General features: G+C 36.0%; 4 protein-coding genes across 4 annotated transcripts; 3 read left to right on the forward strand and 1 right to left on the reverse strand.

The window, feature by feature from the left end:
* Positions 1-3,568: 3,568 nt before the first annotated feature.
* On the reverse strand, positions 3,569-10,427 carry LOC122405326 (early nodulin-75). The gene is made up of 3 exons (XM_043409994.1): positions 10,413-10,427; positions 4,429-4,692; positions 3,569-3,994 (listed from the first exon to the last, which is right to left on the reverse strand). The coding sequence occupies exons 1-3, from the start codon at positions 10,425-10,427 to the stop codon at positions 3,569-3,571; spliced, it is 705 nt and encodes a 234-aa protein (XP_043265929.1).
* Positions 10,428-15,698: 5,271 nt separating this feature from the next.
* Positions 15,699-19,384, forward strand: LOC122395591 (regulator of nonsense transcripts 1-like). Its single transcript, XM_043393284.1, has 3 exons — positions 15,699-15,710; positions 17,748-17,850; positions 18,402-19,384. The coding sequence occupies exons 1-3, from the start codon at positions 15,699-15,701 to the stop codon at positions 19,382-19,384; spliced, it is 1,098 nt and encodes a 365-aa protein (XP_043249219.1).
* Positions 19,385-33,339: 13,955 nt separating this feature from the next.
* Positions 33,340-36,570, forward strand: LOC122395661 (adenylate cyclase, terminal-differentiation specific-like). The gene is made up of 5 exons (XM_043393437.1): positions 33,340-33,445; positions 33,646-33,900; positions 34,351-34,630; positions 34,850-35,101; positions 36,069-36,570. The coding sequence occupies exons 1-5, from the start codon at positions 33,340-33,342 to the stop codon at positions 36,568-36,570; spliced, it is 1,395 nt and encodes a 464-aa protein (XP_043249372.1).
* A 6,937-nt stretch (positions 36,571-43,507) lies between these two features.
* Positions 43,508-46,117, forward strand: LOC122396187 (developmental and secondary metabolism regulator VEL1-like). The gene is given in 2 exon segments (XM_043394369.1): positions 43,508-43,631; positions 45,732-46,117. Coding segments are annotated over 2 exon segments (510 nt in total).
* The last annotated feature ends 25,972 nt before the right edge of the window (positions 46,118-72,089 follow it).

A 72,089-nucleotide genomic window follows, 5' to 3' on the forward strand; every position in this document is an offset into this window, starting at 1 on the left:
TGACACGGTATCCTGCACAAACGAATAAGAACAAGGTCCATAAAATCCACACGTACAGTCGAATTCGAAAATAAGTATTTCCCTATATATATTCTCGTAAATATACGTAACACGGATCAGGGATAGCGGGCTCGACAAGTATGCAGTCGTTGCAACCGTGTCGCGTCCGGTGGCGAGCTGCACCCGTTTGGCCATAAATTAAATCCTCGATCGACTTTCTTAAACGACACCAACGCTGACGTGAAACGTTACGGTATGCATTTCTTTCGGCCCACCTCTAAGGTTATCGAGTTCCTGCTCCGATACGGCCGGATTGCCTTGCCGCGCCCGTGTTACGGCTACCGGTAAACGGATGCTGTGTCGAACTGCATTTTTTCGTTACGTTGCACCGGTATTATTCGCGAGTCAGGCTAATGAGATAATCGTCCCTTTGTCCGGTGCTTTACTTCCGTTTTGGCGCGGAAACGATCCCCCTGGACGCGGTGGAACTCGAACAGGATCACCTGTACTGCAACACTTTGACGATCTGGCCAACTTACTACGTTCGTTCATTCCTTATGAGAGTTTAATTTGATTCGAACAGTTTGAGATAGCTTTCTATACATGTCATAACATATCTCATAAACATACAAATATCAATTTTATTAATTTACATAGGTTGTTGGTATTGATTTGATATGAACAGTTTGAGATAGCTTTCTATATTGACATTGTAGACCAAAGGAATGCTAGGAATATAGAAAGCTATCTCAAACTGTTCTTATCAAATTAAATTCTTATAAGGAATGAACAAACACAATAAGTTGGCTAAATGATCGTCAAAGGGTTAGAGATGAACATAGAAATATCAATTTTATTAATTTTCATAGGTTGTTGGTATTGATTTGATACGAACAGTTTGAGATAGCTTTCTATATTAACATTGTAGACCAAACGAATGCTAGGAATATAGAAAGCTATCTCAAACTGTTCGTATCAAATTAATACCTACTACCTATGCAAATTAATAAAATTGATATTTGTATGTTCATTCAATAACAGAACTGTGTAAACAAAATTTTTAGTCGACAGACAGTAAATCATCAAAGTGTTAACACGTTGACTGTTCTACATTTAGTAATGAGAATATTACAACAACAGTAATAATGATGAGAATGTGATCTATATTGGGTATTTTTCCGTAGGAAAAATGCTATTGTAACTCCTTCCGGTGTAGTTCAAACTCTTTGAATATTCCGTGTAATCGTATTACAGAAGTAGAGAATAGCATAATTAATAATTTCTCGAGCGGCTACGTAACTTATGCGTACGACATTTGAACGTAAGTTATTATTCCAGGTTAAAGAATCGTGTATCCTCTCTCATAAGTCGCGAGATTCTCATGGGTTTGTTGCAATACTTCGGGGAACGCCAAAGGTTTCTCGTTGAAAGTAACATGACCCCGCAATGCGCGGGATAGTGCTCGCATTTGGAAAGGAAATTGCTATGCAAAGCACAGGGCGTCGACCATGCAACGCGACGAAGAAAATCTGATCGATCGACGTTCAGGAAATGCCAAACAATTTCTCTATCGTCGCTTGTGACTCTATCGTGGAAAGAATTTTATTTTCAGTTTTAGTTTTGCGTCTTACAATGTATATTTATGGTTCAGAGGTAATACAATGGAATTGACATTTCAGGCTCCAAAGATGGTCTCTTTTCTGAAAAGTTCGATAGATATATAATACAGTTATACAGTGATAATATAGTAATCATACAAGTGCATTTAATAATGTACACTGAGAACTCGATAATTGCGTGTGGCGACGCGCGACTAACGAATGTGTAGCAAGTCACTTTTCCAAGGATTTCTAGAGCTCAGTTCGCTCTGGATCCGGCAGGAACGAGAGTGACAGAGAATCATAGTAAAAGAAAAAATTTCTCGGCTACCTGAGCACGTAACCATTGCATAATGAACAAATAGGTAATAATATTGGGAGAGTTATATAAAAATTATAGACACTATAAGTTGGCTAGTGTAATTTTTAAAAAAGATCTATAGACAATAATCTAGAATTTCAGAATAATATTATCAAAATAGTCTTGTTGGTTTAATAAAAACCCCGTTTCATGGAGGTAAAATAAAAATCGAAAAATTTTAAGAAGCAGATAATTTACGTGCAACTAACGAATCTGTCCCACACGCAATTAACGAGTTCTTGCTATAGTCTGTGCTGTCTAAAGACACTTAAAACTTCCAAAAGTTTCAACCATTTCGGATCACATCCATCACTAAATTTATCTTACATTAATAAAAATGGAGATCTATATCGATAATTCGATTGCTATAAATCGACAAAGCTTTACATCGTACATAACGCGAGTATTTGCGCGATAACGATGAACGTAATTAGTGAAAGTACAAACGAATAAAGGAATTGTCTGTAATTAGCAAGTTAAACGAATTAATTTATTCGTTACATTTCCTTGGGAATTTATGCAAAGCTTATGCAGTCTTTTTCAGGAAGTAACTTGTTTAAGCCTTGTAGTAAGATCATGGACAAGGCTCTGGTTACCTACAATCACCTAATTATGAATGCATGATCGCGAATGTAAATCAGCGTCCGATAATTTCCGCGCGTATAACTCATGACTGTCAGATATTTTGAAAATTTTTTTAATCTTTGACAATGACCTATGATACTTTTTATTTAATCGACTTGGAACGAACTTGGAAACTAAACCTTACTAGATTAACAATTATTACTATATGTATAGTGTTACAATAATTTAATAGCTTTTACGAGTTTTAGTCTCGATAGTACTATAAGTAACCCAGTAATACGAATTGACTCTATGAAACTAAACATTTTGATACAATTTTTTTCACAGGTTTTGAATTATTTGATGCAACACGTAAACTATAGTTTATGCAATATTACATCGATAATGAACTGATAAATTAAGTAAGAATGATTATTAATAACTACTTTAGCTATCAAATCATTTATCGTTTCTTACAAAAGTATTTGTACGAGGAAATCAAATTTACATTCTGTGTACAATGGTTGACAATGAAAGTTATTCTAAATTTTGTAAAAAATTTAAGAACGTAGATTAGAAAAAAAATACGATTTGTCTGTTTCAAACAAAAATTTACGAATTAGTAATATTGTATCGTTCAGAAAACAATACATTCTTAAGGAATCAATCTAAAGCTCGAAGCTTTTGATAACACACAAATTTTATATTTAAATATGCGGTCAAACTGAAGAAAAAATCAACTTGGAATCATTTTGCTTATCAAATATTACTAATTAAATTTTACAATATTTAAAATAAATCCTGGTGCTCGTTACAACGAAGGTTCACTATATTTTACTTATTTTTGTATCCCTTCTGAATGTTCAGTGAATAGAAAATAAATAAAATACTTGCAGTATGCTCGATTCCATAGCCATCGTCCAGAGGTATTCCAAATTGATTCTTTTTATGGTGTAACTATATTTCCGCGATTCCTTTTTACAAAATTGTCTTTCACCTATATTTCCCCGCTCCGATCGCCGTTCCACGCCACGCTGAAGGAAACTTAACTCTTACTGAACGTGTAGGAGTAGCCATCGGGGGTCCTGTTGAAGCTCAGTTTTCCAGGTGGATAAAATCTGCGCGGGGGTGGCGTCGTGATGGCGTTGTATTGCGGCAGTGGTCTGGTTGGGGGTTGATACTGTGGCCTAGGATTGTTGTTGTACGAGGGAAATGGTTGGGCTTCGGGTGGTGGAGGCTGTGGCCTATATTGATATTGTGGCTCAGGTTCATACGAAGGTTGAGGCTGTGGCTGTGGCTGTGGTTGTGGTTGAGGCTCGTACACCGGTGGATTTGGTCGTTGATACTGTTGTTGCGGGGGTGGATTGTATCTAGGTGGTTGATAGTCCGGTGGATTGTACTGTGGCAATGGCACGTACTCCGGCTGGGGTGCAACTTGCGGGGGTGGAACGGGAATACCGTCCCCGGACGCCTGTAGATTTAAATAAAATGCTTTCCACTCGAAATATCCAAAACTGTCTGAATTTTTAGAAAATAATTTTACAGTATAGGAAGTCGTAATTTAATTTTTTCAAACGTAAACACGTAAAATGACTCGTACTTTTCTTCTTCAATTTTTAGGGAGTCTTCAGTTATTATACAAAGAAAATTAATGTTGAGGACCAGCTTCTGGGATTTTTTTTAGACAAAAGAATATATGCTAAAAGCACTTAAACAAATCGAACACACAATGTAAACTTCCTTATAGTAATTATTAATAAAATGTAGATAGCAATATACTGGAAGGATGATTCACCTTACTTTTTTATTTGAGAATTTCTCGATCGAAAAGAGGAATTTTAATTTGTTCCGTCTTGGATTAGAGAAAGAAATAAATGGAGTTTGTTAAAGTGTATTCCGACATACCTGGAAACCGTCTTTTCCAGCTGTGTACGACACAGTACGCCTTTGTCCAGTCGGGTCGACGTAGGAGTAAGACCCACGACGGTTTCCGTAGACGTCGCTTTCCTCTTTGAACTCGACGCCATCCTCTTGCGAATAAGCGGCACCAAAAGTCCCGTCTCCAGCTAGGTATCTCGCGTCGCTCAAAATCGCTGCCTGTTGAGGCGATTGGTATTGGCCATTCGACGATCGACACGAAACCAGCGCGATCGTGCATAACAGGAACGCCTGGGGATTTCGAGAAAATTTTCGAAAACTTTCGAGAACCCTCCGTGTCATGCAAATGATTTTAAACTATAACAATAAGTGTCACAAAATGATATACAAATTTACACTGATACAAGGTAGAAAATAACTAAAAAACTTCAGTCTTGAACAAGCAGGTTTATAATTTTATTGATTTCTTTAAAAATTATTACCAAGAGATAACCACAAATTTTAATTGATCTAAAAGTTATAATAAAATAGTGGCAAAATATGAAACAATTATCTAGCTAAAGTTTACGATAAAAACATTACAATTTTGTGGATTTTACCGAATTAAGAGAGCGCCAAAAAATTTGTAAAACAGATGCAACGAAGGTGTAATCGATCATCGGATAGAGCGGTGCATTGTGACGTGTTTCGAGTAAAATTGAACGAGAGTACTTACGAATATGGCACTCATAATAGAGAAATGACGACAACGGGGCGACGAGAAGTACAACAGTGCTCGAAGGATCGTCGAGAGGGGCGTTTTATACGGCGGATTGGATCACGTTGACCTGAAGAGGCCTTGATGGTCGCTCGCGCGCCCATGCTGCAGAATAATGCAGATTGCACTCTGATCTTCTACCACGCCTTTCGACTGCCATTCAGCTTTCCTGCCAGCAACTTGTATCGCCATTACTCTGACCAGTTTCTTCGCTACTGTGTCGCATTGTAGTCGTAAGACTGATACAAATGAATTTTATACCAAACTGAGATGTTCAGAAGTATTTTCTGGATAACAATCTTTAGTAACGAATAAAAGAAATAAATTCTTTTTTCAAAATCACATATCTTAGATAGTAGTCCTCTTATTACGTATGAATTCTACAATTTATGCTAAACGATAATATAAATATGGAATGCCAGAAGTACGTTAAAAAAAGAAGGAATAATTAAATCAATGGAACCTGGATTCCACCATTTTTCTAGTTCCCGGTTTTAACAATCTCTTGATGAAACATCCTTTGTATCGTGTAACTTTTTCCACTCATTGGATTGTATATTTGGAGTATCTGAAACTGTGTGTTTTAAAATTCATTGGGGTCACAGAAAAAATATGAAATATGTTTAATATTATCTTGATACAAGATATTGTATCGGTATATGTATAATTGCAATAGTGACTTACAAGATCGAATATGGCAGATTTTAAATTTAACAAATGCTAATTATTACATATACAAAATTCTGAATCTAGGTTGTCGAAAAATAGTCTCTATTCATGTCGTTATAAGACACTGTCAACTTCAGCTTTTCGACACTGTGACAGGCGAGGCGGTGGACCTTAGTTTGCGACTGCAGGTAATGCAGATTCAAGTGCATCAGATCTCTTGCTTACCAACTTCTGAATTATCCCTCGATGCACATGATTCATGCACAAATAGATTCGTGATTTTGTCGCTTCGTGTCAGAGCCAAAGATACCAGACGGAGCCCAGGGTGCACCAGAGACACCTCAATCCACTTTTTTACATTATGCCAGATCACGCAACGTGAGCTCTTTGAGTTTTGGAGAGTCGACAAAGGAAAACTGACACATGCCCTCTTTCTCGATTCTCCGAAGCTACCCGATGTAACTTCGAACCGCCTCGTGGGAGTCGAGAGAGAAAGGCTTACATTTGTTTTCTCGCTCTTGAACAACTGAAATCCGACCTTCCGTCAACGGCATACGATTTGGAATCTCGAGTTGAGATTCTCGACTGCCCAGGCATTTTTACTTTCCGACCTATGTATGTAGACGCAAAGTACCCATAATGAAAACAAAATTTTGTGAAATTTTGTTTACAGAAATACACGTTTCAAAACACCCCGATCATATTTTAATTATTGAAAAAAAAGAAATTTTTTTTATTATTCCTATGTATGAGCGTACATATGTACATTATTTCAGTTATCACTTCTGATATATCTGGCAACGTATAACCATTACTACTGGCTACTGCCAGCCTCTCCCAGCCTCTGCTGGCTTCTGCTGGCCTCTGCAGATCTCTCCCAGCATGTGCGAGCCTCTGCCTGCCTCTGCTGCTCTTTGCTGGCCCCTGCTGACCACTTCTAACCACTCCTGATACTTCCGACAACGTATAACGATTACTACTTGTTACCACCTGCCCCTGCTGGCCCTTGCTGACCCCTGCTGACCACTGCTGACCACTGCTGATCTTTGTTGACAACTTCTGATATGATGTATATGTATTAAAACTTTGTATAATGTAAATCTATGGCAATAAATGAAATAATTTCAAAGAATTCTATGTGTTTTCATCATTTTTACCTTTCTTTTCCTCTCCAAATCATTGCCTTAGTTTTAAGAGACCGTTTTTCCGGTTAAAATTGGATTCCCAGTCTCCAGAATTTTTTTAAAATTCGAATGGCCTTGAAGTCAAGGTCAAGGTCAAGGTAAGGCCACATCTGAATTGGCAAAACGGCGAAATTTTCGAGCAAAATTTATTCAGTAACCGTCAGCTCTCGTACTTGCTGCAAAAATAAAAAATTAACTTTTAAATTTTTTTTCTGTAACCGTCACTCTCATACCTGCTGGCAAAATCGAGAATTCATTTTTTTCGTCAAAAAATTTTTGCTCGAAAATTTCGCCGATTTCCCAATTCTGTTTTTAAAATTTTTTTTCTGTAACCGTCACTGTCGTACCTGCTCGCAAAATCGAAAATTCATTTTTTTCGTAAAAAAATTTTTGCTCGAAAATTTCGTCGACTTCCCTATTCTGATTTGGCCTTGGCCCTGACATTGACCTTGACTTCAAGGCCATTCGAATTTTAGAAAAATTTCAGACGCTTTGGAAATCCGGTGGCCTTGAGTTCAAGGTCAAGGTCAAGATCAAATCAGAATTGGGAAATCGGCGAAATTTTCGAGCAAAAATTTTTTGACGAAAAAAATGAATCTTCGATTTTGTCAACAGATACGAGAGTGACGGTTACAGAAAAAAAATTTTAAAAACAGAATTGGGAAATCGGCGAAATTTTCGAGCAAAAATTTTTTGACGAAACAAATGAATTCTCGATTTTGCCAGCAGGTATGAGAGTAACGGTTACTGAAAAAAATTTAAACGGGACCCGGGAAAATTTCGAGCAAAAATTTTTAAGAGAAAAAAATTTGAAAGTTAATTTTTAATTTTGCCAGCAGGTAAGAGAGTTTTAGGTTCATTTTAGACTTTGTTATTAGGAGGACATGATATGGGAAGAGGTGGCACGTATCTTATAACTATGGGAATGCTTTGGAGAGGTAAAGAAAGGTAAAAATTACGTGAACACATAAGAATTCTTCGAAATTATAACATTTATTGCCATAAATTTACATTATACAAGGCTTTAATACATATACATCATATCAGAAGTTATCAACAAAGGTCAGCGTTGGTCAGCAGTGGTCAGCAGTGGTCGGCATGGCCAGCAGAGGCTAGCAGAGGGATGCAGAGGCATGCAGGAATCAGCAGGGACAAGCAGTAACAAGTAGTAATCGTTATACGTTATCAGAAGCATCAGGGGTGATCAGCAGAGGTCAGCGGAGGCTAGCGGTGGACAGCAGAGACCAGCAGTAGCAAGCAGCAACAAGCAGCGGCAAGCAGTAGCCAGTCGTAATCGTTATACGTTGTCAGAAATACCAGGAAACGTCAGCAGCGGTCAGCAGAGGCCAGCGGAGGTTGGCAGAAGTCAGTAGTAATCGTTATACGTTGTCAGAAATATAAGCGGTGGTCAGCAGAGGCCAGCAGAAGCCAGTAGAGGCTGGGAGACGTTGGCAGTAGCCCGTAGTAATCGTTATACGTTGTCAAAAGTATCAGAAGTGGTCAGCAGTGGTCAGCAGGGGACGGCAGAGGCAGGCAGAAGCCCGCACATGCTGGCAGAGGTTAGCAGAGGCCAGCAGAAGCTAGCAGAGGCTGGGAGAGGCTAGCAGTAGCCAGTCGTAATCGTTATACGTTGCACGAAATACAAGGCGTGGTCAGCAGCGGTCAGCAGTGGCCAGCGGAGGCTGGCAGAAGTCAGTAGTAATCGTCATACGTTGTCAGAAATATAAGCTATGGTCAGCAGAGGCCAGCAGAGGCTGGGAGAGGCTAGCAGTAGCCAGTCGTTATCGTTATACGTTGTCAGAAGTATCAGGTGTGGTCAGCAGCGGTTAGCAGAGGCCAGCGGAGGCCTGTAGGAAAATTCAAATGTACATGTAGTCGTACCTTGTACCTCGTACTTTTTACCTTAGACTTCAGGTAACAAGGGGTATAACTAGGTAAAACAGTTTTATGGCATTACCTGTTAACCCAAGTTAGCCACCAGTAGGGGGATGTAGAGACTAGCAGTGGTCAGCAGAGGACAGAGGAGGTTGGCAGAAGCCAGCAGAGGCTGGGAAAAGCTGGCGGTAGCTAGTCGTAATCGTTATACGTTGTCAGGAATATAAGCGGTGGTCAGCAGAGACCAGCAGGAGCCAGCAGAGGTTGGGAGAGGCTGGTAGTAATCAGTAGTAATCGTTGTATGTTGCCAAAAATATAAGCGGTGGCCATCAGAGGCCAGAAGAAGACAGCAGAAGACAGCTGAGTCTGGGAGAGGCCGGCAGAAGTCAGTCGTAATCGTTATACGTTGTCAGGAATATAAGCGGTGGTCAGCAGAGACCAGCAGAAGCCAGCTGAGGTTGAGAGAAGCTGGCAGTAACCAGTAGTAATCGTTGTACGTTGCCAAAAATAAAAGCGGTGGCCATCAGAGGCCAGAAGAAGACAGCAGAAGACAGCAGAGTCTGGGAGAGGCTGGCAGAAGTTAGTCGTAATTGTTATATGTTGTCAGGAATATAAGCGGTGGTCAGCAGAGGTCAGCAGGAGCCAGCTGAGGTTGGGAGAGGCTGGCAGTAACCAGTAGTAATCGTTGTACGTTGCCAAAAGTATAAGCGGTGGTCAGCAGAGGCTGGGAGAGGCTGGCAGAAGTGAGTAGTAATTGTTATACGTTGTCCGAAATATAAATGGTGGTCAGCAGAGGCCAGCAGGAGTCAGCAGGGGCTGGGGAGAGGCTGGTTGTGAAAGCGCCAGAGTTCCCTCGTAGATAGAATTATTCCTCTGTACGTTTATAAATTATTCGGTTATGGTTTTCACGCTTGTACAGATATTTGAGTATATTTTTACATTTATGCAAACCTAAAGATTTCACGAGCGTTATTCCTCCAGAATACGAGAGATCTGAAAGTAAAGTTTGCAAACGAAATTTTATATTAAAATCGAAACAGGCCATTAATATTAGGATTTTCAGTATGTTTCATAATGCGAGCGCAATTAAATCGGATTGTAGGAAATGTTGTAAAACCCTTGTTGCAGTTTCGCGCTACAATTGGTAAGAAATTTCTACATCGCCGATATGACGTCACGTCGTTAATCGTAATTATTCTATTAGTACATTCTGTTCTCGACTTTAACATATATTTTTTGCGAATATCTTTCGTGATATAATACAACATATTTTTTACAATGGTTTTGGATATTTTGTTACTTTACGTTCGCTGTTCCTAGTAACGAATTTTACTATTCTATTTAAAATCTATAAACGTTAATTACACATTCACTTTTATGAGATTTAGAGTCGTTAATAATTATAAATACAATAAAAACATAGTATATTCTTTTTACGGTGAAACTGTTCGTTATGAGGCTATTGTATAAAACGAATTCTTGGAAACAAAACGGTAGTGGATTCTTTTTATAAAGTAAAATAACACATACTTTCTATGCATTAGATAGTTTCGATTATTTAATTTCTGAAAAGAAAACCGTTATTACGTAAATAACAATACGTAATATGTTACGTAGTTCTTGCTTAAAAAAATCACAATTGAAAACCTGCAGTTTTTACGCCTACAATATAACAATATAACAATATTTTCATATTATAAGAAGCTTTCTCTCCTATGTTTTATTTCCCACATTTGCTCTTGCACTGTTTAAAGCACAAACCTAAACGACAAAAGTCGTCGAAAATAAAATTAAAAAATTCGCAGACTTTAAAAAAAAATGAAAGAAATCTTCGCCTATCAGGAAACGCTGAAATAATTCCCAACGTTCAATCACTGTATCTCGTTCCCGACGGATTATTCAACCTAGTCATCAAACAAATTCCACCTAGATCTGTCATGAGCCACTAATGTTCCTCTAGGAGCACGAGCTACGGCCGCCAATAACGTTTCATTTTTCCAATTATCATAATTAACGTTCCTCTCGGTCCCGCGCCATTACCTTCGTCTCTTCTATTTTCACGTTTCCACGTATCATGACTCAGCCTCGTTACTTTTACTTCTCAATCTGGTCGGACAAAGATCGAACGCGGGATTTCGTTTGACCCCCGTCGTATCGATCGTTCGAACGTGGCTCTCCTTTTAAAATTTCACTTTCCGCGTGGCTTCCGAGTCGATCGAGGGGAGGCTGATCGTAACACGGTTCCATCGCGGACACTTGGAAAATCGCCTCTGAAATATTTCCGATCCGGCTCGCGGAACGTTCTATTTTTAAGCGATTCCGAGGAAACATAGTCTTCCTCGCGATGCACTTTCTCCGGTCCGTTTCCGCGGAACGAATCCTTTTTTCTCATCGTGCCTTTCGAATATCATCGAGGGAACTTTCCTCGCCGAAGTTCGCGCGGTTTTTTGGTCACGCGGCTCGCATTGCCAATTAATTCTGTTTAGGTACAACCGTCTGTCGGCTTCTTTTTATTGCGTAAGGTAATTAGCGAAATGCCTCGAAAGGAACTGGACACAACGAAAGCGTCTCGCATGTTTTCTCGATGAGCGCCGAATAAAATTTTCATGGGGTGAAAAATGCTGGAAGGTAGCTATCGGTTGTGTGTACGCATGAACGCATTTTATTTCTCCCTCTTTTTCACCAATTTTTACCTTCGGTTAATGTTTTATGTACGCTTCGTGACTGGATGCATTTTGAACAAGCGTTCGATATCGTTGCACGTTGGAAGGTTGAATACATAAATATTGCAATAGAGAAAGTATTGAGCTGAATAGACTCGGTAATCTAATTAATTAAAGCGAAATGGATTACCTCTTGCTTCAGAAAGACTTGGGTCTAAAAAGACCCAAACTTGTATATCTCAGATTTCACTGCTCCACAGTTTCTATCAGCACTTCTTATAATTAAAAGGAGAATTAGTATTATTTTATTTGTGTCAATCAAACCATAAATAAATTAATAAATACAATTTCTATCAGAAATGTTTACATTTTCAGTATATTAACAAACTAGAATTAGAGCCTGAAACTGAATTAATTAATACGAAATGGACTGACTCTTGCTTGAGAAAGACTTGGGTCTAAAAAGACCCAAACTTATACAGGGTGTTCGGCCACCTCTAGCAAAAATTTTAATGAGCGATAGTAGAGGCCAAAATAAGACGAAAATCAAGAATACTAATTTGTTGGTGGAAGCTTCGTTAAAAAGTTATTAACGTTTAAAGTGCTGCTCTTACTGAATTTTTTTCTCGAAAATGCGCAAGATTTCGGGGGTATGTCTATTCACCAAAAATGACTGTAATTGAACCCTACAACCGAAAATAATTTTTCCACAACGATTTGCAATTTTTTAATTTCCTCGAATAATTTCACACCTTCTCTATTTTTTTTCTCGAAAGTGGGCAGGATTTCGTGGGTATGTCTAATGACAAAAACTGATTGTAATTGACCCCCGCAACCGAAAATAATTTTTCCACAACGATTTGCAATTTTTTTTCTCCGTTGAAAAATTTAGGCACCTAATTGGATTTTCAGTAAGGAATTTTTTTCTCGAAAGTGCGTACGATTTCGGAGGTATGTGTAATGATAAAAAATGATTGTAATTGATCCCCGCAACCGAAAATAATTTTTTTTAAACGATTTGAAAAATTTTTTTTCGCCGAAAAATTTCAGCATCTACTCGATTTTTTTTCTCGAAAGTAGATAGGATTTCGGAGGTATGAGTACTCACCAAAAATGATTGTAGTTGACCCCCGCAACCGAAAATAATTTTTCCAGAACGATTTGAAATTTTTGAATTTAATTGTTAATAACTTTTTAACGAAGCTTCCATCAACAAATTAGTATTCTTGATTTTCGTCTTATTTTGGCCTCTACTATCGCTCATTAAAATTTTTGCTAGAGGTGGCCGAACACCCTGTATATCTCAGATTTCACTGCTCCACAGTTTCTATCAGCAGTTCTTATAATTTTTTAATTATAAGAGAATTAATATTATTTTATTTGTGTCAGTAAGCGATGAATAAATTAATATATACAATTTTTATCCGAAATTTTTACATTTTCAGTACATTAACAAATTAGAAATAGAGCCTGAATCTTTATCAATTAATTAGAAACACATTCTTTAAATATATACCTATTTAAGATTACTGCAGACAACATTTTCACACAAAGTATTACTTAATATTTTTGCCTCGTTCGTAATATTCGTAACAATACTTCGTTACCGTTTTAACGAGATAAAAGGTTCGAGAGCTTACGTAAATTAATTAGTTGCTCAAACAGAAATCGAGGCGATAAGTAAAAATTATCCTCCACTTTTACAGACGCTACAACGGTAACGCGAAAACTTCCTGCATTTCTATTTTTTCTCACCGTTGAAGTACGTGTCGTAACGAGGGTAACAAGGATCCGGTAATTTCGAAAATTACTGTGATTTTTTAGGTCCGACAAAAAGACCGAGGTGGCCTCTCGAACCTCGGGTTTATGAGGTTTTCATAGTTCGTTTAGAGCTCATTACGTCCCCCTTCTGTAATATTTTGTAACTCAGATTTATTTAATAAGGTCTTAAATTTGCTACGGCGACCGGTTCCGCGAACCATTCTGTCGCAACGTGGATCAAATTTTCGAAAATTATTCCCAAAAAGTGTGTCACGAAACGCTTCTCGGTTTCGTGACGAAACATTTATTGTTTACTTTTTACTGTATCATGTTTCAAACGTCAAGAATTTTAAAAGGACTCAATGCAAATTAATAAATATATTTTTTTAAAGGGTGCATCGACAAATTTCTGGATTCACGAATGAAACATTCGGTCGTAGAGACGTATGAAACTAATGGAAGATACCCCGTCCGATAATAAATTTGAATTCAAGTAAGAATTAAATTAAATAAAAGATCTCGAGGAATCTTTGCGCCAAACCAATGGGGAATTCCGTCCGCCATGAAACTGTTCACATATATTACCATTGAATTACGTGTTTGCTCTTGAGAGACGAGCATGCATCGTGGAGATAAGCTCGGTTATTTACAGTCTGTCTCGTTGCATTTTTTCGCATTCGAAAGTTCAGGGGCTTCGCATTGGCATACGATTATCTCGTCGATTTGAGAAAGTTTCGATCAAGATTTCATTGTTGCAAGAAATTCTTTCTAATATTCTTTTTAGAGGACGATTTATCGTTCGAGTTTCCTTGAAGCTTTTATTAAATAACCAACAATGTCACTATGAATCAATTGCAGGATCGAGGATTTGTAGTCGAATAGGTTTAAAGAGAAATATTTTATACAATTAGAAGATACGATCCTTCGTTTAAAAAATGCAGGATTATATTCCTAACAAGATACAACGATGAAAGTTGTTGTACTCTGATTATTTTAATGGCTCGTTATTCTTATTTCATGTAAATCGTTTCGCGCGTTAAACACAAGTTCGATTATTTATTTTGTTATTTTCTTGGAAAATGGAAGAGCTGAAAATATTTTTACTCGCGTTACGTTCAAACGGAGTGCAGGTGAACCGTTTGATGCACGAAACAGGTTTCATTAGCTTCAGGATTTCTTTGACTTATAAAGGACCGATTGAGTAATAGGCTGCTTTAATTTTGCGCTGATGAAAGTGTAGAATGCCTACGGCTTTCTTTTATTTGATTTATTGCTAGAACTTACATTCAGCCATTGAGATACAAGGATTTAATAATTCATTCTTTCGGTTTATCCGATTTCAAAGTATTCACTGCGTAGCTTCCATGGTGTTACATAATTATTAGTAGCTTCTACGTTTTACTCGCTGCATGTATACACGTAGTTTAGCAAAACTTTTTCAACGTTCGAGACTCGTTAAAACTTTCAAGACTAATCAAAGCTCGTCAGAACTTTCAAAACAATTTAAGATTCATCCACTCTTTCGCGATACTCAACACTCGTAAAGACTTTCCATACTAATAAGACTCGCCAAGCTCTCAAAACTTTCAAGACATTCGACACTCGTAAAAACTTTCGAGACATTCGACACTCGTAAAGACTTTCGATACCAGTCAACCATTCACCAAGTCTTTCAAAACAATTAAGACGCACGAAATCCTTCAGGATCTATCAAATCACTTTAAAAACACTTTATGCATATCTATTCTGACCAAAAAGTGTCTTTTGACAGAATTGTTAATGTAAATTGTATACCCAAGATTTATTTATTTAAAAACTAATGCAATCATGGACAAGACTATAATAAAACTTATTTACTTTTCTGAAGAAAATATATTTATATTATTTTTGTTTTAAAGATCATCAGTGTATAGTAAAACAGAGGACCACCTGAGGGTTAAAAATGATTTTATTTTTCCTGAGAATTTCGAATCTTTGTAAGATATTTCAACGTCCACGACTGAAGATTGAAGTCTGATCCTGTAAAAGTTTGATAAACGACAAGTCGTGTACCCAGTGCCTCCTCGTGAATATTCCTCCGATGAAAGGTTGTAAACTCGTAACCTCGGACACTTGGGTGTCCAAGCAGCTTCCTAGATCGACTTTGTAACCGCGTTGCAACAGAGACGCATTCTTGCAATCGGCCGCGATAATATCCCGGGGGCCCTCGTGGTTCGCTCGTTACCGGAGGCAGAATTACTTTAAAAGTAGGTAGCCACCGGCCGTCTGCTTGGCCGACCAATTACACCGGGGCAACTCCGACTATATAGAAGAGCCAGCGCGGCCCCGTCGGCTGATTTCCACCCGTACACCCGTGAATCGAGCATCCAACGTTCATCGTCTCCAGCCATGAGGCTCCCAGTGAGTGCATACGATCTTCGAGCTCAACGAACATAATCATTTCACGATCCTCCATCGGCGATCCGTTTCGATTTTTCGTGCTCTTTGAGGGTAGATCCGACGTTTCGGGACGTTTCTCGTATTCTCTCCGCATTTTTAGTGAGTGCCATATTTTGAGCGGAGGAGTGCATTCGTGACACGTATATGGAAGCTTGCCAGCGGAATTAATCATTAATTTCATAAGTGCTCTTAGGACACCTTGAGTCGTTGATTCGAAAGTTTCGAAACAGTGAACGTTGCTCTTGGTGAACAGAATCGAGAGGCTTTTCCAGCTTCGTTTGTAGAACGTGGTCATCTGTTTGATCGCGTTTGCTTGACGAGAATAGCTTTGCTTGGTCACAATTTATCGTGATGCCAACTTGGAACGGGCTTAACTTTGATGATAATTGTTGTTTTAGAACGTGGTAATGGGTTTGATCGAGTTTGACGAGGATAGTTTTGCTTGGCCACTATTTATTGTGATGTTAGTAGAGGAAAACTTAGAACGAGCACAATTTCGATGAGAATTATTTTTTAGAACGTACCAATAGGTTTGATCGTGTTTGTTTGACGAGGACAGTTTTCTTTGGCCACTATTTATGGTGATGTTAGTAGAGGAAAACTTGAAACGAGCTCAACTTCGATGAGAATTATTTTTTAGAACTTCACAATGGGTTCGATCGTGTTTGTTTGACAAGGATAGCTTTGATCACAATTTTATTGCGACATTAACCGAACTTGGAACGAGCTCAACTTCGATGATAATTATTTTTTAGACACAATGGGTTTGATCGCGTTTGTTTCACGAGGGATAGTTTTGTTTGGTCATGTTGACTTGGAACTCGTTTAACTTCGATGATAATTATGTTTTAGAATCTTGTTGAGTAACATTCTCCGATGGAAAATTCGGTTTGATGTTACTGTGTTCTATATAGTTATGCTGGTTCCGTGGGGGCCGTAATTTAAAATAACATACGTGGATCTTTCATGATTTTTATTTCATTTCAATTTTAGGTCGTTTTAAGTTTGAGCAAGTTTGACCATGTTGTTTGACATAGCAAAGTAGTTTCTTTTAGCAGATTTACGTTATCTATACTAGTAGCTACTTTAACAGACTAAATTTCAGAAAGAACCTAAAGGTAAATTAAAAAATGAACATTCTAATTGAACTCGTGGATAGAAATTAACTAAAGTCCCCGGATAAAGTATTATCTTTGAAGATTAATATCCGTAACGTCTTACTCCTTAAATTCTAATCTTCGTGCTTGGATAAATACCCGATTATTAAATTTCAAATCACGATGTAAATTTCATGCATACGTGCACTTACCGTATCTCATTGTTAGACGTCGCCCATTACTCGGCCGAACACCTCTCGTGCCTCGCACGACCATTATCACTTAAACTAAAGACGTAATTAACAACAGGAGATAAGGCCTTAATAAGATTTAATCAGTTATTGTTTCTCGTTTAAACGTTTCTAATCTCTTTCGATCGTGTACCTCGTTCGTTTCAACGGAGTTTCTAACGCTGAACACCAGTCACGAAATACTTTTAAAAACCGTTCATAGCTCATCCATCGAAACACAGGCTGGATTTCCAACCGGTTAAATCGTAGGTTTAATGAAAACGACTCGGTGCAGTCGATAGTGTATTCAAACATGGTCAGGCCTCGCTTTTTATGGTCGATTCTATAGGAGGAAGTGAAACGTTAGACGTTATTACAAAGTAGTGCTGATGGTTATTTGTAACACGGCCAGTTTATGCTAAGTAACAAGACTAACGCGGAAACACGGCGAGATAGCCAAACGTTTTATTGAACGAAACAATCGTACGAATTCCCTTCCGCGTGCGACGTCGTTTGGCATCGGTTTCTAAAGGCTCGCGGAGAAAGACGACCGTCCCAGGAAGACTTTACTTTCTAACGGATCCCATTACCGTTACAGCATCGTTGCACGCGTCCTTACCCGGAGGGTTTCTCATGGCGAATAATTTATTCACGATCGAATCTGTTCGCAGATTCTTCTCGTCGCTTTGATTTCGACAACGTTGGCGCAACAGCAGAACGTTCAGCGTACCGCGCGTACCTCTTCGGCACAAATCAAGTACAGCGACCCCAATGGTGAGTAAATTCCAAAGAATATACAGTAACAATTTTCCCAAGAAAAATATATTATAGAATATTTAACGATACCAAAACGAAAGAGTCACAAAACTATGGGCAATAAGAGGATTGATAAATAACAATGATAAATTGTGTCACGGTTCAGTACAGCTTCTAATATCGATGAGAGCCCATTTAAAAATATTTAGCGTTGGAAAAGATAAATTTTAATAACGCGTTGCAACGATAGGGAAAGGAAAAGAGAACGTTGGAGATCAGGAATTTAGTCTTTGCTCATTGAAAGGATGGAGAATTCCACGGAGATTGAAAAGATTTTATGTAAAAATTAACAGAGAACGAATGGAAAATAATAGTAGAAAGAAGAATCTCGAAAGTAGTGTTATTGTCACCGAAGAGGAATCGTTTCATTATCGACGCCAAACCGCACTAGACGCGATAACTTTCTCGTTACCTTTGCGTTACAGCATCGTTTCCTCACCGATTGCACGGGCAACCGACTGAAAACCGGTCACCAACGCGGACATCAAACCATCTTTCCTCTTTTCTAGGCTTGAAGGTCGACTGGAAGCAGTTTGCCCCCCAGAACCAATGGCGCTCCCACTTGGAGAACTCGCGCCGCTATCAGCGTGGACAGTCTGAGCTTGTTCATCCTCAGCGGCCAGGGCAGATCCAGCATCAGTCTCAGTTGTTGCAGGTGCAGCAAGAGTACGACAGGAGTCAATACAAACAGTACACGCAACCTCAGTCTGCAGGGGAACAGGATCCAAATCAAATACAGTACAGGGAGTACCAGCAAGCACAGTCGCCTGAGGTGCAACAGGAACCAAATCAGATACAGTACAAGACCTATCAGCAAGCTCAACCGCAATTGGAGTCTCAGATACAGTACAAAGCGTATCCGCAAACTCAATCTCAACTGGAAGCACAATCGGAGCCTAATCAGATACAGTACAAGCAGTTCCCGGAGGCGCTGGTCCAAGCGAAACAGGCGATCCTGGAGAACTTCAAGCCCCAACGTTCCTATCCTGATCAATCGCCTGTCCTCTACGCCGGACCCCAGCAACACGAACAGCAATCGTCGAACACAGAGATCGCTAATTATGAACAGCTATCGAACAGCTACGAGCAAGCAGAACAGCACAAGTCTAGACGAGAGTACTCTGACAGAGGACTCCAGGGCAGAATCGTGTACAAGGACGACTACAATCAACCCGAGCAGCCACAAGCGGCACAGCAGGAGTACGTGTCGGTACCGTACGAGAGGATACCCGATCCACCAAATCCGAAACTGTTCCTCAATAAGAACATGCCCAGGGAGATCCAGGAGCTGCTGAAGTTCCAGGCCCAGTTGCCTTACAACGTTATTGCAAACAGCATCACACATCAGCCAAAAGCGGTGTTCGTCCCTCAGCCTTTGCCTGAGAACGCAAGGTCGTCACGTTACACCAGCAAGGTTTATTATTTGAACAATGGCCGATACGAACCGGAATTCGAGTCCACCAAGCCCGTACAGGAGTATCAGAGGCATTGAACCGGGGGAACGTCGAGGAGGATTCTGTCTGATGAACTGACGCGTTGAGGTTTGGGGTTGTTTGACTTGGTTGACCAGAGGAACTAGGAACAGAGAAGCGAATTTGGCTGTTGGTCTTGGTGTATGTAATTGTTTAACTCTATTTTATGTTAGGGATAAATGTTCGGGTGATTATTGGACATTGTGGAGAGTAGTATGTAAGGTTTGAAGGGGTTTGATTGGGTTTGACTTTTGGATTAGGCAATTGTATTGCTCTGTATAGGAGAAGATTCGAAAATTAGTAATTTTAGTAAGCATGGATTTGAATTGTTTTTGATTTGAAGGAAAAGAAATTTAAAGGATTGGTTTTTTAATTTCGAATTAAACTGCCCAAGAAATGGTGAATTAATAATAAAAATAATACAAATTAAAATATATATATTTAAGAAAAATTATAAGTTATTGCAAGAAAATCAATAATTAAAATTACGTTTTTGCACCGATGGTAGCTAATGAGTTAAAGAAAATATGAAAGTTAGAAATTTTAGAAAGTCATATGTAAGGATCGATCGAAAAAATTTAAAACACTGTTTTTTAATTTGCTCGAGTTCCTGGTTGGAAAAGAGAAATGTGAAATGTCCTTTCACCTTGATACATGTAATTGTTTAGCTCTGCTTTATATTAGGTAAAATCCAAAAATGAAAAATTTTAATGAGTTCTACTTACAAATTGTTGGGAAGAATTTAAAATTGGATTCTCTGGTTCCTTTGTCAGCCCAGAAATGAAGTGTTTCGAAGAGGGGAAAATGAGATTGTTGTCGTAGAGATATAAAATACTACAGTGTCTTTTTAAACATAATATATGCTAATTCTTAAGCAGTAATTATTTAAAAAATATTATACACACTGCTATTACAGAAGACTTTTTGGACGCTAATTGTTTGTCGCTGAAACCTTCAATGTTCTATACAGAATAGATAAATTATGAAATTACGTTTTTCATCATGATAACCAAGGAAACAAGGTTCAGAGTTTTTTTAGTATGAAATGTATAATTAATAAAAATTTTGTTTGCCTTCGTGACATCGACCACAGTTTAAGCTTCCGCATTTATCTTTCCTACAGCTTTAAATTGAAATAAGTATTTGCAATCGTACGTTTTATCATAAATTTTGTAACCACGATTTAAACAGCGTCACAATTGCAGCTTATAATAATGCTAATCGTTATAATAAAATATTATTCTACGTTAAGTATAAATTTAGTTCACGTGACTTGAAACTGTTCGCTTTGCACTATTTGTGATAACATGTAAGCAGCACTAATTTCATATTTCTATTGTACTAATCAGACCTGGGCACTCTTAAAATAATATTTCAAAGGCAATGCTATTTTATTTCACGATCGTTTCGTTTCTCAAATATAATTACGTTATCTTATTACGTAAAACGATCCTGAAAGTAATAATCATTCTTGAAAAAAGCAGATGTACTTTAAATTCTTTCAAATATTTAAAATAAAAAATACGATAATAGTTTAATCCTTTAAAATGCCTGAAACATTATTTCTTATTTTCGTTTCGAATAAAATTGCCCCTGCTCTGGTTACCAGTGAACTGTATCCTCCATTTACACGACAGATAATAAATTTCTATTTTTATGTAAAATTCAACACTGTTAATAAATAAATTTATTCGTCGAGTCGGCGTGGAAAGGTTGCTACAGAGTAATGCGTTTAACGTAGTTTGCTTTCTACTATATCGAAACTTTCGTTTTAACAAATAAATTATTCGAATCGGCCCCGTGTTGTGAAAATCCTATTCCTATTTCCACGAGATCCATTTCTCGCGTGTTCACCGCGCGAGGGAAGCGGAATGAAGGGAACTTCCGGCGTAAAAGTAACTCGGGTGCGGTTACGAAATGGTTATCGATCTATCGAACAACTGCTTCCGAGGAAAACGTACGATCGCCGCTCTAGGAAGAACATTTCGAGCGTATTGCGATCTGCTCGGCCACTGTGGTTAATAAATCTCGTCTTATTAAGCCACGATAGAAAGTAGGATGGTTTCCACCTTTCTATTAAACACGCGTGCCCGATGCATTATAACGGAAAGCAACACCGCGTCGAACTGTTCGTCGATAGACGGAAATTGATCCCATATATTTTTTGCAATCCTGATATACTAAAATAGTTTCTTTTAAATCTGATGGTATCGAACGGAAATTATTAAGCAGAGTTTATGAACATTGCTGGAGAAGAATATTATGCAATTCTTTTAGAACTTTCCATTAATATCGAAATTATAATTACTCAGAATATACATACGTAGCTTTTTGTATTTTTGTAATTCATTTTTCAAGATTCTTAAGGAGTGTATGTTGGAACAAAAGATGTTAATATACGCGTTTTATGTATACTGGTTTTGGAAAGTATGTAATTTTCATATTAATGACAAATGTTTTATATAAACGAATAATTTTGTAAACAAATGTAAAGTACATATTTTGTATGTTATAACAGCGTCTGGAAAATAAATTGATGTCTCGAAATTTATGTCAAATGTTGTTTACTTTAATCAGTTAATAGCAGGTGTGGGGGCCTCTCGTTTTTATAATAGCATTACTTTCTGAGTAAAAAATGAAAAATGCACGATTGCAAACCGTAAATGGTGCAATTTTTAGAAGTTTTATATAACTGAAATCGACACGATTCTTATGAATTTTGTAGCAGTAATAATTATACTATTGCAATTCTAGCGCAAGCGGATGCATGCAATTTTAAAGAATGAAAGTTTAAAAACATGTAAATTATAGATCGATCGGTTTGGATAGCGAAATTTTCTGAAGTAAAATAATTTAGCAGAGAAGAGAATTAACGTTCGATTCTGTCTACTGCGAATTCTACAGGAAAGAAGTGAAAACAACCAGTGTAGGAATTAGAGTCTTTTATGGAATTAAACTGTAGTGCAAACGTGCATAGAATCCTAACGACGAATTCTCTGAATTTCCTAATTAGAACTATTACACGTAACTACAAAAATGTGGCTCGAGAAGTATAGTAATTCTACGCGACATTGCGTAAAGATTTCTTTTAATAATCCTAGTTAAATGATCTCAAATATTTATTATAATAAACTGATTAATATGTTAGCATTAAATGATTTCGTTTTACGTACGCCATTAGAACGCGTTAATTATTTTGCACATGTTTATCACAGCCACAGACAAGGAGTATGGTAAGGAAAGTTACGTAAGATATGGATGTGCTGATAATTAAAAGGTTAAGGTCAATCGATGTTAATGAATCATGACAATATTGCTTAAAAAGCAAAATTCTAACGACACGATCTCATAAATTCGGCAATGTATCCAAATATTTTTATTTTAGGGAGCAAAAGAGAAATTCTTTGATTCGTTAATTAATCACACGCAATAGGGTAATTATTTGAACATAAAAGAAAGTTGCAAACACTAATTACCACGTGGTCAGCCATTCATCATGTTCCTTGTTCATTTATCATGTTTGGAGCATACTTTGAACGATCAAATTATTCAAACAGAAATCAAATTTAATAGTTGCATTTATCTTATCGTTAACTATACATTATTTTGATTGTATGTTTTGTTTTTATTGACATATTTCAATATTTAATTATCAAATTCTATATCTGTTTAAATAATTTACTTGTTCCAAATAAGGAATTAGTGTTTGCATTCTACTTTTATGTTCAGATAATTATCCTATGTTTATGTAATGTATACGAAATTCATTTAAAGCCAACGAATGTTTAAAAAATATATCAGCATGTAAAATTACTACTAATTTGATGTTTCCAATATCTCTGATGGTTTTAAAAATATAGAAAAATTAGAGTTTGAAGGGATGTTCTTATTTCTGGAACCATTATCTAACACAAATAATAAATATATTTTAGCATGTATCGGTTGCTAAATATTCACAGAATGTTCAGATTCACCTTCTCCGAATATGATGTAAAATGGTTGCGGTCCAATAAATTTTTACACTGGCAAGATTCGCTAAAACACTTCCCCTTCACTAATTGTTGATCGCATGACGCTGCAATTACAGTACGTGTTTCTACCAGGAACTTCCTACACGCGCCTAATGACTAATTCAGTTCATGAATTCAAGTCTCAGTGTTTATTTTGCAAAATATTACCAGTAACCTTATTAGAATTTAGCGATATTAATTATTTCAACTCTACGTACGATATTGTTGGTTCAATATTTGTTATTTTAAATGATTCTATTTTCATCGTTTAATTTGCATACCTAATTGATATCGATGGATTCTGGACTGTAACAATTTTTAAGATATTCTTAGCAAATAGAAGCAGAAATTTAAATGGACGATAGCTGCAGAACTAACATGGACGCTTTGCAACAGTAGTTTTCCCGTTGGCCGGAAGACTTTGAAAACACGTTCTGTTAATGCGTATTATGACGAAAGCTAGAGCATTTCTCCGGACAAGGAAGACCACGTAAATTGGCCTGGTGGCCTTCACGCATTGTGCACTCGATTTGCGTTACTCTCTGCATTCTCAATTATGCACGCGCTTGCACTCCTAGCGCGCTGCAACTTTCGTTTTTACGTTGCTCGCAAATGCACAATTCGCTAGGGCGCCGTATCATTGTTTCCAACGAGAAAACAAACAAACGACATAATTTTAGCATGTTTTAAGAGCGTGAAAAATTCTGTGAAAATGCATCGATCATGCAGTTTAAATATACAAAATTCGAATGTGCAGAAAAATTTAAAGAACCTTCTTATTTGTAATTATCTTACAATCACCAAAATCTGTATGCCACATCTATATGTCAGGAAAAATTATACTTAAATGACGTAATCTAAATAAACTAAAAATTAGAAATTTATATTTATAGTTTAAAGCTTCAGAAAACGACTTGAGTACATTTTTTTTCTGGCTGTAAAACTCTACAAGAATTTTTTTATCGAAACAACAACATTTTCTAAACAAGACAATGTAGAATAATTCAGTCAGTTTATAGTAATACTGTAAGGGTAAAATATAGAAATATATTACTTCTTTGAGGGTTTTAAATTTCAAATATTAAATGTTTGATAGGAATAACAATTTCATTGAATTTATTCCTTGCGTGTCTATTATTTGCTCGTGGGTATTACCTAAGTGCAACAAGTATACGTACATTAATTGATGCACACGGTCATTGCACAGTAACCTTTAAGTAGTACTCTCTTGGGAAACGTGTCTTTGAATCGCATTCCACAACGATGCCTTCAACATTTTCCTGAGGATGCAATCGAATATGCTCCTAACGCGCTAAGTGGAACCATAATACACACAGGCTTACTCCGAGTCGCGCTTCGAAGTACTCCTATTAACTTCTGACACGAATACTCATTGTCAGAGTCGGGGAGCAGCAATCGAATGCAATTTACTGATTGTGAGACGATACACCGATGCGTTCATCCCAGAAGAAAGCAAATACCTTGTTACATAAATGTAAATATCAAGGAAAACGTACACGTGCAATTTATTATTGCTATGCTAGCACGACTTGCAATAGCGATTCTCAATTTTCAAATTAGACGCCATGTTATCGCCTGACTTGGGGTCTCAAGAAATGGCGATAAATATTCAAATTACAATAGAGTCTTCAAGCTATTATGTACAGGTGATTCTAAAGGCCAAAGTAAGACGAAAATTAAGAATACTTATTTGTTGATTGAGGCTTTGTTAAAAAGTTATAGAAACATTTCCGGCCACATAGTATATTTTCGATAAAGAATTTTTTTCTCGAAAGTGCGTAGGATTTGGAGGGTATGTGTATCGACCAAAAATGATTGTAATTGACCCCTACAACCAAAAATATTTTTTTTATAACGATTTGAAAATTGTTAATTTTGTCGAAAAATTTCACACCTTCCCGAATTTTTTTCTAGAAAGTGGGTAGGAATTCAGGTGTATGTGTATTCACCAAAAATGATTGTAATTGACTCCCGCAACCGAAAATAATTTTTCCGTGAATGATTTGAAATTTTTTAATTTAATTTTTTAATAACTTTTTAACGAAGCCTCAATCAACAAATTGATATTTTTGATTCTCGTCTTATTTTGGCCTCTAGAATTTGTATATTGTTATATAAAGAAACTGTATGTTTTAAGCACGAACTAAATTTGTTTATTAAACTTAAAAGCATAATGAAATATATATATATAACAATATAATTAAGTTTTATAAACAAATTTAGGTCGTGTCAAAGGTAGAAGTGTAACAATTCTTTATTATGAATAGAACACAAATTCTTCGCTGATCTACCAAAGAAATTGTGACTGTACAAGTGCCATAGTAATTTGTAGACTTTTGAACAAGTTGGTAAAATTAAGAAGGCTTATGAGATGAATACGGATCAGAGAAATCGACGATACGAAACGAGGAGTTTACTGCTTCCGTGTCATTTCGACGCACTATTTCCGTGTCGATTAACAACGCGTGCTGTAAAATGGCTTCTTTACGATAATCGACGATCCCTCATCGAGTGTACGCTAACGAACCACCTGAATCGTTTCGAAAGCCAAATTTGCATCCCGAGGAAACGAAGATGATGATTCATGACGAATAGCTAATTTTTCTTTTATTTAACGACTTTCTTCGTCGAGCAGAAACAAAAGCAAAATGGAGGAAGTGCACCAAGCAGGGTGAGAACAAACTATAATCTAATCCTAACATGAACTACTTGAAATGTAACTTAAAAGGATTCTACCAAATGCAAAAGGAAACTGAATTATATTGTTGTAGGAAATGGGAATGAATAAAAAACAATGATCTGCAAATTTTAAGATAGTGTAGGCATCTATGGAACGTATGTTGACCGGAAGAGAGTTGGAATAGTAGACATACACGTGGGAAAAGTAGGTTTGAAATTTAGAAGCGTGGTAGAATATGATGGTTTAAAAATTATTGTGTTGCAAGAACAAATTGGAAAATATTAAATTGAGTCGACTATGGAAACAAAACAGCGAAGCTGAAGAGCCTTTTTCTGTCTCCTATTTAGTCAGCCGAAATGGCGAAACACAATTTTTGTCTCATATGGAGTGAACCAAAATGGTGGAATGGAGGAGTAACATGCCTGTATTTACATATATTTCTTGTTTATCTTTTTTAATCTTCCCTTACAATTTCCTGAAAATCGACAATTTTTGGCTTGAGAGGCCAGTGAATAATTAATTTCTGTCTCAGATGGAGTGAACCAAAATGGCAGAACAGAGGGGTAACGTGATATTTTCGTATCTTTTCTCACATCAGTACTTTGCTTTGAGATTAGGAAAATCTCTTTTCATTTCAAAAGGCCTCTATCTAATCAATTTCTGTCTCATATGGAGTGTACCAAAATGGCGGAACAGAGGGGTAACGTGATATTTTCGTATCTGTTCTCATATCAGTACTTTGCTTTGAGATTAGGAAAATCTCTTTTCATTTCAAAAGGCCTCTATCTAATCAATTTCTGTCTCATATGGAGTGTACCAAAATGGCGAACCAGATGAGTAACGTGATATTTATCTTATAATCTTCAAAATCTCAAAATCTCTCTTAAAAATCACCAAATGAGATTTGTAAAGTTTCATTTCGAGAAGCCTCTATACTAATTTATGGAAATCTGTAAGTATTAATTTCTTGCAAAATCGATTCTTTTGGCCAGGTGGGAGTCCCCTGTCGACGCAGGAAGAACCGTCACCGTTGACAATGAGATCGGTCGGGCGGGAATTGCGGGGAAAAGACCGCGAACCGAACGGGCAAGTTCCGCGGAACAGCGAGTCAGGTAACCCGATAAAACGGCGTGGAGGTGGCACAAGAAGTCACATCCCCGTCGCCGAAAGGCGCCTTTTACGTGGCCGCCTATAAAGTTGTTCCGGTGACGGCGCGGCCGCCTCAGAAACACTCCACCCTCGAACGCATCGAGCCAGCCAGCCTTCTCGCCATGAAATTGCCCGTAAGTAAAAGAAATCGTCTGCCTAATCCGACAAAAGTCCTAAGAAAACTGTTCTATCGACGACGGCACTGTCCTTGCTCGGTCGTCGATCTCGCGTTCGCCACTTTCGACGCGCTAGAAAAACCGGAACCGAAGGACAGCTCGCTCTTCCGGGGCACGAAACGCAACGTGTCAAGGAACGTGACGACTAACATGCAGCTAATTGCGATCTTAATTGGTGGATTCTATTCGGTTGACGCTTCGTTCTATTTAGTTATTCGATTTTTTTCTTCTTGGACACCGTTTAGCGTTCGTTTTTCCATCGTCAATTTTACAGCTCGACTTTAAACTTTTTTTATATGTTAAATCTTTTTAATAGTGATCATATTTTGTGTGATGAGATATGTTCATTGAATGTTAATATTTTTGATTTATAACTTGGGTGTTTGGGTTTGTTTGCTGTCTCGTGTCGTTGGATAAATGTACTCATCACTCGACTGAATTACTGGACCTAAATCAACTTTAAAAGTAGAGTGTTAGAGTCTTGGATACGGTAGTATGTTAGTCGAGGGACTGTTTTATATAATAGAAGTTTTCTAGTTTAGGAAATTCGTATTCTTTGGAAAAAATTTACAATATTTCATTTAGTCACTGAAGAAGTTACGATATTGGGAAAATAATGAAATGATTTACATCCCAAAGTATCAACCAGCTATTTAATCTATAAGAGGCCGTATTTGTATTGCTATTGATTTCATTTATTTATAATGTAATCCTTGCCTAGTAGTCTCAGGATGATTTCCAATTTACGTGTTTACATTTTTCTATATACTGTGCTATGATTGCACATGCTTTTTTAACCCTTTACATTATTTACGATGCAATTTAATAATCTAAAGAAACTGTACTTGTACGTTTGTGCTAGGAATTATCAGCTTGCATTATTAATTTCTTCAGGATGATTTCCAATTTACGTGTTTTCATTTTTCTATATACTGTACCATGATTGCACATGTTTTCTTGACCCTTTACATTATTTACGATGTAATCTAACAATCTAAAGAAACTGTACTTGTACGTTTGACTAGGAATTATCAGTTTGCATTATTAATTTTTTCACAATATAATTACGAATAAAAATTGAATAATTTCTCTCTTGAATTAATTTCTATTTCTTATTTGGAATTAGAATCGAACGTAAAGTCGAGGAATTAAAAATGACACGAATATAGGGGAAAAATACCGAAATAAACGAACGGGGAATGGAATGTTTCAAAATTGCAGAATTTCCACGTTGCCCGCGGCTAACAGGTTAACGCGTCGATTATGCGCTGACCTGCATGCCAGTTAGGGCACAAATACCAGCTAGAACAAATATCTCCTTTCCTGATAATTTAAAAAATTTTTTTTAAACTGTACTTAAAAAATATAGTAAAGAATTGTCCCATTTCAATAAAAGTTTGCAAATACGTTTAAAATTTCATCGAATATACCTAAGTACATTCCTAGAAGATCGTTATTAGCTACGACAAATTATATAATTCTTTTCTTCCGGTTCTCTTTCCATTGTTTGGACTCGAAGAAAGGTGAAACTATGAATTCTCAGAGACGCGTAACAGTCTTCAATAGAAGGCATTGTGTTCAATACGAGAGCAGTTTGCAATGCGTTCCTAATTGTTACGTACGCCACGAATTGTTCGGTACCAAACGGGTCGAACGAAACATGTTGTTTATCCGTAATTAATTAGTATGGTTCAATTCGAAATGTCACGCTTTCTCATTTTACAAGCACGATGGAAGAGATCGAACCATAACTTCATTCGCGTTTGACCAAATTGGCCTCTGTAACTGATTCTGGATAAGAAACCGAAACAAGCCAACGATTTAAATCGGTCCTGTCCGGAATAGCTGCTGGGGAAAAGCAGCTTCCCCTACTCTGTCACCGCGTGCAGAGTTCAGGAATTGCACAGGGTGTTTCGATACGATTGGTCGGCGCTACGTATCTCGAAACGAGAAAAGAAGTTCGCGTGAATATGTTTACTGTTCGCTTATGTAACGTGTACCATTCTGGTTCGGGCGGAATCGAGCATCAATTCGAGCTGAGCTTTGAAAGTAATCTCGATTAAACGCGGATAAACGTCGATCAATCGCTTGGATCTCGATTTGAATTTTAGATTTCTGACCGTCGATCAAACAGAATGAAATAGAACGTTCTGAGAGTCAATGAACGCACGAACGCGTCATTGATCGCGAATGTGGATCGATCGAAGATATGTATCTAGACGATTAGGAATAGTTTGACAAATCTTTGTAGCAACGAGTCTATTAGGTATCTGGAAGATTTTTTTATAGAATTTTTCAAGTGGCTTTGCGAGTTAAAGTACGAAGGAGTTGCAGTAAGAAAGCGTGACGATCAAGTTCATTATTGTCGATCGTAATATTGAAAATTCAACAATGAGTGGCAATTCCAATTGGTTTAATATTTTATTGCTTCGATCTTTCTGGGTTCTTTTTAAAATTAAATTCTATATAAATTAAATTCTTTGGGGCCCAGAGATGGCAAAATTCTTGCCTACATCAAAAATTTAACAATGAAATATTTTCGAAATAATCTTCATAGCTCAAAACTTGTTTTCTCGATTTATAAATAAAAATAAAAATTATGTAATAAAAGAGCGTTTAATTGCTTGTTAAAACCTTCGATCTGAATGTTAAAAATTCCAATTTTCACACGATCGAAAATAGAGCCATTTATTGACGGAGATTTAACGCAATATAATTCGAAGGATATTAGAGAAATTGTTGTCGGACCAAAGGACTTTGTTCTCGAAGTATTAATATGCCGTGTAGCGGTCGGTTTTTTATCAGCTCTAGTTAGAGGGACACTTCAGGACAAGTTGTACTCGTAACTCAGTCGTTTTTCTTTTTTCCATAATCGAACCAGGCGTGTCTTGTCGGTTAATTTATATTTCACTTTCTACCGCGGCGAGCATGTAATTCCCGCGACTGTGTGCTCGATCGTTGCACCGCGGTGGCTTAGTCCTGGTTTCCAGATAGGTTTCGTTCCTTTTTCTTGCGGCGATGCTGGAATGTTCGGAGGAAAGGTTCTCTCGCGTCACCTTTTCCCGATTACGGAAACTGCGTTCGCCGTTCGAAGACGCGAAACTTTCCCCTCGGATTGGAATTTCGTCACCGTCAGTCCCCCCGATTGAAAGAGTCAAACTCATTGATCTAATTGTCAAAATTCTACTCGTCGCTTTCTCAAAGAATATTATTCTAATATACAGTATTTATCGTAAAGTGAAAAAGTTTCTCCATGCAAGGTTGAAACATTATTAAAAATGTCTTTATAATATTTAATTTACATTTGAGTTTTTAAAATATTACATATGAATTCTATTTTGTTTCTAAAATTAATTCAATTTTATTTCTTCGAATGATAATGAAGTAAAAATGATAAAATTATGTACAAAATTTGCCTGTGTATTCAAGGTTGAAAAATTAATAAATTGGGAAAGACAAACTTTTTATACTTACTTTGCTCATAAGTTTTCAGAATACTACATATAAATTTTATTTTGTTTCTAAAATTTATTCAATTTTATTTCATCGAATGATAATGAAGTAAAAATGATAAAATTATATAAAAAATTTGTCTCTGTATGGAAGATTGAAAAATTACTAAATTGAGAGAAACAAACTTCATACTCTACACTTAAGTTTTCAAAATATTACATATGAATTTTATTTTGTTTCTAAAATTCATTCAATTTTATTTCTTCGAATGATAATGAAGTAAAAATGATAAAATTATGTAAAAAATTTGTCTGTGTATTCAAGGTTGAAAAATTAATAAATTGGGAAAGACAGACTTTTTATACTTACTTTGCTCATAAGTTTTCAGAATACTACATATAAATTTTATTTTGTTTCTAAAATTTATTCAATTTTATTTCTTCGAATGATAATGAAGTAAAAATGATAAAATTATATAAAAAATTTGTCTCTGTATGGAAGATTGAAAAATTACTAAATTGAGAGAAACAAACTTCATACTCTACACTTAAGTTTTCAAAATATTACATATGAATTTTATTTTGTTTCTAAAATTCATTCAATTTTATTTCTTCGAATGATAATGAAGTAAAAATGATAAAATTATGTAAAAAATTTGTCTGTGTATTCAAGGTTGAAAAATTAATAAATTGGGAAAGACAGACTTTTTATACTTACTTTGCTCATAAGTTTTCAGAATACTACATATAAATTTTATTTTGTTTCTAAAATTTATTCAATTTTATTTCTTCGAATGATAATGAAGTAAAAATGATAAAATTATATAAAAAATTTGTCTCTGTATGGAAGATTGAAAAATTACTAAATTGAGAGAAACAAACTTCATACTCTACACTTAAGTTTTCAAAATATTACATATGAATTTTATTTTGTTTCTAAAATTCATCCAATTTTATTTCTTCGAATGTTAATGAAGTAAAAATGATAAAATTATGTAAAAAATTTATCTCCGTATTCAAGGTTGAAAAATGACTAAATTGAGATATAAAAATTTTATACTTTACACTTAAGTTTTCAAAATATTACATATGAATTTTATTTTGTTTCTAAAATTCATCCAATTTTATTTCTTCGAATGTTAATGAAGTAAAAATGATAAAATTATGTAAAAAATTTATCTCCGTATTCAAGGTTGAAAAATGACTAAATTGAGATATAAAAATTTTATACTTTACACTTAAGTTTTCAAAATATTACATATGAATTTTATTTTGTTTCTAAAATTCATCCAATTTTATTTCTTCGAATGTTAATGAAGTAAAAATGATAAAATTATGTAAAAAATTTGTCTCTGTATTCAAGGTTGAATAATTACTAAATTAAGAAAGACAAACTTTCTACTTTACACTTAAGTTTTCAAAATATTACATACTTATTTTATTTCATTTGTAAAATTCGTTGCTCAATTTTATTTCTCCGGAATAACAATGGAGTGAGAGTGATAAAATTATATATTATAAAATGTAGAATGATTAACATCGAAGGTATTTATTTTCAAGTTTGTATTTCTTGGATAGTAGTAAAAAATTTGAATTTCGCGTGAATGGTAAAATTGCTCTGTTGGATTAGTAAAAGTACAGGTTACCGTTACCTTGAGGAACATTTTAACTTCGTTAGCTCATTAAGAATGTAGTCTATTTGAAGACTTGGAGCTGCTACTTTCCCTTGTAGCTATGTTGCACCAATCGAGAGATGCAATTCCATATAAATGCATACGGTACAAAGCATGTAGCACGTAATCGTACATGCTCCTGCATCGAGTTCCGCCGTATTCGATAATACTATACTCGTTCCGAAGTTCCAGTAATTAATATACGAAAGTGAGTATTTAAAATAATATCGCTATCACAGATTCTTATATAGTACCTAATATTAATAGCAGTAATAACTGAAATCATTCACATTAATATTTCCATAAAACCGTTGTGTCTTAATGGTGTTTTTATTAAATATTAATTGATTCATTAAGTTGTATCAATTATGAGCTACTTCCATTTGCTGTCACGATTAAATAGATTTTATCAACTGTGCACTAAAGCATTTTGTTCTCTTTCATTTCTAATTTGTCTAACTTGATTTCACTACTACATCAAATTTAAATATTGCAATATTGGAACAGGAAAAGTTTATTTTTGAATTATCACACGTGTGACAGCTGGTATCAAACAACTATTTTATTTAATCCCTGAATCAAACTATCATCAGTTACAAGTACTGAATATTTTTATTTTTAATTGTTTTATATTACAGTTACAAATTTCAAGGAGTGATTATTTCTTAAAATTCTTTTTTGAAAGACGTTGGAGATTTTGTTACGCAGGGAATTTTAAACAATGCACACTGTATCATGAGTTAAAATAAGATAAAACGATCGTGTAGATGTGAATTACTATGTTTTACAGATTTTACTGCTGACAGCACTTCCTATGTGCTTGGCACAATTCACAATACAAGGATCCACAGACGGGGATCGAGTTGCCCAGGGTTTAAGGGTTGACGACGAGAAAGGACTGGAGTACATAAGAGGAAGTGGTAAAACATACCTTAAATAACTTATGTACTGCAACTATTGTTACTATACAAAATACTCGACGTAAAATTCGCAAATTTTACTAATTACATGTACAAGAATTTGTACTCTATATTTAATAATTCATTCGTGTCAGGAATATCAAATCCATTAATCTGAAATTCAACGTTTGCTTTATCCTGTTCAATTTTTAATTTTCCAGACTCATCGGGTGGCTCTAGTATTCAGGGCTCCACCGACGGTCACTCCAATATTCAGGGTGGTAACGACGGTCACTCGAATTATCAGCTTCAAGGTGCCACTAGCGGCGGTGCAGAAAGATATTTACAATCAACTACCCCCGAACAGTTTAATATTCAAGGACCTTCGGATGGTTACGGACAATCAGGGTACATCCAGGGTACCTATGACAGCATCCCGTCTGCTCCAAAGTCTCTTCAATACAACGATCCTAGTGGTAAATAGTTAGTACACTCGAGTAAAGATAGGATTATTATTGCAAGTATTCGAAAGATTCAGCACGATCAACTCGTTAGATTCCAAGTATAAAATATTTCTAAATATGTTTAACATTCCGATTGGTCATCGAGATATTTATTTATTATTTCTAATCAGTTGTTACATACTCATACCAGAGATTATTTGACCATCGACTTCCTGGAGTATCTAAAATATTAACGAACTGTAAAATTATTTTACTCCTAAAAATATAATTTTGCACGAGATTTCTTATGTAAAGGTACATTTCATAATCTATATACTATATTCTACAAATGGTATTATATTGTATATATTTTGACAATATTTTCCAGCACCCTTGCTCCTATTAGATCGAATAATCGAACTATTAGAGCTATATGATGCAATTAAATGACAATTAATCTGGAACTGTGGTATTGTTTAAAAGGTCTGAGAGTGAACTGGAGATCGTACGATCGTACACCACGGCCAGTACAACAGCCACAAGCGCAAGAGCAATATTCAGCCCCAGTCAGCGCTCCTCAGCCAGCACCCTATCGTCAACGTCCACAGGCACGACCACAACATCAACCACAACCACAACGAGTATCACAACAACCCGTGTTACCGCCAGCGAGATCTTTCGATAACGCCCCCTCACACATCAAGCAAATCCTTCAATATCAACAACAACTTCCGTACACGAACATCATCCCTGAACCCTATAGGTAATTTATCTAAAATTCTTCCTCCCTAAACTGTGTGTAAATAATGATTACTTCTTTTGGCTTGTAACGATTCTTAACGATAACTAAAAGGATGAAAGGATTGTACAATATAATTGATATTACTGTCACGATCTATTTGCGATACGTGAATTTTTTAAATGTGTAGGTACGATTATTAGTGATATCTATTTGCGATACGTGAATTTTTTAAATTTGTAGGTACGATGCCTTATTAGCAGCGCAGGCGGGCAAACAACAACCACAGTATCAAAACGAAGCCCAGGATCAGTATGAACAGGAGCCACGACGTCCATCTTATCGTGGAAAGTCTAGGCAGAGACGACAGACGCGTCAGAAACCGCCAGCCGAGCCTCAGATTAGGTACAACAACAATCTGCCACCCACTATTCAACAAGTGTTAAAATTCCAAGCACAGACACCGTACATCAACGGAATCCCCGAACAGTTCAGGTAAATTTCATAATCTGTTAATAGTCCTTGACTGGTACGATGGGGTCCAAACTGACCTCAAAAATCATTGAATTTTCCCAAGCGTTGTTTTCGACTAAAATTATTAATTACATCTGGACGATTACTCGTGAGTTTGAAATTTACTGTTTCGTATATTAATAATAATTTAGTCGATACTCTCCTGGAGCAATTGATTATTCCAGTTATTTACGTTTTAGTACATTTGTATTGTTAATTTAAAAAAAAATTTATGTATAGAGAAGGTTATTAATACGTTCACACAATTTTAATTAAATTTTATACTTGTATTATTCTAATTAATTGCCCAAAGTATAGTGCTGAAAGAACACTTAGTATGATGTACTAAATTTGCTAGCAGTAAGTGTGCTACAACAAGAATAGTCATGTAAGATAATTCTAGCCTTTCTAAAAGATACTGGACTTTCTCATTTGGTATAGTTATGGTTTTGCCCCACTGATTATTTGACCGTGGCAAAGAAACGTAGTCAGTAATAACATTATATGGCGCATGAGACCTTAACGTATTAACTTAACAATACTTGTCAATTGATTTCAAACGAGCTCGAATGCAGATTGAATCAAGTTTGATCAATTATTCAAGCTACTTGCCTTTAAATCTCAAGCACTTGAATATTTAAATTTGCTCACCTAAGTTTAAATATTTGAACACATTGAATTCTCTCAAGTTTGATGAAACATTCAAGCTGCTTGACTTGGTTTGACTTGGTTTAATTGTGAAGTACTCAAACATTTAAATATGCTCCCCAAAATTCAAATATTTCAATTCTCATTTAGACTGAATTTTCTCGAGTTCGATCAAACATTCGATCTATTTGACTAAATTTGAATCTCGAATACATAAATAATCCAGTTTCTCCACCGAAATTTCGTACACAGCTCGTTCGATTACTACTTTAGTCACCTGGAAAACCTTACAAATTCTCAGATTTAACGAGGAAGCAGCCGTGGAAGAGCAAAGGCAGCAGGTTCAAGCTCACTTTCAACAATTAGCAGCGGAGGCAGCGCGTCCCAGGCACAAGAGGCAAGCGCAGCATCGTCAACCGCAACCCCAACCGCAACGACCACCTCAGGAAGTTCAGCCCCAATATTCGACCAATCTTCCAGGTTACATTCAAGAGGTGTTGAAGTTCCAGTCTCAAATTCCCTACAACATTTTGCCCAATCAGATCGCCATTCGTCCCGAGAAGCCTTACGTGCCTCAGCCCGTCCAACCTTCTCCGCAACAAGCGCAGTATCAGGGTCAATCGAACGCGTATCAAGGTCAAGCGGACCCGTATCAAGGCCAACAAAGTGCATACAACGAAGCGTACAATAATCAGGTGTACAACAACCAGGTTCAACAGTCCCCGTTGCAACATTCTCAGGGACAGTCTCCGTATCAGCGAGCAGGGGACGCGGTTCGTCCCGTAACTGAAAACCAGTACTAAAGACGTTAAACGATGCATCGATTTTTCTCCTAATTGGACGTTCATCTCGTTATCGATCGATCAGGCTACGTGAATCGATATTTTCGAAAAGGAAACATGGCTGAAAGACGAGTACACGGGTTTGCTAGAAGAATTATCGCGTCGAGAAAGTATCATAGCTGCGGAGAGTTCATCATTTCTCAAATATGGACGCCTACGTTCCGTTCAATTCATCGAATGGGAATTCATTTTGTTGTTACTTCGTTAGACATCGACTTAATTATTTGATAAATAAACGAATAGAAATTAAATGCGTCTTCTAATTTTTACGAGTACCGTGTACCAACGAGACGATTCTAATTTCGTTTTGATTTCGAGAGTTGATTTTTGTAAGCATAATTCCTCGAGAAGAGTTTATCAAGTTAATATTTATTTCGACAAGTTACACTGTTTTCTATTTTGTTACAAAGCTGTCGTTGATGGTGGATTTCTGGAAACATGTTTGTGAAGATGGGACAAATTGTTATCTGAATAAAAATTTGGAATAACAAACAAAGAATGAACTGTTTATTCGTTATTCGTTCAATAAAAATGATAATCTGAACTACAGAATGAAACAAATAAAAATTTAACTGTTCGTTCCGATAAACATTATAAATAAATTACGTTGAATAAAATTTTGCCCACCTCAAAATTACAGCAAGTTTCACGTTAATAATTATAATAATTCCATGTAAATTTAAGAACATCACCCACAAATGTTTAAGTCTAATATGTTTTACGTGAAGAAGTCTTTCTAATTTAATTTTTCGTTCTAAATTATCATAATTACTTTGGACACACTATTATTAGTTAACATACTAGACCAGGAGTACTATAATTTTATTAATATGGAAATGCAATATATTACGCTTTTCGAATGTCTCCTGCGTTCAAATATGGCGGAATTCTAATGTGCGAATAATTTAAATAGCACAGCAGTGCATAGAACGAATTGTTGCAACGGGAACAATTTAATGCTCGAGGAATTTCGATGTATCGAGGTCGAGATAGAACGTAAATGTCTCATGGCAATATATATTTTCTCGAATGGTCAAACAAGACGAAATACACGAACGAAAGAAGCGAGCCACTTTGTGATGTATCTCTGTTCCTCTTCTATGCACAGATTTAATGAACTAAGAGTGTTATCTAATAAACTCGTCTGTTTTTATACCACCACGTCTTTAAAATATATAATGTTAAAAAATAGCCTCGATCAGTCACCTCGAACGATAGCAAAGCGAGCATAAGAAACTCTCGATGGAAGTGGGTCAAGTGCACAGGTGTTACGTTTAATTTAAATATTGTATATTAACGCGACTGGCAATATTATCTAATTATTAATAAAAATAATGGTGACACGTAATTATTATATTCCGATATGCTTTGCTATTATAAACCATAAGCACAATTAATGTAAAAATTAGAGTCCTGTAATCGCAGCTCGTTAAAGAAATTGCACTTGATGGAATTAAATTGCACAAAGTTTCGTTTCGTCCATGCCAGACGTGATCCACTTTCGCTAAAAACTGTGTAATCGTCGGAACGGATTAATAATTCAGAAAGTTGCTCTAATTGTTTTAATGTCGGGTTTCGTCTAGGCAAAGTGTGCAGCCGCTGGACGTATTAATAATTAACCGTCGAAATCGTCTATTTAACGGTGCATTAAATTTTTTAGCGCGCGTCGAGAAATGGAACGGAGAATGTGGAGCTACGTTAAGGTTAACCGTGCCACGGTTTGCACTTACGAGTACGTGCACCGTTCAAATCGACGCTTTTTACAGAATATAAAGTGTCCACGGCGCATTTTGAGCGAGATATTAATGCGATCGACTCGAGAATACGGAAGTGACCGATGCACGTGCTTCCTGCAACGATCGACCGTACCGTTACGTGACTAGAAATACGTGTTTTACTCGCGCACAACCATTGACTCGTGATTTATATTTACGTCGTTATCAGTTTTCGATTAAACCAGACTTATCGAGTTTCTGTGCAACTTTTAGTTCCATTCTCCTTGCTTTAATTTAAGCCCCGCAAGTTTTCGATCAACGTTTTATTATTGCGGTGTGTACCAGTAGCTGACAAGCTTTATGATATGATTCAATAAAGAGAAGAAAACACGAAGGGACTGTGCGTTTCTACCTCCACTGAGAATCCAGCTTTCTATTTTGTATTTTAATCGTTAGAAATTATTAAATTCTGGGTAAAATAAATATCTGGTTTTTGAGATGCTGGGAGAAAGATTGAACGTAGATTTTAATTAATAAATTACTTTAGCTCTGTTAGAGTTTATTTAAATTTAAATTAAAACGATCTTAAAGTTACATGCTTATTTTCTGAAGTGTACATTTCTTGTTACTTTTCATAATCGATTATCGAACGTCACAGTGTAAATTATTGTACTCTTCATCGATCTCCTATAGTAATTTTATTTTTATTATTATTATCGTTGCCCAAGTAAATTTCAATCTACACCGTTGTCCATTGCCTTCGAATGTAAAAGTTGATCGAAAGATTTTTACGTAACTGTGAATTAGCTTCTGATATAATACATATTCGAGAAAAGTGGTTCTGGCTTCTGGTCTGCGTAACAAGGACTTCGCTCGGAAAATTATTTGAACGAACTGAGACTTCTAACTATAGTTTATCGCAACTTTAAATACTATTAATGATTTTATTACACGTTACAAATTCCAACTATTGTCCACATTTGGGTTTCTTTCGGTGGTATCGTCCACCACAAAAAACAGGTTGCTCACGACTAGTTTAGGGCAAGGGTGACCATAAGGTTCCTCACAAGTTAGGTGACCAGCGATTAGTCCCAGCTCTGCATAGTAATCAGAAAGGGGGAGAGTTTTGTGCTTCATTGGGGCAAGAAAGTAGGGGAAGAAGCCACAATTGGCCAGTTCGTCACTCCTGGTTTAGAGTTAGTGTAATTATTGGATTTTTCAGACTATTGTAAACTATATCTGCCACGTTTGATAAAATATATTTGTTGAATTATAATTATCATTACCCCCAAGAAAGTGGGACGAAATACGAGAATGTTATTACCTAATCAAATAGAAGAAATACAAAAAATTGAATTTTCATTGTAGTTATTATGATGGGTAGTATCGTTTCAATGTTTTGAATATCGCTATAAAGAAATTTCCCCCCTTTTTATGCCTGGTGTAATTGTTTTCTTAGAAAGAGAAAAATTTTTCACTTTCACCGTGCCTCTGCAATATTATTTACGCACAATTATGGTATCTTCAAGATAATGAAACCTTTAAGAAGGCATTTTAAGACCTCTAATAACAGCTAATCGACACCTTATCCGGTACTCTAGGTTCAAGGAACTCTATGGAAAACCAGTTTCTTAAAAAAAGAACTCGGTTGGGTTAATTATGTCGTATATCAGCATATCTTGTATCTCTAGGTTCAATTATGGTAACACTAATGTCGCATTTCGTGTACACGTGACACACAGAACTTTGGAACGTAATTAAAAGGTTTCCTTTTTTGGCAACTTTGCAATATTTAATTTTGAAACGTTTATCGATTGCATTTTTTTAAATCGGATTCCCCGTGATAGTGAAACATTTTTTACTATCTCGTAGAAGTACTTGCGTAATACGTCTCGTGTGGTAATGTGAAACACGAGATTACTATTTGCAAGCTACGTGATAAGTACAGCGTGTAAAAATCAAAATGGCATTTACATTTTAATAGCAGCAACTTTCTCGTGGCTCTAGAATCTAGATGTTCACGGTATCACACAGGATAAATAGTGTAATTTACAAATAAAATAATTGTATACCTAGCTACTTAGAGCAACATTATACGATTATTAATAAAAAAATAACCTGTGAATTTCATGCAAAGAAATTCGAAATTTTATTACGATTAGTAAAATTCTTTAACTTTTAAAAATATCTATCATATTTCATACGATATTTCATGAACTTCTGTAAACTGGCTAAACACTACGATTAAGAGACAATATCAGAACACACTATGAAGCTAACCTCAATAATTTATAATTAATTATGTTGATTCTAATTAAATTTATTGAATTTCAGATTCATCCACTAAGATTTATTAATTTTATTGATTTCAATTAAATTTAATTCAAAATTAAAGCTCTAAAATTGATGGAAAATATTCATCACTTTGATCAGTCTTAAGGGTTAATAAAAAGTCTTTTTTCTTCAGAAAACCTGCCCACAGGGTCAAAGTCCAGAAAGAAAAAGTATTATATATGACTATTATTAAATAAAAATTTCTACCTTCTAATTCATTTAAAGCAACTACTTGTGTTTGGAATTTTAAAAGCAAACATAGAGCGAGTCTCATTCTTGAAACAGATTTTAAACAGTTTACCGGTTACGTATTGAACTATAATTGATAGTTTAAGCGAACCATAATAACATGGAGCCAAACTGTCGCTGTCCTAGGTTTTCCAGTGCAACCAGCTCGATCGTTTCCTGGGTAGCAACGACTGAAACGTTGCATTCCACGAATACAGGGCGCGTATGTTACGTGACGAACGTGCAGGGGACCTATGCGATAAAAGAAAAAAATCAGTCGAAACCGACCAACCGTGAAAGTTAGTGGTTGGCCGGACCATTTACCCTGGAAACGCTCGCCCATATAGAAGTGCGTCGCGACACGGCCGCCAGTTTCGTCCAGCTACCATCCCGAAATCACCTACACCTTCGCCATGAAGTTCCTCGTGAGTACAAATCAATTTTTATATCTTTTCTTCATCGCTTACAATCATTATCTTAATTCGTCTTCTCGCGTAATTGGAATACAATTAAAAATCCCAATCGAAGCGAACCATTTCACATTTTACATTTATTATATATCATTTAAAAATATTGATACGTGACTTTTTTACTACTGGTATAAAATATTCTATCCTGACAATGATCCTTATAATTTAAAAATTGTAAAAGATAAATAAGTAATTTTTAGATATTTCAGTTTTGAAAAGTCGAGTATTTAATGTGGATTAAGAATTTTGTAATCTTAGGTACATGTTTAACGATTAGTTTAATATTTTTATTACTTCAATTTATTAAATAGATATTGCAAATCTTTGTAGTACGTTTGGTAATCATGGTTATGGGTAGACTCTGATGCATAGTGTTATGATTTTACTAACAATTAATTTGATTCCTTTACTACTGGTATAAAATATTCCTCTTTGTTCACTTAGTTGAAAATATTTTGATAGTTTACTTGGAATATTATTTATAAATTTATTCCTTTGCAATGAGTTGTGTTAGATTTATTACGTCTATGTCTTTCTATACGAATGGAAGGAAGTATCATTTTAAGAATATTAAAAGAGCCTTTTTACTGGTGATATAAAATATTCCTCTTTATTGATAGTCTCCCCTTTCTTTATTTCGTTGAAAATATTACTGGAAGATGAAATATTTTAAAAGTTTACTTGCAATATTATTTATGAAACTATCTCTTTGCATAGAGTCTCATGTTTTCTTCAAGTGGTTAAACATTGTTGTGAAATCTTTTTGAAAATAAATTAAACATTCAATGAAAATTAAACAGTGTTTTTGATCTAAGTTCGTGCTCTATAAATAAAATGAACGTATGAAAATTTGCAATTTGACAGAGACTTTTGTAAAAAATTATTTTTCTATATATACAATTTATCTTTTCAATTGTAACCTTCACTGTGGGAGTACTAAATTTACAGCGTAAATTATGTTGCACGAGTCATTGAACTCTCCACTCAACCTCAAACTTGGCTTCTTTTACCATTAACATAAATTTCATATTATTAAAATTTATATCAAGAAAGTCTCTTTGGTTCAATAAAATTCTAAACATTTCATTTTCATTTTAAATATTCATATAATCACTAAAATTTCGTCCATACGTTAACGTATTTCATAATTTGTTAAATATTGTTAATTTTAAAAGTCACCATTTGATAATTTTACACTTTCTGGTGAAATGTACTAAAGGATGACAGCTTTCGACGCGATTTCTCACGTTAGTGAAATAAACGCACGCAACGACAAATGATTAGAAAGCTCCTAGATAGGAAACACACATAGTCTACGGTTTAGCCGTAATCCATGGAAATTTTTTAACACACTTTCGACCTGGTTTCCGTTATCGCGAATGTCGAATCGCGTTAGCATTTGAAAGGTGTGTACCTATCAAATGCTTTCATCCTTTCCCTTTGTGAGAACTAGCTTAGATCGTGTCATTTCGGGCACGCGTGTAAGTATGTTGCGCGCAATGGTGTGCATCGTGAGAAATCGGTACAGTGTGTTATCTAGCTTTCTCGATCGGGATCGATATTTTTTCATTCGCGTTCCTTTATTTTTACGTGTACGAACGATCGTGATATTTAAAGAGAATTACTTATACGGACACGTATCATAAATCCTTATTTTGGAGTTAATTTATATTATCGTGATTAAGTGAAACGAGAGTAAACTGGGTCAAGTTAGAAAGAGTGGCCTTTTGTTGTTTCGTGTCATTAATTTTTGCGTTCTTTAATATTCATTGGATGTTAGAAATTGGAGAATGTGAAACTGAGTAGCACCTATAGGGAAATTTATATTACGAGTTATACTTATTTGAAAAATTAGTAAATGTATTAGGTTTCTTATTTAACATTTTTCTATTTTATTGACAAAGCTTTGGTTATCAAAACTTTGTTATGTTATCGTTACGGGAGGCTTTGAAAATCGTGATATATTTTTCTCAAATTAAACATATTAATTAACAACGAATGAGAAGAAGAATCTGTGGTTTTGATAAATATATAAAAATTCAACATTGTCAGATTTAATGGTTTCAATGATAGTAAGTAGGTCGTTTACTCTATTTAGTTAAAGTTTCGAACAAGTTGAAGGTCATACAGTTTAATTAATAAATAAAAGGAATGTTAGGATGTACTGATAAATATTATAAATTCTAGGTTTTAGTATTAGCTGTGGTGCCTATTTACGCCACTGGCGATGTGTTTGGAGACCTTTTGGGACAAGAATTTCAACAGTTAACTGTTGGTAAAGTATATTTTTTATATATTTCAAACGACAATAAATAAATTTTCAAGCAAAAATTATTTATGTATTTAATCACCGATCATTCTATATGTTTTCAACTTTTGGATTAACGAATCTACTGTAGAAAGAAAACTCAGTTCTTCGAGGCGTTACTAACTGTGCTGGATCAGACGTTTTAATCAGTTTTCCAAAGGCTATAATTAACAATTGATTATTAGGATCTAATTGCCTTGCAATTACAGACACATAAAAAATCTGTAATTTGAAGGAAAGAAATTACAATAACAAATACAGAATTGTTATAAAATAAGTTCAGCGTTTCTCAGAATTAGGAGACGTGACATTCAAGAATCTTTAGTTTCTAGTGTCTCAAAACAGTTTAACAACACGTATTAAAAATAGTTAAACTTTACATGTGTGTAATTTCGAGGCTACTAGTGCTTTATAAATATTTGAGCCGTTGTTAGAAGCGGCAAGGCTTCCTCTTTGAAATGGCTTTTGGTTTTTGTCGATCCGATTATCCGTTTTGGAGATATCGTCGTGTAAAGGAAAGTGTAATTTTTCAATTTCCACTCTATCTGTCTCCGTCTTACGCTCGGACCTCTTGTTCTCTCTCCCTTGCTCCCGCGATATCCGTCTTGGACTAGGCTAAGAATACGTATTAAAAATACTAAAACTTTAAACGCGTACAGTTCAAAAACTACTAGTGTTTTATAAATTATTGGGACACTGTTAGAAGCGGCAAGGCTTCCTCTTTGAAATGGTTTTTGAATTTTGTCGATGCGACTTCCCGTTTTCGAGATATCGTAATTTATGTAAAAGGGTATTTTTCTTAATTTGACTATCTCTGTCTCCGTCTGACGCGTCGCGTCGGGCCTCTCTCTCGCGCGTGAGTCGGACAGTCGCGTGACGCGAAGCGTAGTATTTCCAAGAATTTACTACGCACTGTTTACTATTTTCACGCGCGCGAGTTCATTGATCTCAATGAACGTAAACAAAGCTTCGGACCCTTATATCTCCGTAGCTAGCTACCGCATCGACTTGAAAATAAAATCCTCATATCTCCGGAACTAATAAAGCTATCGACTTGCACGAACGCTCATTTTAAAGGGCATTTCATTCTCTATCCTATGAACGTAACAATTACTAGAATTTCAGCTATCTTCTATGTTTATTTTGACATTAACTTTGACGCTTAACTTGAAACAAAAATTGTCATATCTCCGGAACTAATTAAGCTATCGACTCGTTTAAACGCTCGTTTTAAAGGACACTTCATCCCCTACCCGATGACTACATCAACTATTATTATGCTATCGGCTTGTTTGGAAGCTTGTTTTAAAGATTTCATCCTCTACCTAATGATCATACCACCTACTATAATTTTTGCTATCTTCTATGTTTATGTTCACATTTACTTTGACGCTACAACTTGTGTGCAACCACACTGAACTATAAATTATTTATTTAATTGAAAATGAATCTAAATTTGTCTACAGAATGTTTGCTTAATTACTAGGCAGCATTTTTTCGAAAATAATTGTGTTCTCCGGAACTAACCATGGAATCGATTTGAAACAAAATTCATTTTCAAGGGCGTTTTATCCTCCATCTGATGTAAATTAACACACTTCGACGTAGTTTGTAAATTTTCTATATGAAGTTAACACTAGATTTACGAAAACCGTCAATTTGACGGGTGTCTGATTCCATATTTAAAATTGCAGAACGCGTAAATATTATTTTTTAACAACTTATGTTGAATTTGATTGATGCACTGGCATGAATACATATTCTAATTAAAAGGAAAATCGTATTATATGGTAGTCGTCAACATGAAAGGTGTCAATAAATATACGCGCGATCGATGCCCGTAAATCTAGTGTTAAATAACGCTTTAAGAAAAAATATGCGACATAAAAGAGAAAGACGTCTAACGAATAAACTTCAAAACACAATATTCTACACGTATAATGCACAATTTAGGAGTACGTTACAACATAAAAGAGAAAAGACTGATCATTTATCCAGTTATGGTTGGAATGGGAATACATGAAGTGTCGGTAGATTTAGTGTTAAACAACCCTTTTAATTTTCCAGACCACGTTCGCGAGAGAAGGCAGGCTCAAAAATACAATCCATTGAGTCAAGCTCCGGCGCACATACAACAGCTTCTGCAAGCACAGAATGCTCGTCCGCCGCTGGTTCACCTTCCTCCACAGCCAATCCCGAAGTTTGGACCACCTCAGCCAGCGCAACCATCGCAATACCAGCCACAAGTCTCGTACGGCTCGGGAGGCCAGCCACCGAATTACAAGAAACCGATTGCCCCCCAGCAGCCTCAATACCGCCCCCTTCCCGCTAATTACGCCCAGCAAGCTCAACAAAACTACAACGCGGCGCAACGGCAACCTTCCTCGAAGCTGCCGGCTCACATTCAACAGCTACTGCAGTATCAAAGCAATTTGGGGAACGCCATCCCTTAAGAAACATGGTCGATGGACTCGTGATGTTACGAGAAGAATGGTCGTGAGATGTCATCGGGGGTCCATGAGTTCCTTTTCGTTCGCTAGCTTCGAGTAAAATGCTTCGAAAAATTTGCTTTCTAAAATCTCGGAGTATTCGTTTGGTACACGGGCAGAAATTTGGAACTTAATTAATTTTAATTGTAATTTATAATTATTCGAGATTTTAGGTTATCCATAAAATGGCAATGCATCGTTTCGAATGAACTTGAGACAATAATATTTTATAAATTAGACTGTCTGCAGAATAAAATATGTATCATAGCTATCGTATTCAAACTTATACCAATTTTTCTGTGGTGTCGTCTGTAGTCTATATTCATTTTTGATTTGTCTAAAATATTTTTCTGTTGTGATGTTTGTAATCTGTAAAGTTCCACATACACATCTATGTTAATTTTATTCGATGTTGTGCAGTGCCATTTATGGAATATTCAACCTTCAAAGTGATATGAAAGTAACATAGCTTTATTGAAAATTATAATTATATAACTGTATCAAATATTTCGGGAATGTTTCAGCACCAAATTTTTGCCCGTGAAGGTAGAAATAAAATATGGAAGTTCTTGGAAATTGTTAATGTGCTGAATTTTAACGAAACTCACGACTGAACAATTTGAGTAAACGTTTTAATAGATATATTTAAAATTTTATATTTTACACGTTAGCAATTTTATAACGTAAATGTTAAGATAACGAACGATTTGAGTTTCGCGGAAACGAAGAAATGGTTCAGTGATCTGGAGAAGTTGATTTGTAGTAGAACGTATAAGCGAAGAGACCGATTACATTTGTGTATTTAATTTATAATCTTATATACGTTGAGGAAAACGTAAAGGGGTGGAAAGATGAAAATAAATATACTTTCGTTTAATTTTAGAGAATTCTGCTTAATTAATTGTCTCAGTATTAACAGTATCTCCGTTCGCAGTATTGTTCCATTGAAAATATGATTTTCAATAAATTAACCTACCCAACAATTGTCCTTATAATTTAAAAATTGTACGAGATAAAAAGATCATTTTCAAATATTATAGTTTTAAAAACTCGAGTATTTGGTGTGGATTAAGAATTTTGATCTATTTCTATTTACTATAATTTTAGATACATGTTTAATAATTTTATTACTTCAATATATTAAATAGGTATTTAAAATCTTTGTAGTACGTTTGGTAATCATGGCTGTAGGTAGAGTTTGATGCCCAGTGTTTTGATTTCATTAATATTATAAAAACACAATTAATTGCATTCCAACAACAGTGGAATAATATTACAATAACTCATCACTTTCTAAAATAATTAAAAAATACAAATATCTTAAAACATTGAAAACTAAAAATATCAGATATAAACTTTTAGAGTAGGGTCAGTTGCCCCAATATGGGATACATTCAACAAGCAACACGTGTTCGTAAAGGAATATTGAAGAAAATATTGTAATCTGAGTTTTTGCAAGGTGATCTTTCACCTAACACTATACATACTAAGGTAAGCGCATGAGTTTTGTGTTAGCTGGATTATTTCTTCAAATATAAATATAAATATATGTCGGAATCCATTAAAAAGTTTTTGTTCTCAAATTGAATGTTACTTCACGTTGTGTTAATAAAGTTATATTGGTTCTAATCGATATTTAAATTCAATCGATGCGAAGAATGTCATCGCAAACGTTCGTCTGGTTGGCGTTGAAGTTTGGATGTGGCCCTTTGAAGGTAGTCGAGTTGGTTGTCTGGTTACCGGAACGTTTAAAAAAAGAAGTATTCGAAAAAGAAAAGAATAGAATTAAAAGGGTTTCCGGACTGAAAGGACGTACGGGAAAATTAGAAACAGAATTCCTGCAAAGGACTCATCGGTTAACGTTGTACATTCTTTCGCGTTGTTAAAGTGTTTGTGTGATAGTTAACAACTATTAGTTTATTTAGTTCAAAGATTTAAGGAAAAAAAGAAATGCATAGAATAACGAGACAGAGGCTTGGTCGCCCGAGAGAATCTAATACAAGTCGCACTAGAGAAATTACCAATGAAACGGGTTCTCCGACATATACATATATGAACATAGTATTCTATATTAAGAGCACTATGAGCCCAACATGGAAAATGAGGACCTCGATAAAAAAAGTAAACATTTCCTAAACTATACTTATTCATATTTAGTCAAAAGAGCATAAAATTTCCTATAAATTCATAATATTTAACTTTTTATAAAAGTTTCGCAAGCAAGTAAAACACTTGTATAAAAAAAAATATTCCATATCAGGGCAATTGATCCTACTATAAAGACCAATCGAAGGTAATTTTGGCAGACAGAAACGTGTGTCTATCTAACTCTTTTAGAGTTGCACTTGCGAAAAGTGCCAACGACGATATATAAACATTATTTTCGGTTGTGGGGCTCAATTACAATCATTTTTAGTGAATACACATACCTCCGAAATCCTACCCATTTTCGAGAAAAAAATTCGAGTAGGAAAATCTAATTAGGTGCCTAAATTTTTCGACGAAAAAGAAAATTTCAAATCGTTCTAGAAAAATTATTTTCGGTTGCGGGGGTCAATTACAATAATTTTTGGTGAAAACACATACCCCTGAAATCTTGAACATTTTTGAGAAAAAAATTCAGTACGGGCGAAACTTTAAACGTTAATAACTTTTTAACGAAGCCTCTATTAACAAATTGGTATTCTTGATTTTCGTCTTATTTTGGCTTCTAGAATCTCTCATTTAAATTTTTCCCAGGGGTGGCCGAACACCCTGTATAGTATAACTTTGGAATTAAGTAAGGTATTGTAATGATTTTTGGTTTATCTGAATTTTTTAAAATTGTTTACAGAGTAATAAACTCTGAAATAGTCCCTAATATGCATTGCTTGTTATTTTTTCATCTATCTTTGTAATTATACCATATTTTGAATTGATTATTTATTAAAAATTCATTGAAAATCAAATACTTATACGTTATACTACGTACCCTACATAAAACTGTGATCAAACAATGATTATTCTTATGTGGAAATATTGTTTGTAGAAGAGAACTTGTTTCTATGTTTTTTATCATATTTTATAATTATGTTATTTATATGATTTGCAATAAATATTGAAATACAATTGCCATTACTTTATTCTTTCTTTATTTCGTAATATGCTGCTTTTTGAATTTTGTAAATATCATTTTTAGTTCGGTTGTTATGAGCTTCTTCTCTAACCAAATCAAATTGGCTCAGTATTCTTCGCATAGGCACCCGTTTTTCGCTCGGCACTAAAAGTGTTAAAGATACCTTAAAAATAATAATCGAACAACTCAGTCTGCTATAGTGGACAGATGCAGGGATTGATAACTCGTCTTCGGTACGAAAACTCAGCGAACCTCGATGTTCGTTCGCCGGACTCCATTGTCGATCGAAAGAACAGTTTCCATCGTTGCGAAGAAACTCGATTTGTCCAACCGCAAGGAAGGGGTTCAAGGTGGCACGGTATTACGTCAAATTACGTCGTTAAACGCGCCGCTCGGGCATTAAGCGCACTCAATTCGTCACTCGAGAAATCAAGGTATCATCGCACCGATGAATCCGCACAAGGGGCGGTTCCATCGTTCCGGGACGCGGACAGGGTAACACGGCAACCCCTCGTCGCACCCCCCCCTGTCCGCACGACAATCCACACGTTGCAGTCTCCGTGCAAAGAACAGCCCCAAACTGCGCCCGTACCGCAGTCACACCACCCCGCCCCAAGTTTTACCTCTGTCCGTGCCTTGAATACAACCCCCGGATGGACTCACCGACAAACAGGGAAGAGGATTAGCGAGTCCATTAAAGTCGCGGACTCTATTATCCAAAGGGCACGGCCACGGTGACATCAACCGCCCGCCAGTGGCGTAGAAACCTCGTCCCCCCCTTTTCAAAATAAAGCTGCAATTTTTTCTTTCAAGAATTTTGCACCCATATTCGCTGCGCGTAAATATTCAAACAGAGTGTTTTAGCGATCGTGCTGATTCCTTGGACAAGGCGAGTAGAAAATGTGAGATTTTATTCTGTAAATTTTTAACATTGAGAAAATTTAGAATAGTGCATACATTATTGGTTGCATTCGTATGTGAAATGTGATAGATATTATTTGTGATAGAATTTTGCTGGCTGTAATGGAAGAAATAAAATTGTAGAAGCTCCAGTAATTATAATGGAAAGAAATTTTATGTGCATGCTTAGTTTTGAAGACTTTTTGTTAATATACGCACATGTGCCTGTTGAGACATGTGAATTTTTAAGCAACCAAGATCGAAGATAAGATTTCACAAATAAAAAGCAGTAAAGAATGAAATATACGTTAGTGATGCCTATGTATTTAATGTCATTACGATGCAATAAAAATATTCCAAGTTTTTATTTTAGAGATACTTGAATTACTGTTCCCCTTCAAACAATATATTTTTATTAAAATGAAAACTCAGGTGAGGAATGGAGCTAATGCGTGTAACGGGCGAAATCGACACGGCCATTACGTTTCGAATTGGAGCATAGAATAAAACGCAAAGAGCAGCTGTTAATGTCGAAACAGACATTATAAAACTGTATATAAGAAACATTTTTTAAGATTCAGCGAGTTCGAAGTCCTCGTCCCTTTCTGGTTTTTTATAATTACATAGACTAAAGATTGTATGAATCGGATGAATTTTTGCTTTAAGATTGTACTTCCAACGAAGTCACCCCTAAAAAAGACGAAACATCGAGTAATAAATTTCTTGAAAATCTGGAAAGTCCAACGATTACACGTATGTATTTTAAATCACTGTGCAAAATTTCTAAACGTCGAGACGAAAGTTCCCCGTCTATTTGTGATTAGTTTCTAATGTTGCAGCTTCCGATCGTTCGCTTCTAATTAAACGACTCGAACGTAATTACCGGGAAACGCAAACTAGAGCCTCACCCCTGCGGCGCAGGAACGAGGACAGATCGACGAGCGCGTTTTTCGTTTCTCCGTGAAGCGACTCTTTTTCAAAAATAGACGCCATTGGGAAGGGCGGCGGGGCGAGGGGTCACGGAGGCAAATTACAAAGGGAGGATTACCGGCAGCTGGGCTACCAGGCAACCATCTCTCTTCTGGGTCTCGCTCGCGAGCCATCCACGTCGCTCGAGAGCCCTTTGTCCTTCGACGCATTGGTAACATAATTATCGGAGTTATAGCAAGCCAAAACCCAATCCGCATCTGAAGGGGTCGCATGTGACGCCCGGTTATGAGCTGACACCGCCTGCCCTGCCTGCAACTCCCAACTATGAATTTACTAAACGCTTCTCGAAAAAAACTGCGCTAAAAATGAGCGAATATGAAAAGTCATCGAAAATCAAACGGTCTCTCGTAACTCGATTCGAAAATTAAAATCAATGTTACGATGTAAGCAATAACCATAGATAACATCTTCCTCCTTGACAATTGTATACGATCACAATGAAGAATTCAATTATGTCACAAGGTTGGAAATAGGGTTACCTGGGTTCATCGGAAAGGATTACACAAAACACTCTTTAAAAGATAATTCGAAGGGGCTAGAAAAGGTGTACCCTTTAGGTGCATATGTAATGGGTATTCGATAAAATAAAATTTTATTTAAATCACTGGAATCTTCCTATCATCACAGAAATCAAAGTAAAACAGTTTAAATTCTTACTTTATATTCTATCATTTAGAAAAAAACGAATACATTTGACTTCGATAAATAGAAAGATGGAATTTAAATTGGTTTATTAATTACAAAGGAGTAGTTACAGATATCCTTAACTAAGGTTTGCAAGTAAAATAATAATACTCATAAAATTTCGTGTATTATTAAGTTTCAAAATGCATAAAGTGTCATTACTATATTAATTTGATAGAACCTTCAATTGTTATCATCACAAAACTCTATTTAAAGTAGGTTAAATAATGTGACTTTTCCATTTTATCATTTAAAAAAGAAAGAATTTTCTTCGATAAATATAAAATAAATATTAATTTGTTTTACCAATTAAAAATAATACAGATATCCTTAACTAAGGTTTGCAAGTAAAATAATAATACTCATAAAATTTCGTGTATTATTAAGTTTCAAAATGCATAAAGTGTCATTACTATATTAATTTATTAGAACCTTCAATTGATATCATCACAAAACTCTATTTAAAGTAGGTTAAATAATGTGACTTTTCCATTTTATCATTTAAAAAAGAAAGAATTTTCTTCGATAAATATAAAATAAATATTAATTTGTTTTACCAATTAAAAATAATACAGATATCCTTAACTAAGGTTTGCAAGTAAAATAATAATACTCATAAAATTTCGTGTATTATTAAGTTTCAAAATGCATAAAGTGTCATTACTATATAAATTGATAGAACCTTCGATTCCTATTATCACAAAAATCAATTTAAAATAGGTTAACTAATCTGACCCTTCCATTTAGTAATTTAAAAAAGAGAGAGTTGACTTCGATAAATAGAAAGTAGGAATTTAGAGTGTTTCTTACCAATAAAAAAAGTAATTAAAGTCCAAAAGTAAAATTATGATACTCGTAAAATTTCATGTGTCATTAAGTTTAAAAATGAACTGTCATTGTTATATAAATCGACTTACGAGTCCCTATAGTTATTCAAGCTTGATACTAGAGTAAAAAATGGAGCCTGAAACAACGCAAGGCTCGCTAGAACCTTAATCAAGATCGATTCTCCGCGCATAATTAACGAAAAGAAAATTCAGTCGTGGCGATTAATTACCATGCCCGCATTAAATCTCTCATCGAAAGCGAGCGAGCCGCGTGCACACACTTTGTATGCCTAATTATGAGGCTAATACGGCGTACCGGCGCTCGGAACAGAGTTTGCATTCCGTGGTTTCGCAACCGCGTGATTTGCCGCAATCACTGCGCCACGTTTCTGCAACGTCGAAACACGAGGACACACGCGGACAGGCCGGGTCGCTCATTGTTCAGACCCGTGAATGTCGGTCTGACGAAATGTGAAAGGAACTGCAGGCGCAAATCTGCGAATTATCGAATGATAACAAATTGCCGAAGGCAATCAGATCTAAAAATAAGACGGCGGAATATTCCGGTGAAAATTGTGCAACGCGAGGGTGGAAGAATGGACAGTTCTATGAGAAATTCAATCGAGCAAAATTTTATTCAAATATTAGATGGTCAAACAGGTAATCCAGTATTTGTTAATAGGTGTAGAGAAGCAATTTAAATTCGATATAATTTTCCACAAATTCGTATTCCATCAAAAAAATTCACCCTGCAAGAAACTGAATCGAGCTAAATTTTATTGAAATATTAGATGGTCAAACAGGTAATCCAGTATTGTTTAATAGGTGTAGAGAAGCAATTTAAATTCGATATAATTTCCCACAAATTCATATTCCATCAAAAAAATTCACCCTACAAGAAACTGAATCGAGCTAAATTTTATTGAAATATTAGATGGTCAAACAGGTAATCCAGTATTGTTTAATAGGTGTAGAGAAGCAATTTAAATTCGAAATAATTTTCGACAAATTCATATTCCATCAAAAAAATTCACCCTGCAAGAAACTGAGTCGAGTTAAATTTTATTGAAATATTAGATGGTCAAACAGGTAATCCAGTATTGTTTAATAGGTGTAGAGAAGCAATTTAAATTCGAAATAATTTTCGACAAATTCATATTCCATCAAAAAAATTCACCCTGCAAGAAACTGAGTCGAGTTAAATTTTATTTAAATATTAGATGGTCAAACAGGTAATCCAGTATTTGTTAATAGGTGTAGAGAAGCAATTTAAATTCGATATAATTTTCCACAAATTCGTATTCCATCAAAAAAATTCACCCTGCAAGAAACTGAGTCGAGTTAAATTTTATTTAAATATTAGATGGTCAAACAGGTAATCCAGTATTGTTTAATAGGTGTAGACAAGCAATTTAAATTCGAAATAATGTTCCATAAATTCGTATTCCACCAAAAAAATTCACCCTGCAAGAAACTGAGCTAAATTTTATTTAAATATTAAATGGTCAAGCAAGTAATCTAGTATTATTTTTTATAGACGTATAGAAGCAATTTAAATTTGAAATAATTGCCCACTCATTGATATTTCATCATAAAATGAATTGCTTGTTGCGATTAAAATTCAGATAATAGATTTTCTTGGTTGATGGAAGGGTTCCAGTTACTAACAAGTTTCCAATCGCCTGCATAAAATCGGCGAGACTTAAAAAGAGGCAAACTAGGTTCCACGTGTCTAATTAGTCACCTAGTTAAATTGTTACGAGATAATGTCAGGTCTCGCGTGACGTTATAAACTGAGAACACATTGTTACCACTTGACTTGGACTTTTGCTCCACCCACATATTCAACTTTCAATCTACTGTTCGTTTCGATCGATGCTAATATAACGACTTTTCTAAATTCTTTAGGAACGTTGACGAGGTAAGAAAATGGGTCGATGACATTATCGCGAGTAAAAACTAATTTTTCGTAGATAGCGAAAAGTGCTAAAGAATAACAGGAAATTACATAAATATAGTGGACTATTTTTTATATTTTAGAAGCAGTGTGCACTTATCTTGTGTCACGAGTGCATATGGAAACATAATAAAGGAACACGGCGTTCGTACGACTGTTATTTTCATTAATAATATGGTATAATCCCCCGATATTAATCTATGAAGAGGTTTCGAAGGATTGGCGTCCGAATAAAGTCCACAAATCTAGCGGATTTGGCGAACTAATATTGTTGTTCAATTTTTCCCTTGAAAAGCTAAGTTAATAACTTTCATAACAAGATATGGAACGGAGCGTGTGAAACGGGTTGCGGTTTGGCAGAGTGTTCCAATAATTGCGCTTAATCCTTGGGGTGGCGGCACGCGGCTACCAATCGCACACAAATCCGTGTTAACCCTCTCTCGTTCAAGCTTTGTCTCACCACGGTCTTATTCCAAGTTCAAGGTTTACTCGTTTAAAATTTTCAAAAGTTCAATACAACCTCGATATAATAAAACAAAGCACTCAAAAATATGACATACATACATTGTGTTGCTAAAATACATATTTGAATAACTAAATAGTATATCGATTGCATTTCATGGTAGAAAAAAACTCTTGATAATTATAAAGACTAGTGATTATTTCAAATAACAGTCAAATAAGATAATATACTATTCTAACATGTTAGATACCTCCATTCAGACTGGTACGTATTTTCAATTATATAAAAATAGAATAAACTGGATATTTTGACTATGATTATCTAATATGACAACAGACAACAGTTAATCATTTTCCAAAAATTAATTTTCCAAGTCTGCTTGATGTATCAACTGAATATTGTTACCTGTCCTTCCCGAACCTGTCAACAATTCTACATTTAAATGGCGCGAAAGTTCACCCTGTTTACGTTCACGTTCTATTTTCATCGTTCATTAAACAGTACATATACATTATGTTGCTAAAACACGTATTTGAATAACTAAATAGTATATCGATTGTATTTTATGACAGAAAAAATTCTTGATAAACACAAAAGCTAATGATTATTTCAAATAAGATAATATTCTATTTTAACATGTTCGACACCTCCCTTCAGACTAGTACGTACATTATATTAAAATAGAATATATTTAAAAGACCAACTGAATATTTTGACTACGATTATCTCATATGACAACAGACAATAGTTAATACGTCATTTGTCAACGATTACTTTTCAAATGCTTTATTTAAACAACGTCCAAGTTTGCTCGATGCGTCAACTACATATTATTACCTGTCCTCCCCGAACCTGTCAACAATTCTGCATTCAAATGGCGCGAAAGTTCGTCGTGTTTACGTTCACGTTTTACCTCCGTCGTTCATTAGACAGTGCAAAAAAGGATGCACAAAGAAGAAGGAGAAAACCCATGCACACGCAAGGGAAGCTCCGGGGCTAAACAATACCGATTTCGATGAGCCTCTGACCCTTTTCCAGGACCGCGGTACCATTGTGAAAAGAAGCTAGACCGGAAAAATCCAGTATGGCCGCCGAAATACGGGGACCAATCGTTCGCCCGTCCCGCGACAGCTGCGCGTCCCTCCGGGGATCAAGATTTCGACTGTCGTCCCTTCTTCGCTCCCGAGACGCCCTAGCTTTCTGATTTTTGCCTTACGAAGTCAGCCATTGTGAGGGGGGCGCACCCGGTTCCCGTTCAATATCGGCCATCGTGCGTGAGTCTTCGTGTGGTCTTAAGCCGCGAGGAAACCGGAACGTCGCCATTCGGGCTTCTCTGCGTTGCACGCGAGCTTTTTGTAGTCTTAATCGTGTCTTTAAAACTTGGCCACCCTGCTCACTGGATGTTGCCTCACCGCGACAACGGCGTTCACCCGTCGAAAGGGATTCGACAACTGTAAATACAAATCGGGGGGAACTTACCGAACTAAATTTTATTCAAGCGTTACGAATAACTAGTTTGGAAAGCGAGCTAGCTAAAGTATGTTGAAAATTTTTGTTATTCTGGGGTAGAATTTGATTCTTTTGTATCGAAATCTTTAGAGTGCTAAACGTGTGTTGATGAATAAGTAAATTCTCGTGCTTGATGCAAACTTGCGAGTTTCCAAACTAAATTTTATTCAAGAGTTACGAATAACAAGTTTGGAAAGCAAGCTAGCTGAAGTATGTTGAAAATTTTTGTTATTGGAGTAATTTATTTATTAATTTGGAGTGCCGAACTTGTATTGAAGAATAAATAAATTCTCGTGCTTGATGCAAACTTGCAAGGTTTTGAGTAGTGAAGAGCAAATCTGAAGAGAATTTGAAAATATTCTACATCAAAGAATTTATTTTCTTTGACAACTCCCTTTGAAAATTAATTTTTTCAGACCTCAATATATTCACTGCTGGATTAAAACCGTAGAAAATTCTGCGAGACTAAAATTTTGATTTTAGACCACTGTAAAGTGAGCTAAAATTTGTTTGAGTATTTATTTTTGAAATCTTGCTAAACATCACAAATTTTCCTCGAAAAAAAATTTCCATCTCAGCTTGAGAATGAATTTTTCTGGATCCATAGTGGTAAATCCTGTCACCCATATATGGCAGTCGAATTTTTAAGGTAAACGTAAGACTATCTTAAGACACCCAGAATACTGTATTATAAAATCTGTATTATAAAATCTGTGTTATTTAAAGTTGTGGCAAATAAATGAAGATTTGTAAATAGGTTTGTACAAACACAGTAGTAATTTGATTCTTTATAACTTCCCCATTGTCTTTAGAAATATATCCTATCCAAAATCGACCAATTTTTACTACTGAAATGAAATAAAGTTAAAAAAATTAATTCTCTAGTCGAGGTGTTGAAAGAAATAAATCTGGATAGTCCAAAAATAAATAGACAAATTTTAAGTTACGTGGTCTACGATTGTCTCATAAAAAGTTGTATAATTTTGATCTGGAAAAATTTGTAAATTTTGTACAAACACAGTAGCTCGTTTTTCAGTCACCACGTGTGGATAACATGAAAGTCAAATCGTCGAAGATCGTCTGTACAGACGAGAGACAGTAAACTCTGATAAAACTTGAACGTTTTCTACCAAAATCAAAGACACGAGATCGCAACGTATCGCCTTCTTCTTAAATATGAACAACGAGGAGCTCAATACGGTTCGACTGTAAGCGCTTTGTGCCTTCCGTGCACCTGCCAAAGTTTCCAAGGCTAGTCCTTCCAATTTGAACAATTAAAGTCAGTAATATTGGGAAACAGATTACAAGCAAGAGGATGATTCTTATACGTTTCGTGGGACACTGACCCTTCCTTCGTCCCCAAAGTCCGATCTTCCTTGCGTTTCGGTACGCTTAATCCGACGAGGACCGCGAAATCCAGAACGATCGACACCTGTGACCGAGTTTCTCGGTTCGAAGGATACCGAAATAATGCCGAAAGGGTGTTCTTAGCTGCTTTAAGCAGTCGGCTGTGTCAGGTGGAGCCGGGCTCGACCCCCCGCGGTACCCTTTTAATGCACTTTGACGTAGTTGGTCGTGTAACTGCTTCCGCGCACGCTTTTAGTGCCATCGAAATCGTTAACGCGAAACCTGTGAACCGATTAAACGGGTTCGTTAAGACGACCATGAGCTTTTCACCTGGTGATAATTATCACGAATACGCGGGGCTCGAGATTAACGTAAGACGATTCTCGAGGATCATCGTACTCCGGGTTGAAACCGTAATTTTTAATCGGTGGCTGTTGCTCGATACACGCTAATCGAGATCAGCTTAATTAATATCTGGGTTGCTCGTTTGAAATTTTTCAAATGGGAACAGAATGAAATTGCAATTTTAAAAAGTCGAAATTGGTCGTCCTGTTGGTTTTGAATATTTCTTTATTTACTTATTTGGAATTGCTTTTACTCTTTTTAATTTTCAATTATGAATAATAGTATAGGAGCTGCTCTTAATATTTTTTTAATTGTTATTTTCGAACTGAATAAATCTTAAAATGAAGAAGATTGACGACGTTAATTTTGGAAAAAGTTTCTTATTGAAACGTGGTCATGTAGTTGCTTGTTTGAAATTTTGAAAATGAGAATACAAAATGAAATGCAATTTTAAAAATTCAAATTGGTCGTATTGTTAAGATTAAAATTGACAAATACTGGTTTCGACTATTTCTTCATTGCTTTTACTCTTCATAATTAAAAATTCTGAACACTGGCGAAGGAGCTGGTCTTAATACTATTTTAATTTTTATTTTCTAACTGAATAAATCTTAAAATGAAGTAGATCAATGCTGTCAATCTTCGAAGAAGTTTCTTATTGAAACATGGAACATGTAACATGAAACGTGGTTATGTAGTTGCTTGTTCGAAATTTTGAAAATGGAAATGCAGAAAGAAAAACATTTGAAATTGCTTTTGCTCTTCATAATTTAAAATTGTGAACATTGGTAAAAGTAAAAGAGGAATAAATCTCGAAATGAAGAAGATTGATGCAGTTAATCTAGAAAGAAGTTACTTACCAAAACGTGGAACCGTTAAATTTTTATCTACAAGAGTACCGTTTGGCAAACGACAAAAATTGCTTGGAGCAATTACGAGAAAAATGATCCGAGAAACGGGCGATTTTCCGCGGCAAACGAAAGAGGAAACGGCACGTGACGTCGACCAGCGACGATCGTGAAAATAAAGGAATCAAATCACTCGACAGCGGATACCCTATTTTTCGATCCGTGACATTTCACTCGGCAACCGGTAAGGGTAGTAAACGGGGCACGATCAGCGCCCGACATAATTTATTCGGACAATAAGCGTGCGTCCCTTCGGCCACCCCTCACGCCCCGCCGCTCGTGGCATCAGTGTCATGGCGGTGATGAGCCCCTCAATGACAACGGCCAACATAATCTGTTCCCATCAGCCAAGTAGACATAATGGGCGCGTCGACCGGGCCCTAACAATGGGGCGGCATTTTACAGGAGAGCGCCGCTCGGAACTCGAAAAACCCCCGCGTGGAACTCTGCCGCTGGAGGAAAAATTAGAACGACAAGGAGGAGAAAAGGGGACCAAGTACCGCAAGCATTACGAACGACGAAAATTATTGTCCTCGGACTATGTCCATTTTCCCCTTTTTTCCCCAGTTTGCATAGGCTCTAATCGAATACTTAAATTATTTCTATCACTATTGGAGGCAAGAAAATGTCACTGAAAGGGGTTGGAAATGGCTTCAAAACGTAAATGCGATATTTGTTAATGTTTAAACTTGTTAGAATATGTAGCGAGTCTTTAAACAGTCAGCGAACTTTTTTCACAGCGCGTATTTGTTTGTTTTATTTCCTTTTGACATCCAAAGATTGTATGTATATTGGAATTTACGAATATATTTTAATTTTCGCTAAAGTTACAATTTAAATGGCAAATGGTAACTAAATTCTACGCATGACGGATATAATTGTCATGATATAGTGGTCAAACGCAGCTGAGTGGTTAAAACGATTAGCACTTTGACTACCACATCAGCCACGTATGGGTGACAAGTATGGGTTAAAACTCGAGTTGAAATGGTACAAGAAATAAATTTGAATGAGATTTATACATTATGCAATTTACAATTGTCTGAAATCAAAATTGTAGTCACACAGAAAAATTGTACGATTTTTATCTGGCAGTGAACGTGTTAAAGATAGATAAAAATTGCACTCCTTAAATAGGAAAGAAACAGTTACAAATTAATTATTGTTGCATTTGGAATTTCATTCTAAAATTAAAATGGTAGAAGAAATAAATTTGAATAAGATTTACAATTGTCTATAAAATCGAAGTTTTGGTCTCGTAAAAAATTACACGATTTTTTAATCTGGCAGTCAACTGGTTAAAGATAGATAAAAATTGAATCCCCTAAATACAGAACAGTTAATTAATATTTCTTGCGTTTGAAATACGTTTCCAAAACTTTTTAATAAATCACAGGTCTCGTTCCAAGCATCATTTTAACAATTTTTATATTTACAGTCTTCCTTCCTAAATAATTTTCTTTCCCCTACTTTGCGTCAGTCTTTCGACGCTCTCGCGTAAAAACTCGATATTTTTCCACGGTGACACAAATAATCTCGGAAGAGGAACGATGTTATCCTATCCGGGTAGCGAAAGGAAAGCATCCCTCCCACGGGCGAGGAGGAGTTAGAAGAAATGCGTTAGCCAGAAAGATTGACGACATCGCGGAGGGTAGGTGGAGCCCACCTGGCATCCCTTAACTGCCACCGTAGACGGGGAGGGAGCGCCATAGTTCGCCGTGCTACGCTGGAAACCGGCGAAAACGTACGTGCGGGCCAGCCTCGGCTTTGCTTTATTAAATTCCTGACACGAGACGCTCCGTAGCACGTGCAAATATTCATTCACGGCGAAAAACTGGGGTGCCCCGCGACACGGAACGCGCGCCTTAACGCTAAATTCAAGGCGTGCCGACGCGTGTGATTTAGCTACGTCGCCGAGTGGTCTTCGCTCCGTTCCCGTGAATTTTAATACCCCCCTTGGTTTCGTTGCTACAAGTTGAAACGCTCGCGTGCTGAATTTTAATCGTTCCCAGAAAACGTTTCGTCGATGAAAACATTTTTCTTAAAATGACAATTTCGGTCAAAGTTACGATTAATGCGGATCTTTATGCAAATTCATATTTTTACCAACAGAATTAATGAAACGGAAGTCTTGAAGAGGGTTATCTCATCTCCTAAATATAGTAATTCGTATCTGTAGTTTTTTGAGAAAATTTTCCGTAAATGAATAAGCGTCCGCAGTCTATTAATCAGTATTGATCATCCGTAATATTATGTAAAAATTGTACTCTCTGTAAGAAGTTTTATCTTTCGTAAAAAGTTCTACAGATTCTGTAGAAATATATCCTATTAAAAATTGATCAATTTCTACTATTGTTTTTTAACACCTTGGCTACCACATCACTCATATATGAATGTCAATTCGCTATGAAATTAAAAAAATTCTCTACTTGAGTCATTAAAAGAAATAAATCTGTGCAGCTCAAAAATAAATGACAAATTTTAAATTACATAGTTTACAATTGTCGTTCATATGAATAGACACCCATATATGAGTGTCTATTCGCTATCAAATTAAAAAAATTCTCCAGTCGAGGCGTTGAAAAAAATAAATCTATGCAGTTCAAAAATAAATGACAAATTTTAAGTTACGTAGTTTACAATTGTCACCCATATATGAATGTCTATTCATCGTTAAATTAAAAAAATTCTTCAGTTGGGGCGTTCAACGAAATAACTCTGTGCAGTTCAAAAATAAATGACAAATTTTAAGTTACGTAGTTTACAACTGTCTTCTAAAGAATTGTATAATTTAGGCCTGACAGTCAGTGTGTTAGATATTGCTAAAATAATAGAACAAATTAATTTGTGATATAATTAATGGTCTATTATTAATTTGTGATATAATTATGGCTCTATGCAAGACTGTTGTACGAACAACCACAACACTGCAAAGACAAAAAGAATTTGAAGAGCCATTCTGCGATGGCGACCGCCCCGCTGCAATGTAACGAGTCTCCCACCAAAAGAAGTTACCAAAATCTAGATCGCTCAAGTGCCGCGATCCCGATCCAGCGAACGTTCCTCCCCGGTTACTCGCTAATTGACTACAATGCCCGCCGCGTATGGAGCGCATTTTCTGTTTTGTTACCTCAAAACAAAGCCGACAATGCGGCTGATCCGTGAGTGGCCACTCGACCACCATCGCGCAACCAACCCCACCCCTCGATTTTTCCCGTCGAAGCGTTCGACAGTGCGCGGAGGACGACAAGTCGTTCGAGGATCGGGCGACGAAATCGAGATTGTAACATATAGTCGAGTGCCCTTTGTTAATCCACCGACGGAGAGCGCAATTACATCCTCGCCACCATTGTGCCTCGACAGCTTTTTGTTACTGTTTCGTCCGGTTACCTTGTTCCATGCGACAGCGAGGGATGGAAGGGGGCACGGAGCGAGCGAGGGAAAACGTAGGTAGAGAGAAACGCAATGAGATTTCGTACGTGGACTTTGGAACTTCCCGAAAGGCCAGACGCGATTTTCTCGCGGTGTAATTATGCCTGAGGAGATCTGGGAATTTGCGATTGGGCGGTGCACTCGAGGGCTTCGATCTACCAAGGGTGGGTTAGGGAATTAATAATTTCTGATTTGCAAGTTCGTAAGTTATTAGTACATACGTCACACGAGATAAGGAATCGGTGTTTCCAACTTGGTACGACAATTAACAAGTCATTTTGTTTTGAATTTAGTCAAACAAGATAGCCCAGACCTAACCCCTAAATATCTCAATGTATTAACAAGTCATTTTGAATTTATTTCAAGTTATTTTTAATTTTTTCAAACAAAACCCTTAAATATCTCAATGTATGAAGAAATGGATTCATACTAGTTTTAAAAACAATTCAATTCATAAGAAACAAGTTTGTTTAATTTATAGTGAATCACTATTATAATGTATGAGTACGATTTTGAGTAACTGGAAGAAGAAATGGATTCGTGTTAATTTCAAAAACAATTAAATTCATAAGAAACAAGTTTGTTTAATTTATAGTGAATCACTATTATAATGTATGAGTACGACTTTGAGTAACTGGAAGAAGAAATGGATTCTTACCAATTACAAAAACAACTCAATTTATAAGAAAAAAGTTTTTTTCATTGATAGTGAATCACCATTATAGTGCACGAATACAAGTGGGAGTAACACTAGTTCCTTCGTGTGATTCCCACTTATAAAAAAGAGTTATTTGCAAGGTTTTATAATTTCTGTTATTACTTCTCAACAAAGTATTCACATAATTTTCGATTATAGTATTTTAGTCCTATATTTCTTGTAGAGCACACTGCCAAAGTATGAACAGAAAAATGTGGGAATAGTTCGTACTCTCGAGAGCTTTAGATTTCCAGTATTAAAATTTGGAGAATTTCACCATATTTTATTTTAACCCTCTTTAATAATCCAATCTATTCCAATTACTAAGATTCCTACTACTAACATGCACCGTGAACAAAAAGAGAGGGTCGTTCGAAGGCAGAAAGACAAGAAGTAGACGATCTCAACAATGTATCGAGTGAAAGACGGAAGAACGCGGATACGAATGGCATTGTTTCCCGTCATTGTTCCACGAAATGACCCGCGTGTTACGCGCCCCATTGGTCGTCTCGTGGCAAGGTGCTGATGTGCACCACCGGTGGGAACCACTTGTCGACCACACATGCACACACTCGCGCAATTAGGCGGCTGTATCGGTACCGATATCGTCACAATGGCGACCGGGGAGGTCCCTTTTTACCTTAAGCGAAGGAATTCTGGCTCTTGCGGCGAGCTGCACCGGCGACGTCCCCAATCATCCTGTTCGTCGTCACTGTTGCCCCGTTGTTTTCCTCGCTATTGCCGCTACCGACGGCCCCGTTGTGATTTCTATTCGGTGCTTTCGTCTGGTCTCACCATCGAGGCCCGGGGATTATTATTCACTCGGCCGGAAACGTTACAGTATTACATGCTGAAAAGCGCTGCCTCCTCGAACAGAAGCACCACTCTTCGCGAGTGCCGCGCTAGGGTGGCCCGACGGACACTGAATGCAGGAAATCGTAACATACGGTGGCCCTCGAGGGTTTCATTAAATCGAGATGTTAATTGCGAGCCGCACGATGTGCTTTGATTCTTCTTGTTCCCAATTCTCCATGTTCTGTCTGTTTTATTTCGTTACCATCGCGTTGCAAATTTCAGTCGAGGTTCCGGTCGAGAATCGAACACGTATCGATCGATGGGAATATTTATAAAAATAGATGCATTAATTTTCTGTCATTCTTAGAATCGTTGACACATATATTGCAAAATTTATTCGGTGCATACGAAGGAAAATTAAAATTATTTTTAGAAAACAAATTTTTATCGAGTAAAACAACGTTTAACTAATAGATACAGCATTAATTTTCTGTCATCCTTAGAATCGTTTATACGTATATTTCCAAATGGTGCATACGAAGGAAAATTGAAATTATTTTTAGAAAACAAATTTTGATCGAGTAAAACAACGTTCAACTGATAGATACAGCATTAATTTTCTGTCATTCTTAGAATCGTTTACACGTATATTTCCAAATGGTGCATACGAAGGAAAATTGAAATTATTTATAGAAAACAAATTTTTATCGATTAAAACGACGTTCACTCGAATGTATTTCTGCTGATTTCAACTAATAAATTTTTAAAACAACGTTCAATTAAAAAACGACGTGAAATACATTTAACGAGACATATGTATATACAGGGTGAGGCATTTTAAACAGGTCACCTGAATAACTCGCTTGTTTTTGAAGATAGGAGAAAATGCATTAGACCAAACTTATTTGGTATCGGGGGGCTCATAATCTGGTATTACCAATTTTTTTGTAGGTGGAGGCGTCAAGGAGATATGAAGGTCAACTTTGTTTTTTTAAATGGAACAGTATATTTTATTACTTACATTCTGATAGAGTGTTTCAAGGCGAATACAATGACCTATTATTAAGGTCATTCAAGGTCACCCAAAGTCAACTGCAATAGAAAATAAATTGTGTCAGAGTACATTTCGAATACTTGTGTATCACGTGTGTGTATTGCGTGACACGGGTCACAAAAGATAAACAAACATTCAATCACATTGTACGCTTATCCGTATCCTCAAACATTATTGGTAATTTTACTACCGACTAGAGCACAGCTTCGTAACATTTATTCAGTCTAAGTGTTTAGTTTTCTAAAATGCGTTACACGATAGCAGAGAAAGTAGAAATGGTTCTTATTTATGGTGAATGTCATAGAATTATGAGGGAAGCGGTACGTGTGTATAGTGAAAGATTTCCCGATCGTAATAATAGACCTTCACTTTCTGTCTTTACAAACATTATAAAAAAGTTCCAAGAAACTGGAACTGTGGATAACAAAACACGTAATCTTGCCAAACGAGCAACTGATGATGGAAACTCGATAAATATTGTAGCAGCTGTAATACAAGATCCACATGTTAGTACAAGACAACTGGAACGCGAAAGTGGCATCAGTCAACGAAGTATTTTACGAATATTACACATTAACAAATTTCATCCGTTCCACATATCACTTCATCAACAATTAACTGAAAATGATTATACAAAACGTTTACAATTTTGTGAATGGGGCTTACAAAAACTACAAGACGATGAAATGTTCTTGAGTAAATTGTTATTTACCGATGAGGCCACATTTACAAACCATGGAGCAATTAACCGTCACAACATGCACTACTGGTCGGTAGATAATCCACGATGGTTGAGAGAAGTCGACAAACAGAGACCTTGGTCTGTAAACGTCTGGTGCGGTCTTCTTCATAATAAAATAATTGGTCCATATTTTATTGATGGCACGCTAAATAGTAGTAAGTACCTGAGAATCTTAGAAGACGTTTTGCCAGAATTGTTAGAAGACACTTCACTGGACATACGACAATCCATGTGGTTCCAGCAAGACGGATGCCCTGCTCATTCAGCACGCAATGTTACAGAATTTCTAAATAGAAAATTTGGAGATTCTTGGGTAGGTCGATCAGGAAGTAACAAATGGCCGGCACGATCCCCAGACCTGACACCTCTCGATTTTTATTTGTGGGGAAAATTAAAGGCAGAAGTGTACCGCGAAAAACCAACTACCAAACTTGACATGCAAGAACGTATAAGAAGAGCTTGCTCTGTAATAGATACAAATGAAATTTGCCAGGCAGTGTCATCAGTATTGCAACGATTTAGACTATGTATCCATGTTCAAGGTCGCCATTTTGAACACTTGTAATAGCAGTATCAAAGTATCCAAGTGTTCGAAGAGTGCTTTGACACAATTTATTTTCTATTGCAGTTGACTTTGGGTGACCTTGAATGACCTTAATAATAGGTCATTGTATTCGCCTTGAAACACTCTATCAGAATGTAAGTAATAAAATATACTGTTCCATTTAAAAAAACAAAGTTGACCTTCATATCTCCTTGACGCCTCCACCTACAAAAAAATTGGTAATACCAGATTATGAGCCCCCCGATACCAAATAAGTTTGGTCTAATGCATTTTCTCCTATCTTCAAAAACAAGCGAGTTATTCAGGTGACCTGTTTAAAATGCCTCACCCTGTATAAGTATCCAAGAAAATATTTGTCTAAAAATTTTTGTAAAATAAAATAAAATTAGAAAGAGTTAAAGAACCCCGTCATCCATTTTGATTAATCCTTCCCAAATTCTTTTAACAACGATCTTGTTTGAACAATTTTAAATATTACCCCTATTTTCAAAGGATCACTTTCGAGTAAAGTTGCATTAGTTTCTCGACGATCGTATCTGTTGCTTTGTTTCCTGATCTTGTTTGAGGAAACTTGCAGTTCGTAGGAGCAGTATTTACATCTGCTGGACCCAAAAAAAAAATTCTGCGAACCGTCGACGTTCCTTGCGGACAAACGTTCACCGATACTTTTGGGCGGACTGTTTACCTGAGTAATTTGTCAGCGTACAATGTTCGAATCCGAAATCCTTGAGCCTCCCAGCTCACGGAGCCTCGGTGGTCACCTTTTAATCCGAGCTTTCGCGGCCCTTACCAATGGTTCCTTGCCTCCGTGGCCTTTACGACGTGCGAGGACTCGCTCGACGTCCAACAATAGACAACTTCTATTCATCGTTTTACGTTTCTCTTCCTGTTTTTCGCTATTACGTTTACGCGATCGAAAATTAACCCTTTGAACCTTAGCTGCTGTCGCTACAACGACATATTTGCACCTTTTATAACTGACCTCAAATAAAACAAAATTAACACCTAGTACCAGTTAATTACTTTATTAAAATTATATAATCTGTGCAAGTATTGTAAAATAATCTCATGACTAGACTGCGGATCTTTATGCAAATTCACATTTTTATTAATAGAATTAATGAAACGAAAGGATAATAATTCGTATCTTACTTTAAGTATTTCCCATATTTTTGCATATTAAATGCATTCTGTAGTTTTTTGAGGATTAAAATTTCCCATAAATGCATAAACATCCGCAGTCTACTCATGACATTTTATTGGGCTATTTTAAACCTTCATTTTGCTGACTTACGTATTTTATTAGTTTTCAATATTTTTTTGGAACAAACTGGAAGCACGAAAGTCGTCGAATTTTCACAAATAATAATGCATGAATTGTAACCCGTTTGAAGATCAAAAAACAAAGTGCAGAAAGTGAATATGTATTTTTAACGAAGCATAGTTACTTGGAGCAGTTTCGAAGCGTCGAAGATTTTCGAGAATAATTCGACGAACGTTACTCCATTGAACATCTAGAGTGCTCGAGGTGTTAAACTGGCACCTATCGAGGTCTATCGATGTAAACAGATTTAGGAGCAAAGGGAAGCTGCGACTGTTAAGTGCCAATATTTCAGAGCCCAGTCATGCGAATCAGAAGAGTCACTCGAACGCTGTTGGTGCTTGCACCGACACGGTTTTCGTCCCGCATCGCTTTTTCATTCCGTGTTCGTAAAGAAACCATTCGTGAGAATATTTTCGGAATTCTCAAGTGCGACACTCTCGAAACGTATCGTTGGCCTCGAGCCCAAACATAATAATTTTAACGTCGATCAACGCAAAAAGTACTCATTTGCAATAATTCGCGTTTATTTGATAATCTGATAAATGAAAATTTAACATGCTTCTAAAACTGATTCGTTATTTTGCAAGATCCTTTAAATAACTTCAATTACATCGGGCAAAGTCTCAATAAATAAATATCTTAGCACAATGGCGGTCTGTGTACGCTTGATTGTATCGTCGAACAATCAGTCCCCCGAAAGGATCATTGATCCAGGATCATCGTTAAAAATAACAGAACGTATTTTTCAGGGGGTGCGTGACATTCGTTCACAAAGAGCTAGATGCGGACTTCGTTGGCCGACTTTCATTGGATGTTTCCAATGCTTTCTCACCGGTCAGCCAAGATGATTATTTACCCCGCCTTAGTGATTACACCTCGGTCTACCACGGTAGGAAATGCCTCTAAATATACTGACAGACCCGAGGAACTCCGACGCGGGCAGCCATTGTACTGCGATTACCACTCAAATCACCGTAAAATTCCCGTGAAATGCGTTTCATTGTGCCGTCGAAAGTGCAGGCAAAATTTAGATGTTCCTGTTGCCCCGAGAAGGTTTTTTCCTTCGTGGCGGCACGGATAAAGACGTTTCGAAATCTTTTTCGTGAACGAGTATCAACTTTCGTTCCGGTCTCGTTTCTTCTTTAATACAAAACCTTAATTTTTCTCACGATGAATTGAATTTCAGTGATTTCTTCAACATTATACAACGTTCTACCAATTAAATATTAAAATAAAATTCGCAACTTAAGACGGAACAAAGCAAAGCGCCAATCGCTAATTTTGATGAAATTTTGGCACTCTAGCAGGAAAAATACATTTAATAGAATTGTTACAAACTAAATTATCCAAATAATTGACTACTTGATGTGGTGTTTTAATGAACAGTTTATCAACGTTTGTACTACAGTGTAACTAAAAGTTCACTAATTTTACGTGCATGCAGTTCTGGAACTACTAGTGTATTATTCATTATTGAGCCATCGTTAGAAGCGGCAAGGCTTCCTCTTTGAAGTGGTTTTTGAATTTTGTCGATCCGGCTTTCCGTTTTCGAGATATCGTAATTTATGTAAAAGGTAATTTTTTTTATTCGACTACGATCTCGTTCGGCGCTTCAGAAGGGCTTATTAACGCGTATTAACAATACTAAAACTTTAAACGCGTACAGTTCGAAAACTACCAGGGTTTTATTAATTATTGGGTCACTGTTAGAAGCGACAAGGCTTCTCCTTTGAAATGGTTTTTGAATTCTCTCGATGCGACTTCCCGTTTTCGAGATATCGTAATTTATGTAAAAGGGTATTTTTCTTAATTTGACTATCTCTGTCTCCGTCTGGCGTGTCGCGCTGGACCTCTTTGTCGCACGTGAGACGTGACTGTCGTGACCTAGTTTGGCGTAGTATTTCCAAGAATTTACTACGCACTGTTTACTATTTTCACGCGCGCGCGTTCATTGATCTCAATGAACGTAAACAAACGCTTCGAAGCCTTATATCTCCGGAACTAGCCATCGCATCGACTTGAAACTAAAATCGCTATATCTCCGGAACTAATAAAGCTATCGACTTGTTCGAACGCTCATTTTAAAGGGCTTTTCATCATCTATCCCATGAACGTAACAATTACAATAATTTCAGCTATCTTCTATGTTTATTTTGACATTTACTTTGACGCTTGACTTGAAACAAAAATTGTCATATCTCTGGAACTAATTAAGCTATCGACTTGTTCGAACGCTCATTTTAAAGGGCTTTTCATCCTCTATCCTATGACTACATCAACTATTATTATTTATGCTATCTTCTATGTTTATTTTTAAATTTATTTTGACACTATGCACCCAAAGTTTTACCAATTTCTATTGATTATACTACTCGTGTGCGACAACACTGGATTATAAATTGTTTATTTGATTGAAAACGAATCTAAATGTGTATACTTTTTCGTAAATAATTGTTTTCTACGGAACTAACTACAGTATCAACTTGAAACAAACATCTCAAAGAGCACCTCATTTTCTTTTTTATTAATATAGAAACTATTATAATTTATACCGTTTTCTATGTGTATTTTAAAAACAATTTATTAAATAATTTTCAGTTAGATTTTATTCAATTTCAAAAGTAATTTTATTTAGTTATTGAAATTCTAATTTTCATTGAACGTTCGATACGGAATATATTGCTTACGTTTTACTTATTTTGTTAAATTTAGACTTTTAGTGTCGACTAAGCTGACCAACCATAATATAGAAAGATTAACAAAATAATGTTTATCCGTTTACTACAAAACTCGACACGAACTTATGGGACGACCTCATATTTTTTGAAATTTGTAAACCGAAAATAAAAGATTAGAGTTTACAAAAAATATTTCTTCATCGTCATTTGAGTTCATTTTATTAATCTTTGCATTTAATATCCGATTGTTAAATATCGATCAATCGTACATGTACAAAGTATTTTAATCGACAAGTAGGATTACAGATTTAAGCAACTGGGAGGCGTTTGCGGTTTATAACATTTTATTTACATACTTTTAAAGCTCTATTTACAATTAGATGGGCGCCATGGGCGCGATAATATCATCTTCGTATATTTAAACTAATCATTGCTCTCTATCGTCGACTCCTACAGATGCACCGTACTTTATAATACATTTATACACGCGATTTATTTCGCTCGACGTTGCTCACGAATCTTTCCACTCGCCGTAAAGTCTAATTAGAATCTCTAACTACCCCTAAAACTCCAATTCCGACGCATCGATAACGAAATTTAATATTTCATATAGCTTTATATTGCCACGTAAGCGACGAAACAAAGTACTTTTCGTAAACGTTTACGGTTATCCTATGCTACTAATCCCTTAAATTAATCTATGCCTTTTAATCTCTCTTGTATCCAGCGTAATATCTTTATTCGCCGATTACTTCGGTCGGATAAAACGTAAAACTATTAAAGTATTTCATTAAATCCACTAAGTGCAGCTGCTGGATTATTGCGATCGTCGTACGTCGTCGTACGACTCTTTGTTCAAGTATAATATAGTAATGCAAAAATAATCAACGTAAATTCTCTGTTTCTCTTTGTGTATCATCATTTGTGATATGTTTGCATCACAGCTGATTTTTACGTATACTCTCTTCGAACTACCCTAATCTCCACGTGAATAAAAATTACAACGCTATCACTTCCGCGATTAGACAATTTTGTTTGCATTAAATATTGCTTTTCGATCAATCGTAACCTGCGGTACAATTTCCTAATGCTCGCGAAAGACTCGATAGACAAAAAGGTAAAGTATCCTTCAAATTTGCTTAGAAAACTCAAACTATACTCCGATCCTTTCGTGTTTCGAAAAGATCAAAAATCTTTAGAAACTTCAATTGTTAATTGTGACAAGCCCCCGATAGTTGTAACCTTAATCTCTCGCCTCACGATTTATTTTCGAGCTATATTTGTCATAAATACAACATATCTCGGTTGTAATTAAATTCGTTAAATCGTTCTCAAACATGATATCTAAAGTCTTCAAATATTTCGTAAGACTCGTTATTTTCATTCAAGGGGTTAAAGCACGTACTTTAAAACCTACTCTTTCTCTATGACTGTCCAACGCCATTACTTCTAAAATTTTCTATCTTAAACATTTACATATCCCTTCACCATCCATCTCAACGATCAACAGCAAAAGTCTAATTAAATTCGAAGCACCTCGACGCGCTTCGTCAACCTCCACCAAACCTCTCCAAACCTCGTGCATCCACGTCTACGTATCTGAA

This window comes from Colletes gigas, unplaced genomic scaffold (assembly GCF_013123115.1).
Source record: "Colletes gigas isolate AHSC1104 unplaced genomic scaffold, ASM1312311v1 Colletes_gigas_Sc00001, whole genome shotgun sequence".
NCBI lineage: Eukaryota > Metazoa > Arthropoda > Insecta > Hymenoptera > Colletidae > Colletes > Colletes gigas.

Excerpts from the sequence above, each read along its gene's own strand:
- LOC122395591 (XM_043393284.1), top strand. Across the intron at positions 17,851-18,401 it reads CAAGTACAGCGACCCCAATG|GCTTGAAGGTCGACTGGAAG; the intron begins GTGAGTAAATTC and ends CCTCTTTTCTAG.
- LOC122405326 (XM_043409994.1), bottom strand. Across the intron at positions 3,995-4,428 it reads CTGGAAAAGACGGTTTCCAG|GCGTCCGGGGACGGTATTCC; the intron begins GTATGTCGGAAT and ends TTAAATCTACAG.
- LOC122395661 (XM_043393437.1), top strand. The coding sequence starts at position 33,340 with ATGTGCTTGGCACAATTCACAATACAAGGATCCACAGACGGGGATCGA. Across the intron at positions 34,631-34,849 it reads ATCATCCCTGAACCCTATAG|GTACGATGCCTTATTAGCAG; the intron begins GTAATTTATCTA and ends TTAAATTTGTAG. Across the intron at positions 35,102-36,068 it reads GGAATCCCCGAACAGTTCAG|ATTTAACGAGGAAGCAGCCG; the intron begins GTAAATTTCATA and ends ACAAATTCTCAG.